The 71,245-nt window shown below is 49.2% G+C and overlaps 1 protein-coding gene and 1 pseudogene across 2 annotated transcripts; both read right to left on the reverse strand.

The window, feature by feature from the left end:
• Positions 1–5,662: 5,662 nt before the first annotated feature.
• Positions 5,663–13,442, reverse strand: LOC127032727 (killer cell lectin-like receptor subfamily F member 1; annotated as a pseudogene).
• A 6,843-nt stretch (positions 13,443–20,285) lies between these two features.
• On the reverse strand, positions 20,286–31,120 carry LOC127032725 (killer cell lectin-like receptor subfamily B member 1B allele C). 2 transcript variants are annotated; one of them, XM_050920170.1, is made up of 6 exons: positions 30,562–31,120; positions 25,718–25,804; positions 24,873–25,013; positions 22,688–22,842; positions 21,383–21,495; positions 20,286–20,674 (listed from the first exon to the last, which is right to left on the reverse strand). In XM_050920170.1, exons 1-6 carry the CDS (start codon positions 30,647–30,649, stop codon positions 20,551–20,553), a joined length of 708 nt encoding a protein of 235 aa, XP_050776127.1. In that variant the 5' UTR covers positions 30,650–31,120; the 3' UTR covers positions 20,286–20,550. The 2 variants fall into 2 exon arrangements, with proteins under 2 accessions (XP_050776127.1, XP_050776128.1); XM_050920171.1 differs by lacking the exon at positions 25,718–25,804.
• Positions 31,121–71,245: the final 40,125 nt, after the last annotated feature.

Here is a 71,245-nt window from a genome sequence, read left to right on the forward strand (position 1 = left end):
CCCCCATTAACTTGACTGAGCAGCTCCCTTTGACACTGTCATACCAGTGTCCCCTGTACAGGATTGTCCCCTAGAGACTGAATTACAAATTATTATTTTAATGTATGATACTTAGAGTTCACATTGTGCTAGACGCTGTAAAATACCTTACTCTTACCATGTGCTCTATCTGTTGTCGTTTGTCTTACGCGTGTCTGTTCTGTGTTTGTACAGCCCCTAGCACAACTGAGTCATGCTCCATGACTGGGGCTAAGTACCACTGCAGTACAAATGTAATAGCACCGTCGCTTTTTACAGAGCTTGGTGTGTGTGCCGGTGAGTTCTTTGATGGCTGCTAAGTCTGATGGGTGAGTGACAGTCCAGTCCACAGGTATGACACACCCACACATTAGCAACACTCTGAATCCAAGCAGCAGATTCTTTCCTCCTCTGATGCCGATCATCACAAAGTTTGATTCAGTCCTTCTCACAATGCCTCACTCCATCTACAAGCTGACTCTGCCAACCAGTGTGACATTCTGCATTCCTTTCCCAATCATCCGCAGAGATTCCAAAGGACATCCCGGAATCTGTGCAGCGGTCTGCCTCTCTTTCTAGACCCTTCGCGAGCGTCAAAGTACTGAAAACTCTTCAGGATCCTGTAATCCGGCATTCACGTGACATGAGCAAGCTGCCTGAGCCCTTTCTTACTAATTAACGTTCCCATAAATGACATGCCAGCACGATTTAGGACTTCCATATTTGTCACCCCCGTGTTGCCATCTTCTTTGAAGAATTTCCAAGCATCTGACGTGGAAGCTGGTTAATCTCCTGTTATGTTTGGCATAAGTCGTCCATGTTTCTGAGTCATACAAAAGAGTGGATAACACACACGTCTTATAAATATGGATTTTCACTTTAATTGACCGTTTGTTAGTGTTCCAGGCTCTGTCTTGCAAAACACAAAAGTTCCCGGCTGCTTTGCTGATTCTGCTAGTGAGCTCAGCGTCAAGATCTACATGGCTGGTAACAGTAGCCAACGTAGCAAAATTGGTCCTCACCATCCAGACGAATACCCCCTAAGGTGATATCTGGAACTGGCTCTGGGGTGTGATAATTGTCTTCTTCAAGCTCTTTGCTAGCCCTGAGATTTTGCATGAATCAGAGCACTTGGTAATAAGATGTTGCAGGACATCAACACGGTGAGCCACAGGGGCTGCATCCTCTGCAAACAGCAGGTCCCTTCTGATGATCTCCTTCACCTTCATCTGAGCTCTGCCCCGTGCAGTGTGTTAAACCCCCATCCCTCCTGTCTGGAACAATGACAGGATATTGTTGCAGGACTTTCATTCTAACTGTCTAAGCCAGTGGTTTCCTGTGCTCTGCGGACCCTGGGGATCCACAGACCATGTCTAAGATTTACTAAAGGATCCGCACCTCCGTTTGAAATGCCGTAGGGCTCTGCAAATGAAGAAAGGTTGCAAACCAATGGTTTAAGCCAGGGGCTCTCAAACTGGGGGTCGGGACTCCTCAAGGGGTTGCAAGGTTATTACATGGGGGGTTGTGAGCTGTCAGTCTCCATCCCAAACCCCACTGCCAGCATTTATAATGTGCTAAATATATAAACAGGTGTTTTTAATTCGTAAGCGGGGGGTCACACTCAGCAGCTTGCTGTGTGGAAGGGGTCACCAGTACAAAAGTTTGAGAACCACTGGTCTAAACCATGGGGCTTAGGGCATTTGCATCTTATTATTTCTGTTTCACAGTGACTAGAGCACCCTGTCATTCTGCTTCTCTTTTCTAGGTGACCCCTGGACTGTCCGGCGGTAGACGCACAGTGTGATCAAGGGACCCCTTAGTGCAACCTGGCAAAAGGACCAGTGAGGGTGCCTGGGGTGTGAGGTCTCACGTTCAAGTGCATGTCACACTGGTCACTAATGTCATTGTGAAACACACGTATGGCTGGTGTGCAAGCAGTTCTGTGTAAACACTGACCATCATGGTCCCAGTGTCTGTGTCTAGGTGGGTGGTCACCAGCAAAGGTGTGAACCAGGTTTTCTGTCAGACAAAGGATGTTTCTCTCTCTCTCTGGCTGTTTACAGGTAAATTAAGTGTCAGATGGTTCACCATGGGGCTCCTCTCTCGCGTCTGAACCAAATGCTGAGGAAGGACGGCGGGGGGAACCACACAGAGAGAAAAGTAACAGGATGGAACAGTGTCAATTACGCTGCTTCTACCTCCATTTATAACTGGAAATTAAACCCCGTTGCTGTATCAGGAACATAAATGACCTGTTGCTACTGCAGTCCCTGGGTGTGTAGAAATTGGTCCCAGCTTCTGAGTAAATTCTCTGAGTGATGACATTTGGTCTGTAATAACGTGTATGTACCGTGTCTGTCTCACTTGTGTCTGAATTCTGTTTATATTTATATGTAATATATTAACTGACTTTTTTTTTGGGGGGGGGTGTTAAGTAGCATGAGGGAAACTCTTTTTGTCTTGTAGGATTTGCAGGATCTAAGGTTTTCCTGAATCTACCTCACCCTCACCCAACAAATGTGCTGTTTTGTCAGATGCTACTTGGTAGTGTGCGAATCCCCAGCTGACTCCTGGAGATGTGCCTGTCCTGCAGCAGTCCCTGCATTCAGAGCTGTGTGTTTATTGCCGCTGGGTGTCCCAGTGGAGGTGTGACAGCTGCTGTCTTGTCTGACGCTCCAGGAGTTGAGCCAGGGAATGTACAGAACAAGAGACATGAGTTGCCCTGGGCTGGAGCTGCAGGGCCAGGCGTTGTAGCGACGGGTGTAGATCCTCTGTGGAGCTGGCGCAGGCAGCGATCTGTGACCCGCACTGACCAGTGGGTTACAGAGTCACTAATGGATCTGGGCAGAAATTTTTCAATAGGCCGTTTTTCCTGTCGGGAAAATGGTGATTCATCAAAAATCAAGACATTCTGCAGGGACATGTCTATTTTGACAAAAGTTTGGATGGAAACGTACCTGGTTGCCAGCCCGCCTGATTCCTCAGCAGCCCACCTGGTGGCCTTCTTAGGAGACTGAGTTGTCAGACTCCCAGGTCCTCAGTATCCTAACAGATGGGGAACTGGGTCTCCCAGTGCTTCCTACCTGTTTGCAAGTTTGCCCCCAGTGCTATGCCAGGGAGCTGGAGAGGTGGAACTAGATATTTTTGCAAAATTCTTCCAAAATTGAATATTTTTAAAACAATCCTTCCCTGGAAAGTATTGCATAGCTGGCCATTAATTCCTATTTTGAACACACCCCATACACACACGCACACACTCTCTCTCTGCAGGAAATGTTTATGCTACCATGGCCAGTGTGGAGCTGGCATAAGGGCACTGCATGTACCCTGTTTCCAGCCCCATGGTGTAGGGCCTGGATTGAGGACGTGGCCGGAATGCACTGTGCTCCACCTATTCTGTGCTACCTAAGGCCAATAGAGAACAGACTGTAGGTTAGAGCAGCCTTGAAGCTGCTCCGATCTACACCAGGCAGAGCTCTGCACAGACCCAGAAGAGGGGAAGCAGAAAGGGGGCTTAAAACTACTTAAATCCCAGCCTGAGCTGAGGAACATGGTAACCGGGGCTCAAGCCCTGTATCTCCAAAGGGGAGGTGTCGACACATCCAGATGTGTTTACAAATCATGGTACAATACTGACTAGGTGCTGTGGTGCAGACAGCAGAGGGAGCCAGAGTTCGCTTCACTGTCACCAGCTCCCCAGCTGCAGTAAATCGGCCAAATCTCCAGCTGGTAGGAGCCAAAGGAGCTGGGTCAGTTAATGGTGGCTGGGGCTAGGGCAGAGGTCCCTAAACTTTTTCAGTCATGCCCCCCGTCCCAGCTCCTTACCTGGTCCCTGCCCCGCTGGGATTGGGGCTGCAGCCAGGAGCAGAGCTGGGGGCCGGGAGCCAGTGGCGAGGGCGGGGCTGGGGGTGAGGCAGAGCTGGGGGCAGAGTGGGGCTGGGTCGCACTCACACTCTGCACCACATGGGGCTGGCCAGGCCGCCCTAAATGTTCCTCTGTGCCCCCCTTAGGGGGGCCCACCGCACAGTTTGGGGAGCACTGGGCTATGACTTGGTAATTGTAACTATAATTCTAATGAGCATTTAAGAGATGCATTTCACACATGCAGTGGAATCGTGCCAGGTGTCTTTTATCACCTGAGGAAAGCGATAGCCGTTCTTTTGTGGTCAGCTGCGCTCCAGAGGTGTCGAAGATCAACTGCTAACTTAGAATCACACTTTAAGATGAGGGAGGTTTATTTTAACCTACTACCTCAGGTGGTCAGAGCTGTCTCCTTACAAAGATGTTGAAGAAATTGCAGCTCTTCAGAGAACTACAAGGAAGATTTGGGCTCTTCTGTCAGACATGCTGGGCAGTGGGTGACATTAGAGAGGTCGTCCTACTTCGCTTATCATCCACAAGGTTCAGGGGAGACCTGTTCACAATCTGCGCGGGAAGAGGATTCTAGTCGAGATCTCGAGTTGGACAAACTGAGCCAGAAGATGATCCCCTGGCTGGAAGCTGGAGCAAGACAAATTCAGACTGCAAATACGCTGCCCCCTTTTTAACAGCGAGTGGAACCGGCCTTCGGAGCCACTTAATGAAGGATGTGGTGGATTCACCATCATGTGAGTGGTTTGACTCAACGAGTGGGTTGGCCTAAGAGCTGTCGCTCAGCCACACGGATTGGGCTCTGGGCCGGCATCACCGGAGGAGAGTCTCTGGCCTGTGTTACGCAGGAGATCAGACGAAATCATCGGAACGGTCCTTTCTGGCCTAAAAAATATACGGTTTTTTTCCTTCCGTTTCTGGAATTTATATTTATTTTGGTTACTTTGCTCAACTGCACTTTGTATAATGGACAAAATCTGCACCATAGTCCAATGCTCCTGTTTGTTCTCGTCACAGCATATGAAGGATGCACAATCATTTTTTAAAAACACAAAAAGTGATAGAGGACTTAGGTACGACACTGGTTTCCTCATTTCCCTGGGGATGCTCAGTCTGTAGTGTAGATGCACCCTCTGTTTTACACTCCTGTTGTAATCACTTGGCCTCAGTTCCCCCATTTATTAAATGTAGAATGTTTGCTCTATCCATGTAGGCTTTGATTTTCAGAGGAGCCTAAGAGTTGAATTTCATTGGGATTTGAACACCTGACACTCTTAGGGTCCTTGGAATCTCAGACTATGATTGTAAATTCTCTGGGGCAGGGAGTGTCTCACACTGTATCTGTGCAGCGCCTAGCACAACGGGGCCCTGATCTCAGCTGGGGCAGGGACTGTCTCTCCCTGTGTGTCTATGCAGCACCTGGCAGAAGGGAGCCCTGATCAGAGCGCTGCCATAATGCATATAACGTCATCCCAGGAATCAAATTATTTTTATACACTGAAAACAATTTTAGAAGCGAAGTGATTTTATAATTTTGTAAATCCAGAACCCTTCCAAAGGGCCTGATCCCCAGCTGGTATAAATCAGGGGAAGCTCCACTGGAGTCAATGGGGCCAGAGCCCAGCTGGTTGATATCAGCCATAGCTCCATTTGAATCAGTGGGCCCAGACCCCCGGCTGGTGTGAATCAGTCTTGCCCCACTGACTTTACTGGAGCGGCCCAGATTTCCCCCAGCTGGGAATTTGTTAATGGTAATAAAGACAGACACACTCGATGTTAAACATTGCACCTATTCAAACAGAGGCCACCAATCCAGCCAGTTAAATGAGCACAGCTTCCTTTTGGCAAATCCATTTATAGTCAGTGTTGCAGATTTCAGACTTGATCTGAGTCTTCTTGACTGCAGCACAGCTGTTCTCTTCCTCAGGCCCCTATACTGCGAATCTAAGGAGCGAAGGAGACAGTCACTATCAATGTGTTCAGAGGTGGGGCAGAGCAGCTTTTCTCCTTCCTTCCAGCATGCTGGGGTTCCAGCCATCGTCTCTCGTCTTTCCCTAGCTAGGCTAATACGTAGAGCAAGTTGTTATGTTTTGGAGAGATGTACATGATACAGAAACGTGCGGGGAAGTGTTTAACGAGGGTGCTCCTTCAGAAATGCCAACCTTTAGAACCCTGCAAATCTTCCGCTTTTGAAACGTACATGAAAAGTTGAGTCAGTTTCAAATTTCAGTTAAAAAATGGGGAAGTTTTGATGAAATTTGTGTGGCTTTTTTTCCTAGGATTAGGGGGTTTGACCCACTATTAAGGTAATTGAAACTTTCTCAGTTTTGAAACTGATCAGATTTTGAATTCTGAAATCTCAAATGTTGATTTAAAAAACAAGAAAAGATTTTAAAAATGGTTTCCTCTGTTGTAACCAGTTCCACAGGCGCCATGGGTGCTCCGGGGCTGTAGCACCTATGGAAAAAAAATAGTGGGTGCTCAGCACCCATCCACCACCCTCCAATCAGCTGTTCAGCGCCAGGCAGGAGATGCCGTGGGGAGAGGGCGAAGCGTGGGCAGGAAGAGGCAGAGTGAGGGTGGGGCCATGGGGGGAGGGGCAGAGTGGGGGCAAGGCCTCGGGGTGCAGCAAGGGTGGAACACCCACTCAGAAAGAAGAAAGTCGGCACCTGTGACCAGGTCTGCCAAGGACTGATGAGCCTAGTGTTGCCAGCCCTCCAGGAATTGAAGTTTAATCTTTAATTATAGATGATGTCATGTGAGTAAACCTCCAGGAATTCATCTAACCAAAGTTGGCAACTCTAAATGAACCCGTGCAAACAGAGACCTTAATGCGTTTATGTATTCACTTAGCTTTCCTCCTCTGGGTACTGCCATTCACTCCAATAAAAAGAACAGGAGGACTTGTGGCACCTTAGAGACTAACATTTATTTGAGCATAAGCTTTCGTGGGCTACAGCCCACTTCATCGGACGTATAGAATGGAACATATAGTAAGGAGATATATATACGTACAGAGAGCATGAAAAGGTGGGAGTTGCCCAACCAACTCTAAGAGGCTAATTAATTAAGATGAACTGTTGTCAGCAGGAGAAAAAAAACTTTTGTAGTGATAATCAAGATGGCCATTTAAGACATTTGACAAGAAGCTATGAGGATACAAAACATGGGGGAAATAGAGTCAATGTGTGTAATGGCTCAGCCATTCCCAGTCTCTGTTTAAGCCTAAATTGATAGTATCTAGTTTGCAAATCAGTTCAAGATCAGCAGTTTCTAATTGGAGTCTGGTTTTGAAGTTTTCTGTTGCAAAATTGCCACGTTTAGGTCTGTTACTGAGTGGCCAGAGAGACTGAAGTGTTCGCCTACCGGTTTTTGAATGTTATGATTCCTGATGTCATATTTGTGTCCGTTTATTCTTTTGCATAGAGACTGTCCTGTTTGGCCAATGTACATGGCAGAGGGGCGGTGCTGGCACATGATGGCATATATCAAGTTGGTAAATGTGCAGGTGAACGAGCCCCTGATGGCGTGGCTGATGTGATTAGGTCCTATGATGGTGTCACCTGAATAGAAATGTGGACAGATTTGGTATTGGGCTTTGTTGCAAGGATAGGTTCCTGGGTTAGTGTTTTTGTTCTGTGGTGTGTGATTACTGGTGAGTATTTGCTTCAGGTTGGGGGGCTGTCTGTAAGCGAGGACTGGTCTGTCTCCCAAGATCTGGGAAAGTGAGGGATCACTCCAATGAGACTTAAAGTTAAACCCATGTGTGTTTGAAAGATTGACTTTTATACTGTAAAATTAATGGATGAAATCCTTCAACAGCAGATTTACCATTGACTTTAATGAGGATTTCACTCTATATACTTATTGCAGACTGATGTCAAATACTAATCAGGAATCACTCACAGCGTTTGATTTAACGGGGAACCATCCACCCAGGTCCACTTCCTCCCTGGGGATGTGATGTTGAGTCCAATCCACACCGGATTTTGATTTCCTGGAATATTCTGTATGAACTCCTGTGAAATGGACACGAGATCAGAGAGAACAGAACATGCAAATGAGACCTGATCTCTAGTTTGGGTTTTGATCATTAATATCAATGACAAATCAGGACTAGCTGAAACAAAGAGGCAAAGTAAGAAAAACACTGGTTGAGACGTTAGCATTTGATTTAAGGATTCTTACTTTTGTGTATTTTGATGTTACAAAACTTGACCTTTCTGAATCTCAACATTTACCGTCAAATAATTATGGTCGGAACTCCCTGCCCAGTATCTGTCCCCGCCCCATGATTTCCCACAACCATGGAAATGTTAAGCAACAAAAATGGTGGGGAAAGTACTTATAAGCCATAATTCTGCACCACTAAACATTTACATTGATAGAAATCTTAAATTATTAAAAATAAATGGAGACTATTTCACTTTAAAATTTTCCAGTGAAAAATAGAAACATTATGAATGAAAATGTTGCTTTCAAAAGTTTGACAGAAAAATAAAAAGAGGGCATCTTGACCTGCGCTCATTAACGAGGACACAACTATGGTGAAGTTTAGCACGTTCCTTACCAGCTCCCCTCGGTCCTGGATCACGAGCAGGTGAGATCCCCTCCGTGAGCAGTCATCATGGCCCCAGCTCCAGTACTGATTCTCTTCCGACAGCCAGTAGCACTTGTCCCTGTGCAGTGCTCAGTGCCTGGGGCAGAGTTTGCACCCGGAGCCCTCTGAAGGGGGAAATGGAACAGTTCTCAATAACGGGTCTGATCATGCCACCAGCTCTGACCAGCTTCCCCCGTAGAGCCGCATGGAGCCTTCCCACTCAGTGTGTTAGTGAGACAAAGTGCAGCGCATTAGCACAGCTCCGGGGAGCGTGGCAACATCATAACAGCATTGGGTGCTCTGTGTCAGTGCTGACCCCAATACCTCTGTGTGGTGCAGGTTAGTGGAACGGGGGGCTCAGGAGGGGGCACTCTCCCTTCACAGCCATTAGTGGCTCCAATGCCCCAGTGTGGCACTGGGAGGCGCTGTGTTAGGTGATCAGAGCTCAATAGGGGGCGCTCTCACCTTGCAGCCACTGCTGACCCCACTGCACCAGTGCAGTGCTAGGGGGCGCTGTGCTGCAGGGCTCAGTGAGGAGTATGCTAATGTCAGTCAATGCTGGCCCTGATCTCAGCTGGGGCAGGGACTGTCTCTCGCTGTGTGTCTGTGCAGCGCCTGGCACAACGGGGCCCTGATCTCAGCTGGGGTGGGGACTGTTTCTCCCTGTGTGTCTGTGCAGCACCCGGCACAACGGGGCCCTGATCTCTGCTGGGGCGGGGACTGCCTCTCGCTGTGTGTCTGTGCAGCGCCTGGCACAACAGGGCCCTGATCTCAGCTGGGGCAGGGACTGTCTCTCGCTGTGTGTCTGTGCAGCGCCTGGCACAACGGGGCCCTGATCTCAGCTGGGGCAGGGCCTGTCTCTCCCTGTGTGTCTGTGCAGCGCCTGGCACAACGGGGCCCTGATCTCAGCTGGGGCAGGGACTGTCTCTCCCTGTGTGTCTGTGCAGCGCCTGGCACAACGGGGCCCTGATCTCAGCTGGGGCAGGGACTGTCTCTCCCTGTGTGTCTGTGCAGCGCCTGGCACAACGGGGCCCTGATCTCAGCTGGGGCAGGGACTGTCTCTCTCTCTGTGTCTGTGCAGCGCCTGACACAACGGGGCCCTGATCTCAGCTGGGACAGGGACTGTCTCTCGCTGTGTGTCTGTGCAGTGCCTAGCACAATGGGGCCCTGATCTCTCTCGCTGTGTGTCTGTGCAGTGCCTGGCACAACGGGGCCCTGATCTCTCTCGCTGTGTGTCTGTGCAGTGCCTGGCACAGTGTGACCCTGATCTCAGTTAGTGCCTCTAGGTGCTACACATGTAATACACCTATCAACCAAAGAACTATAAAATCTTATTATGCTATTATGGCTCCAGCTGCCTGTACAGGGCTCTGACCACCCTGACTGGCCACGAGCTGTCACAGCTGAGGCTGTAGATTCGTGGCAATATTATAGACAGGGGTCAGCAACCTTTCAGAAGTGCTGTGCCAAGTCTTCCTTTATTCACTCTAACTTAAGGTTTCACGTGCCAGTAATACATTTTAATGTTTGTAGAAGGTCTCTTTCTATAAGTCTATAATATAGAACTAAACTATTGTATGTAAAGTAAATAAGGTTTTTAAAATGTTTAAGAAGGTTCATTTAAAATTAAATTAAAATGCAGAGCCCCTCGGACCGGTGGCCAGGACCCAGGCAGGGTGAGTGCCGCTGAAAATCAGCTCGCGTGCCGCCTTCAGCACACATGCCATAGGTTGCCTACCCCTGTTATAGAGGCTCATGAAAGGAGGGATGGGATAGAGAGGAAGTGGGAAAGAAGGTGTCTTGGCTTTATGTAAACATCCGGGTATGTAACAGTGAGGGTGAGTGATGGGTTGGATACATGATGCGTGGGGGGGTTACCTGCTGAGCTGTTTTCCACCCCACACAAATTTCGCTTCAGGCAAGATCGGAAACCCTCCAATGTACGGTTGCACACTGGTGTGTTTTGATTTATCTGCTGGACGGCTGCCATCGGGTGAGTCTGGGATGGGCACTGGCCAACTTTAAGATAAATAGAAGCGAAAAACTGGAAAAGACAAGGCCAGATTCCAGCTGGGGTAAATTAGCCGTAACTCCATCCACAAGGGCTGATTTCTGGTTTTCGCAGTGTGTGCTCCACCCCCGCTCTGTCCTGAGGCCCCGCCCTTGCTCCGCCTCTCCCCGAGGCCCCACCCTCACCCCGACTCTCCCCCCGAGGCCCCGTCCTTGCTACGCTCTTCTTGCCCCTGCTTCACCCCATTCTCCATCCTCTCTCCCTTCCTTGCCCCACTGTCCCCTGCCCCAGCCCCCTTCCCCTGCCCTCCAAACAGCTGATTGGGAGCCATACCAAACCACTATGGCTGGTGGGTGCTGAGCACCCCCTATTTTTTTTCTGTCTGCTTGAGGCCCGGAGCACCCCTGGCATAGGCGCCTATGGCTCCATTGGTGTCAGTGGGTCAGATCCCAGCTGGTGTGACTTGACCGTAGTGCCGTTGGAGTCGATGGGCAGATCCCCAGGCAGTGTAAATCAATAGCACTTAGGCAATTTATAGCAACTGAGAATCTGGCACAGTTGTACCAGAATCACAAGTTTTAAGGCTAGAAGAGACCATTAGGATCATCTAGTCTGACCTCCTGTATCACCCAGGCCAGAGGCCGCCGCTCAGCGATTCTCGCATTGAGCCCCAACAAGCTGTTTTGAGTTCCCGGTGCGTTGCTGGGCCGCAGCCCAAAACCCATAGCCAGGGGCTACTCACCCAGGACAGCCAGCACTATCACAGCTCCCAGCAGGACGATGTTCCCGGCCCATCCCACTCGATGCCAAAGCGGGCACTGCGGACAAGCTGCAAGAATCAAGGGGGGGAAATGCAGAGCCCGTTTGCATGCACCGGGGAGATAACTGCCTGTGGTGCACCCATCCCCATTGACATCTGCAAGGCGACATCTCTGCCCTTTAACGCTCTGGCCTGGCCTGTTTGCAGTTCTTACCTGTCAGTGGAAAGAAGCCCCCTTGTTTGACTGTGGCTAGCTGAGCAAATTGCATGCAAAAGTCTCTGAGAAGGAGGTGGATCTGACACTGCTCTTCTCAGCTCAACAGATCAGGAAACCCGCTGCCGGAAGTGTGTGTGAGGTGGGAGGTGAACGTGTTATAATGCATCTGATGAAGTGGACTATAGCCCACGAAAACTTGTACCCAAGGAATAATACTAGAAGGAACTGGAGTCGGTAATAGAATTCTGTCCTCCTAAGGAACTCACCTGGCTCTGTTTCTGTAGCAGCCGAGTGCCTCATCATAACCCGGGAAACATTTACCCTCCCTGCGCTGCTCTGAGACAGGGCAGCGCAGTTATCCCCACCTTGTGTAGATACCAAGGCCAGAAGGGACCATTGTGATCATCTAGTCTGACCTCTAGGATAGCACAGGACAGATACCTGCCTCAAAGTAATACCTGCAGCGGCGCTGTCAGAAAAACATATCAGCTTGAGTGAAAACCGGTCAGTGATGGAGAATCCCCCATGACCCTTTGTAAATTGCTCCACGGGTTCCCTGTTATAAATGTACCCGTATTTCCAGCCTGAATTTCTCTAGCTTCAAGTTCCAGCCATGGGGTTGTGTTAGACCTTGGCTGGACTGCAGAGCCCGTCATTAAATATTTGTCCTGACAGCCTGGGATCAAGTCACCCCGTCTCCTTCTCTTTGTTAAGCTGACAAGATGGAGCTCCTGGAGTATCTCACTGTAACGCAGGTTTTCTAACTATTTAATCGTTGTCCTGGCTCTTCCCTGACCCCTCTCTAGTTCATTAACCTTCTTCGTGATCTGTGCGCACCAGCACTGGCCGCAGAGCGCAGCAGCGGTTGTATCGCTGACAGATACAGAGGTAACAGAACTCTGCCCTGTCTCTCTACTCGTGGTTTACAGGTGGGAAACTGAGGCAGCGAGTGATGGAGGGCCAGCTTTCCTAAGGTATTTAGGCACCTAAAAACCAGGCTGGGGTGTGATTTTTTTTAAAGCCTCTAAGTCCCACTGAAGCCAACATGTTCAGCTCCACTACCTGTGGAAGTCTGACCCTACGCGCCGAGCTCAAGGCAACACGGGGAGTGTGCAAAAAAGGACCTAACCCCAGGTCCCCGAAGATCTGGGCAAGTGTCCTTCCCCCCATCCCCCGGGCCTCAGTGACCCCGTTCCAAATCCGGAGTGACTCCACTGCAATGAATTGTGTCAGGGCTGGATTCTAATCTCAGTGACCAGAGGAAAAGCCAGAGCAACCCCACTGAAGTCACTGGAGTTAGGACCAAATTCTGATCTCTGTGACCCTGATGTAAATCCGGGGTTAATGCACTGAAGTCAATGAAGCTGTGCCCGCCTACACCAGATGGGGATCTGACCCCTGGTGCATTGCTAGACCTGCTATTTATCAACATTACAGTAGCAAAAATGGAATCCCAGCCTCCCAAAATCCACCCCCCTGATAAACCGCCACAAAGTGAAGTGCACTCACTGCGATGCTGAGCCAGGGCTGACGTGTCGCTGGGCAGGGAGCCTGCCGGCCAGTTTACATAATCATAGACTTCTCCATCAGCCATGGCCAGCAAAGGCAAGAGCTGTGTGTGAAGGCAGCGTCCTAGCTGTGTGTGAGCTAAGACCAACACGCCTCCACCAGGAAATACTGTATCTGTTGAAATCTGCCACCTTCTGACCACTGCATGGGCATTGACGAATGGCTGAATAATTTGTACCTCTGCCCTAGCTGCTCTTTTCAAAAATGCCAGGAGAGTTGAGTGCTCGACTCAACTCCGACTCAATGCAGATCCTAACTCAGTTAGGCAGCAAATTCCAATCTGGAGCCATGCAGAGCCAGAGCAAGCGGTCCTGTGTGTAGATCCTGCCCCTCTGCTTTTGTCTGTGCTCGGAGAATAAATGGTCTTTGAGGGGGCTGCCCACGGTGGTTAGCTGTCAAAAGCCTGTGTAGCTATTTTAGCTGAAGAGGAGGAAATGAGCTTGAAAAGAGAGTGGGTGGGGCAGTTTTCCATCACAAAGTTTCACTAACATGATTTTTCGGTTTTGTTTCGTTTTGGTTTTTCTGTTTTGTTTTGGCAGAAAGCAGCCGCTTTCCTCCAAAAGTTTGGAATGTTCGTCCCCCAACTAACAATCCCCCACCCGGAAAGAAAAGGTTGCAATTGGGGGGTGGAGGGATGGGTGGTAAAAGATTTTGTGTGGGGAGGATGCAGAAGAAGCAGAAAGTTTCCACTGAAAATGTTGATTAAAATGGTAACACAAAAATCACTTCCCATCAACATTTTTTGTGGGGGGAAAAACCAGCATTTCCCGATGTTTGAAATCCAGCTTCTCTGGCCTGGTTTAACTGTGTGGTCCAAAGGGAGGAAGTTGGTGTTTTTATTATTAATTATTTGCCTTGGGGCAGTTGTTTCATTCTATGTGTAGCTAGATAGACTTGCCCTCCCTTAGCACCCTAAAAATAGAAGCGTGGGTGTTGTCTCAGGCTCGCAGCTCACGGCCAGGCCCGCCTGCCTTCCCCCTGGTCTGAGCTCAAGGCACTAGCCCAAGTCACAGCACCGTCCCAGCCACCCTGCCAGTTTTTGTATGCTAGCACCTGTGACTCTAGCCCGAATCTTTTCACAAGTAGCCCTGCTACGTGGGAGCAGAGCATGGCAATGACCTGCTCTGAATGCACGTGCTCCCCAACTGGCCTTCAAACCTCCCTGCTCATTGACTGGCTGAAAAAGTCACCCCCCTGTCACTGAAGTGCAGAAGACCTTTCCACTGCAGAAGACCTTTCCAGCCCACCCACTGCTCTGAAGGTGATGCTACGCCCCGGTGACCTAGAGCGAGGTTTAGAACCTAGCATGAAAACATCTGGAGAACATGGCTGTGTAGAATGATTAATCGTTCCACAGATTTGAAGCTTATTAGGTCATCTTGTCTAACATCCATAATGCAGGCCAGAGATTATCTGTAATGCCACAGCAAGTCCATGGCAGCTGTTTGAGACAGGTGTGTTTTAGGAAGATGCCTTAATTTGATTATACTTGACAGTGCTTTCCTCCAGAGTGAATAGATACAGAACCCAACGACAGGCCCCTATAGATCTGTGTGCAAGTGTAAAACATTTTGGGGTTGAAAAAAAGAGCCTTTTCAAAACCAGACATTTTTACCCCAAAATGTACTTTTGATGAGTTTTTTAAAACACAAAATATTGAATTATTTACCATTTTTCCTTTCCCTCCTGTGACAAAATTGAGGATTTTCTTAGTGTTTCACAGGAATATGGTGCGTGCCACAGTTTTCCCTGTGTTCTTCATGTTTAACGATGGGAGAGGGTTTGTTGGTGCAGAGGACCCTCCAAGTGTGACCTTGCCTAGAAGCCAGGACCCCGGACAGCGGCCTGGAGATGGGGTACCCTAGCAACTGGTGACCTGGAGCACAAGTTCTGTGAGTCCATGACACCCATCTTTTCTCCTCCTTTTTTCTCCAGTGGCAAAAGGGAAAAGATCAGAGGGAGGGGTGGAAAGAGGAAATAACCCACAAACACCCCCCCACCCCGAAAAATGGGGAAAAAATGAAAAAGTTCTAAAAGAAAATTCTGATGAAAATTTCCAAACACACAAAAAATTAAATAAATGAAACATTTAAAAACTTGAAAAATAAAAGATCCGTAGAGTCTAAGGCCAGACTAGACTACTGTGATCATAGTCCTGGGGTAGTCAATTATTTCTTGTCAAAGTCCCAATTTCTTGGTCAAGGTCTAGTCCATGTCCAGACGCCAGAGAAAAGAATAAAATAAATAATAATAATAAATTAGGTAAATAAAAAGATGTCAACGTTCATTGAAAAGCATCTGGTGGTCCGGCTCTGGCCTGTGGTCGGTTGTTGACTATCCCAATTTAGTCTGACCATATAACGTGAGCCAGTGAACTCCACGCAGTCCATGCCTCTTTGAACTATAGCCGGGCTTTCAGAAAAAGATCCAATCTTGAGTCAAGAATTTGGAAACTTTCATCCATTTTTTCACAACCAGCCGTAAGCCCTTATCACGCAAACTGATCCTAGTCCCATTGCGTTGTGGGTCACTTTTGCTCAGGATTGTGGGAGAAATCTGTCCAACTTGGGGAATTGTGGGAAGAGGGAATAATCCACGTGGCTGCAGGGAGGATTCCCAACGGGATTTATTCTTATGTTACCGTAGCACTGCCCCAACCCTAAGCCATTGCTGCTCTACGTACAAATGGTCAGTATTTAGCATGGGCAGAGTTGCCTAGCCAAGCGATGGCATCTTCAGTGGCGCGATGCAGTTCTAGGCCACCGCTAACCTAGTCGTCAGGCATTCATCAACAACGTGTGTCATCGGCTGTGTCGCACCGCAGCTACACAAAGGGCTGTCACGAAGGCCCCAATGACACTGGTTGGCTGCACAGAGACCTTGCCCTGGAATCTGCTCAACAGGGACCATTGGCGACAGGGCAGGTCAAACCCAGGTGGGCAGATTGTGGGGTCAGCGATGAGGGACTGGTTGGGGATTATAACAGATCCATTCCTCTCGCCAGAGTGTTTCCACCCTAACATCCTGCCATGGCAGATGAGACCATAATGGGAGACGTGACGGTTTATAAAGGTAATTGTGCAGCGGCAGGCTTGGGCTGGCGCGTACTTTCTCCAGCAACTTGCGAGTGGTGACCTCTCATCTGATATGAGGCAGAGCGATATTGCTCAGGATTGGGAGCCATGGGAGTGGAGTCGGACGGAGGGTGCTGGAGCTGAGGCACAAGGCGGCAGGTAACTGCGTATCCACCAGTTTGGTGCATTATGATTGACTCCATACTGGTGTGCTGCACTCCGCCACCGAATACGAGGGGGCAAGAGCCTGGTAAGTGGCTTTCTGTCAGTGTTTTCAGCCTGTGCCCTGCCCAATCAGCACACGGCTGCGGCCCATGTGACATCCTCAGGGTCATACAGGTGGTATATATAGTGTGTGGACGCAGCCCACATAACACATAGGGGAGCTGCATATGCAGCCCACAGTGGTAACTAGGTTGAGCACCACTGCTTCTGTCCCAAAGAGCTTCCAAAGAAAAGGCCAGACAGAGAGTGGGAGAGGAAACAGAGGTGAACTGACTTGCCAAAAGTCACCCAGATGGCCAAGGTGGGACACAAATCTAGGTCTACTGAATCCCAGTCCGGTGCTGCCCCACCCACTGGACCACACTGCCGCTATGCGATGAGTGTGTGTCTCTGTGAGGCAGAAGCATAGAGCCAGGAGTACCTCAGCGCCCATCACACGGCATCATCTCACACCGCAGCGTAAGGATCTTTCTGCAGCCGGCGGAGCAGCGATTCAGGGATGCAGAGGAAGACCTCTGGTCCTGGAAGAGATCCGTGGACCAAGAAAGACGGAGGACTGGTCTACATGGAAAACTTCTGGCAGGATAGCAGTGTGTCTCAGAGGTGTGGGAAAGGAGACAGTGCTAGGTCGATGGAAGAATTCTTCCACATCCCTATGTGTCACCTCTCGGGAGGATCTCTCCCATTCCTGTCCACGCTGCAATGCTGCAGCCGTGCCGCCGTAGCATTGTAAGTGTAGCCCTCGCCAGGCAGCATGACTGTCACATTGTTACTTAAACAGACAAAACGGGGGCTGCTAGAACTCGCCCCAGCAGCATCAGGGTTTGCAAACTGAGCTGCAGCACGTCACACCTCCGCGAGCGGCCTTGGTGTCTGGGGGCCTTGCAGGAAACTGTCTTCAGGCAAGAATGTCTCTGCTAGGTGAGCAGCTTCCAGCAGTCCTTTGCACCCACACTTTATCAGCTCTGGCTCATCAGTCCACCCCTGTTCTCCCCCTGCTGTGTCCCACTTCCTTAAGTCCTTCTCGGTGTATCTCAGAACAGGGCTTTCTGCTGTTGGAGGCTGGGGGCTGCAGACCGGTTTCATGGAGATGTGTCCTTGTTTTGGGCCACACGGGACCACTAGGTCATCTAGCCTAAAATCCGGTATAATGCAATATCCAGAGACCTGCCGATAGTGGGGGGAGCAGAGAGAGGGTGGCGGCTTTGGCAGGCGTTACTGACCATGCTCAGTCATCAGAGCATAAGAACGGCCATAGTGGGTCAGACTAAAGGTCCATCTAGCCCAGTGTCCCGTCTTCCAACAGTGGCCAATGCCAGGTGCTTCAGAGGGAAAGAACGGAACCGGTAATCATCCAGTGATCCAGCCCCAGTCCGTGTGAGCATACTCAGTACAAACCAAGCAGCAAATCTGGGGATGAGGGCAAGTAACCCCGCATGCTTCCCCCCATCCCTCCATGCATCACCTCTGGTAATGTCTTTTATTGGATCTGTTGGAGAGAGAGAGAGAGAGAGAAAAGCCTTTGAGGTCCACCGAGCTCTGCTGCCTGTCTGGGAAAGGTCCTCAGAGTGTCACAGCTCAAAACAAGGTGGAAGAGATGGAGAAGCATAAGGAGTTACCAAGAAACCACTCCAAATAACACAAGCCAGAGAATCTCACGATGTTACCCCTGTACTGAGCCCAGTGACTTGTGTCTGACTAAAAGCCTCTTCCTGAAAGGCATCAAGAGATGGAGCATCCACCACTTCCCTGGGGGTTTCTTCCAATGATTAATCACCCTCACATGTGCCATGTTTTTAACTGGGATTTGGCTCTTGTTCTGCCTTTCTTGGCTACATTAAAGCACCTTCAATACCCAGTATTTTATCCCCATAAAGATATTCATTTAGTATCTATTTAATGCCAGGTACAGCCTGTTAGAGCCAGTCAGGAAACGGAGGAGGAGGGGGTTCTGAGGAATAATTTTGACAACAATGGAAAAAAAAATCTTTTGACAGAGTTTTTAAAGGAAAACTGAAGACTGGTTTTCCTAGCGCAAAACTGAAACTTTCAAGAAATGTGACCATTTAAAAAACTTTGGCATGACGATGACACCATAACCTGATACCTTAGTTGCAACCTATGCCAATGCATGGAGTTTTCCATTGTCGGAACTCCACACCGTGAGGTTAGCTACACTGATGGATGCATTCTTCCGTGTCTTCACTACGTCTGCAAGGAGCATTTGGTTGGAATAGCTGTGTCAGTCAGCGATGTGCGTTCTTCAGAAGAATGGCCACACTGTGTCAGACCAAAGGTCCATTTAGCCTCAGTATCCTGTCTTCTGACAGGGCCCAGTGCCAGATGCTTCAGAGGGAATGAACAGAACAGGGCAATTTAGTGACTGATCCATCCCGTCGTCCAGTCCCAGCTTCCGACAGTCAGAACCAGGGACACTCAGAGCATGGGGTTGCATCCTGGACCATCTTGGCTAACAGTCATGGAGAGACCCATCCATCATGAGATTCTCATTCTATTTTTTCACACCTCTTAACTGATGTAGCTACACCAGCCTGAATTTACAAGCTAGTCTACACTAGTGGGTTCGAGTAGAGGTGGGGATAGAAATCAGGATAGAAATTTCCCCATTGCTAAATCCTATGTAAAGTGCTTTGAGCCCTATAGCTTGAAATTACCCTGAAATGCAAGGATATGACTGTCCAATGGTGGTGTTCTTAAATCGCTCTCTCCGTGAACAAAAGAGGCGTCTAACTGGGACTAGTGACCAGATGCTGGCTTCAGGAGTTCCAGTCATTGCACAGACTAAAAGGGTTAAATACAATCATAGCTGCTTCTGTTTACACACCAGCATGGTTGTGTATTTTATTACAACACTGGCCACGGTTCCTCCACTGGTGCACAGGTAGACCCTGCCCCCTGGAGGTGACAAGCAGATAAAACAGTGACTGAATCCTGCAATAATTCTCTCCAGTGGAGGTAAAGCTGAATTGTCCTGCTCTGAGTTTTGTGCTATACAACGTGATTAGTGAATTTTCTTGTCCCTTTAGTGCACTGCTGGGGAGGTGGGTAGGGGATGGAGAAATGGAACCAAATTCACTGGGGTTTGAAATGACATGGCTATAAATAGTAAGACATCATTTTCTGAAAATGTTTGGCCTACATTTTTTTTCTAGAGTAGAACAACTTTTCAACCAAATCAAACATGTTTCCAGCAAATTTTTGCTTTGGTCAAATTTTTCTGGCTTTTTCCTTGAAACAACAGAAAACAAAAGCCAGTTTCCCACAAAAATTGTGGGGGGGGTTCTTTGAAAAAGTGGAAATCAGACATTTTTGGGGTGAAACCTTTTTCCATTTTCAATAAAAATGTTCCATTTTCAGTTACAAAAAAGTTCAGATTTTGAAAACTGAAGAGAATAAAAATTTTTTTTCTGAAAATGGAAAACATTTTTACAGAAAAAAAATTCTGTTCCTGAGCAGGGACTGTCTCTCGCTGTGTGTCTGTGCAGCACCCAGCACCACGGGACCCTGATCTCAGCTGGGGCAGGGACTGTCTCTCCCTGTGTGTCTGTGCAGCGCCCGGCACAATGAGGCCCTGATCTCAGCTGGGGAAGGGACTGTCTCTTGCTGTGTGTCTGTGCAGCGCCCGGCACAATGGGGCCCTGATCTCAGCTGGAGCAGGACTGTCTCTCCCTGTGTGTCTGTGCAGCGCCCGGCACAACGGGGCCCTGATCTCAGCTGGGGCAGGGCCTGCCTCTCCCTGTGTGTCTGTGCAGCGCCCGGCACAACGGGGCCCTGATCTCAGCTGGGGCAGGGACTGTCTCTCGCTGTGTGTCTGTGCAGCGCCCGGCACAATGGGGCCCTGATCTCAGCTGGGGCCTCTAGGCATGACCATCATGTTTACAATAATGTCCCAGGAATCTTTTAATACTCTGAAGACAGTATTAGAAGCACTGTGTGAAAAAATTATACATTTATTTATTTTTTAAATAATCAAAGGGCCAGATTCCCAGCTGGTGTGAACTGGCCGTAACTCCATTGGAGTCAAAGGGCCAAGACCCCCAATGGATGTAAAAAATCAGCATTGCGCCATTCACTTTATCGGCGTTACCCAGATTTACGCTGCCTGAGGCTTTGTTAGCTGAAATAGAGATGAGGACACAGGATGTTCTGCATTCCATATATGCAGACAGAGGCCAATCCATCCATTTAAATGAGCACAGCTTCCTTTTGGCAAATCCATTTATAGTGAGTGTTGCAGATTTCAGACTTGATCTGAGTCTTCTTTACTGCAGCACAGCTGTTCTCTTCAGCAGGACCCGATACCGTGAACCTGTGAAAGGAGTGAAGGAGACAGTCACAATCAGTGGGTTCAGAAATGGGGAAGAGGATCTATCCAGCATGCTGGGGTACCAGCCATCATCTCTAGTCTTTCCCTAGATAGGCTAATAGATGAAAGGAGTTGATATGTTACGTCCAGACCTGGTGGAGAGGTGATTAGTCAGAGTGCTAGTGCAGAGAAGACAATCTTTAGAACCATGCAAATGTTCCTCTTTTGAAACTTACATGAAAAGTTGAGTCAATTTCAAATTTCAGTGAAAAAACAGGAAGTTTTGATAAATTTTGAGCAAGTTTTTGACCTAGTTTTTGGACCAACTGTGCAGGCAGTTGGGACTTTCTCAGCTTTTGAATTTTGAAATCTCCGATGTTGACCAAAAGAAAAGATTGAAAAAATCATGTTTCTCCCCATTTTGTAACTAGTTCTGCCTAGGAGTGTGGGACGATACAAACAGAGACCGGGATCCTGCAAACATTTATGCACTTGTTTTGATTTCCTCCCATGCATACTGCCATTCACTTCTGAGACTTAACCCCAGATGTGTTTGCAGGATTGAGGCCCTGACATTGTAAGATGTAATGGATGAAATCTTTGCCCCATGGAGGTCAACAGCAGATTTTCCATTGACTTCAATAGGGCCCAGGGTTTTACACTATGTATTTATTGCAGACTGATGTCAAATACTAATCAAGAATCACTCACAGCATTTGATTTAATGGGGAACCATCCACCCAGGTCCACATCCTCCCTGAGGAGGTGATGCTGAGTCCAATCCACACCGGATTTTGATTTCCTGTAAGATTCTGTGCGAACTCCTGTGAAATGGACACAGGGTCAGAGAGAACAGAACATTGTAGAATTTCTGGCTCCTTTGCTCACGATGCAAATGAGACTTGATCTCTAGAGTTTGAGTTTTGATCATTAATACTGGTGACAAGTCAGAACCAGAGGAAAGTCCAATTAGAAGTAAACATAACAAACAATGTATAGCATTAATTAATAACTGAATCAGTCCTGTTCCCCTCCACCAAGATTTTGATGATTTTTGGTTATCATTTTCGGTGAACATCAGTAAACATTCTCCATCTTTTTTAATGACAATTTTTAAAATTTTGTGTTGTTTTTTTTTAAACACAGCTCTAATGAATAATTAATAGCATTTCAACCCTGGGCAAACATGTCAGCTGTTACCCGCCCACTGCACCCCCTTTCCATATAGGATTCTGTACTGAGTGAACAAACCCTGTGCAACGTTGTTATACAGCTGTTACCCAACTGCACCACCCCAGAAGTAGCCGCATCCCTGTGATAGCTGAACAATCCCTGTCTCCAGTTTGTACCTAATCATTTTAACACGGTAAAATGTTTTTGGATCTACTATTAATGTATTTATTTATATAAAAATTTAATTGTTCCAAGCCTAAATATATAGGCTTGGGACGATTCGATTTTTATCGGCAAATGTTGACTTCACCGTACACACACAAACTGATGAAAAATATTTCCACTGACAATAATCAAAATTTACAGAGAGGCAAAGAAAGAAAAATGTTATTTGAGAACTTAGCATTTGATTTAAGGATTCTTACTTTGTATATGTTGACTGTTACAAAACTGAACCTTTTTGAATCTCAACATCTACTGTCATTAATTAATTATGGTCTGATCTCGCTTCCCAGTGTCTGACCCCGCCCCATGATTTTAAACAACTGAAAATTTACAGCAATAAAAATTGATTAAAAAATACTTCAAATCCATAATTCTGCACAACTGAAAATGTAAATTGTTTTAAAAAACGATTAAAAATAAATGGAGAATATCTGTCGAAATTCTGAAAAAAACTAACATTTTTTCACAGGAAAAATTTAAAGTGAAATGAATAGAAAAATTGTGAATGAAAATTTTACTTTCAAAAGTTTGTTGCTGGAAAAATAAAAGAGGGATTCATGACCTGCTCTCATTGACAAGGACACAAATATGTTAGGTGAAGTGTAGCACGTTCTTTACCAGCTCCTCCCGGTCCTGGATCACTAGAAGGTCAGATCCCCTCTGTGAGCAGTCGTCACGGCCCCAGCGCCAGTATTTATTCTCTTTAGAAACCCAGTAGCACTTGTCCATGTGTAGCACCCAGTGCCTGGGGCAGAGTTTGCACTCGGAGCCCTCTGGACGGGGAAATGGAACAGTTATTAAAATAATGGATCTGATTGTTCTAACCTGCTCCGCCAGCAGAGACACACAGAGCCTTCACACTCAATGTTTTAGTGAGACGAAGTGCAGCACATTGGCAGAACTCGGGGGGGCGTGGTAAGACCATAACACCATGGGGTGCTCAGAGTAAGTGCTGGTTCCAATACCCCAGTGTGATGCAAGGGGGCACTGTGCTACAAGTTAGCGGAGCAGGAGGATCAGCAGGGCGCGCTCTCCCCTCACAATCAGTGCTGGCCCCAATGCCCCTTTGTGGCGTTGTGGGGGCAGGCGGGGGGCTGTGTTCAGTTATCAGGGTAGAGGCTCAATAATGTGCTCTCACCTTGCAGTAGGGTGACCAGATGTCCCGATTTTATAGGGACAGTCCCGATATTTGGGGCTTTTTCTTATATAGGCTCCTATTACCCCCCACTCCCATCCCAATTTCTCATGCTCGCTATCTGGTCAGCCTACCTTGCAGCCACTGCTGACCCCAGTGCACCAGTGCAGTGCTAGGGGGCGCTGTGCTGCAGGGCTCAGTGGGGAGTATGCTAATGTCAGTCAATGCTGGCCCTGATCTCAGCTGGGGCAGGGCCTGCCTCTCGCTGTGTGTCTGTGCAGCGCCTGGCACAACGGGGCCGATCTCAGCTGGGGCAGGGCCTGCCTCTCCCTGTGTGTCTGTGCAGCGCCTGGCACAACGGGGTCCTGATCTCAGCTGGGGCAGGGCCTGCCTCTCCCTGTGTGCCTGTGCAGCACCTGGCACAACAGGGCCCTGATCTCAGCTGGGGCAGGGACTGTCTCTCCCTGTGTGTCTGTGCAGCGCCTGGCAAAACGGGGCCCTGATCTCATCTGGGGCAGGGCCTGCCTCTCGCTGTGTGTCTGTGCAGCGCCTGGCACAACGGGGCCCTGATCTCAGGTGGGGTAGGGCCTGCCTCTCCCCGTGTGTCTGTGCAGCGCCTGGCACAATGGGGCCCTGATCTCAGCTGGGGCAGGGCCTGCCTCTCCCTGTGTGTCTGTGCAGTGCCCGGCACAATGGGGCCCTGATCTCAGCTGGGGCAGGGCCTGCCTCTCCCTGTGTGTCTGTGCAGCGCCTGGCACAATGGGGCCCTGATCTCAGCTGGGCAGGGCCTGTCTCTCCCTGTGTGTCTGTGCAGTGCCCGGCACAACGGGGCCCTGATCTCAGCTGGAGCAGGGCCTGCCTCTCCCTGTGTGTCTGTGCAGCGCCTGGCACAATGGGGCCCTGATCTCAGCTGGGGCAGGGCCTGTCTCTCCCTGTGTGTCTGTGCAGTGCCCGGCACAATGGGGCCCTGATCTCAGCTGGGGCAGGGCCTGTCTCTCCCTGTGTGTCTGTGCAGTGCCCGGCACAACGGGGCCCTGATCTCAGCTGGAGCAGGGCCTGCCTCTCCCTGTGTGTCTGTGCAGCGCCTGGCACAACGGGGCCCTGATCTCAGCTGGGGCAGGGCCTGTCTCTCCCTGTGTGTCTGTGCAGTGCCCGGCACAACGGGGCCCTGATCTCAGCTGGGGTAGGGCCTGTCTCTCGCTGTGTGTCTGTGCAGCGCTTGGCACAACGGGGCCCTGATCTCAGCTGGGGCAGGGCCTGTCTCTCCCTGTGTGTCTGTGCAGCGCCTGGCACAACGGGGCCCTGATTTCAGCTGGGGTAGGGCCTGTCTCTCGCTGTATGTCTGTGCAGTGCCTGGCACAACGGGACCCTGATCTCAGTGCCTCTAGATGCTACACATGTAATATACATATCAGCTAAAGAACTATAAAAGCATAATTCACTATTATCGCTAAAGCTGCCTGTATCTTTCAAAGCTTAGATCACCCTGGCTGGCTGGTAGCAGTCACTGTTGAGGCTGTAGATTCCTGGCGATATTAAAGAGGCTCATGAAAGGAGGGATGGGATAGAAGAGGTGGGAACAAAGGTGTCTCGGCTTTATGTAAACATCCGGGTATGTAACAGTGAGGGTGAGTGATGGGTTGGATACAGGATGCGTGGGGGGGTTACCTGCTGAGCTGTTTTCCACCCCATACAAATTTCGTTTCAGGCAAGATCGGAAACTCTCCAATGTACGGTTGCATGCTGGTGTGTTTTCATTTATCTGCGGGACGGCTGCCGTCAGGCGAGTCTGGGATGGGCACTGGCCAACTTCAAGATAAATAGAAACAAACAATTGGAAAAGACAAGGCCAGATTCCAGCTGGGGTAGATTAGCCGTAACTCCATTGACAGATGCTGATTTTTGGTTTTCCCAGAGGGTGATACACCCCCGCTCTGTCCTGAGGCCCCATCCTTGCTCCACCTCTCCCCCGAGGCCCTGCCCTCTCTATGCCTCTTCATGCCCCTGCTTCACCCCCTTCTCCATCCCCTCTCCCTTCCTCGCCCCACTGTCCCCTGCCCCATCCCCCTTCCCCTGCCCTCCAAATAGCTGATCAGCAGCCAGCCCTGGGGCCACGCCAAACCACTGTGGCTGGTGGGTGCTGAGCACCCCCAATTTTTTCTTTCTTTCTATGCTTGAGGCCTGGAGCACCCCTGACGTTAGTGCCTTTGGCTCCATTGGTGTCATTGGGCCAGATCCCAGCTAGTGTGACTCAGCCGTAGTGCCAATGGAGTCGATGGGCAGATCAATGACACTAAGGCAATTTATAGCAACTGAGAATCTGGCACAGTTGTCCCAGAATCACAACTTTCAAGGCTAGAAGAGACCATTAGGATCATCTGGTCTGACCTCCTGTATCACCCAGGCCAGAGGCTGCCGCTCGGCGATTCTCGCATAGAGCCCCAACAAGGTGTGTTGAGTTCCCGGTGTGTTGCTGGGCCGCAGCCCAAAACCCACTGCCGGGGGCTACTCACCCAGGACAGCCAACACTATCACAGCTCCCAGCAGGACGATGTTCCCGGCCCAGCCCACCCGATGCCAAAGCGGGCACTGCGGACAAGCTGCAAGAATCAAGGGGGGAAATGCAGAGCCGGTTTGCATGCACCAGGGGAGATAATTGCCTGTGGTGCACCCACACCCACTGACATCTGCAAGGCGACATCTCTGCCCTTTAACACACTGGCCTGGCCTGTTTGCAGTTCTCACCCCTCAGTGGAAAGAAGCCCCCTTGTTTGACTGTGGCTAGCTGAGCAAATTGCATGCAAAAGTCTCTGAGAAGGAGGTGGATCTGACACTGCTCTTCGCAGCTCAGCAGATCAGGAAACCCACTGCCGGAAGTGTGTGTGTGTGTGGGGAGATGAACGTGTGCTAATGATCATACAGAGATACAGTAAACTGGTGTAAACCATTAGCTCTGAGTGGATCTCTAAACTTAGGCTGGACGGGACGATACCAATCATCTCATCTCCTGCAACAGATGGGGCTGGGAATTTCACCCAGGATTTCCAGCCCACAGCCCAGCAATACGTGGTGGGATGAAAGCGAGACACAGAACACATCGCTCAGTGACACACCTTGCAGAAGGTGTCATCTCTTAGGGATCCCTTTGTGCTGCCCGATTTAGAGAGAGGGAGGAGCTGTCAGACCCAGTGCAGAGAGACCAACGCTCGCCTTGGTTGTGAAGCCTACAAAAAAAACTTGACAATGGCTAGGCTGAGGGTGCAGCCACCACAGCTCCTCACAGCTTCCATTATGGGCTCATCATTCTCCCTATCCATTTGTCCGTCACCTTCTGTCGTCTCTTGCCTTAGGCCCAGATTAGAAATGCAATAGGGCAGGGCACTGCCTTTTTATCTGAGATTTGTGCAGCACCCAGCACAACGGCGTCCTGGTAAACGACCGTGGCTGCTAGAGGCCACGAGAATACAAATAATAATTAAGTGACTTGATCGAGGTCACACAGGGAGTCAGTGGCAGAGCCAAGAACCAAAACCAGGTTTCTCACGTGCTAGTCTGGCAGCCTAGCAACAAGGACATTGAGCCAAAAGAGGCATTTGCACTGATACACTGGAGTGGGACTGCCTCGGGGTGGTGACTCAGCAAAAACCCTGCTTCCTCGGTGGTTCAGAGCCACAGCTGATGGGTTTAGGCACTAAAAATTCGTTGCTGTTTTTTTATCCCCTCCAGGAGTCAGCCCGACTCTAGAAGGAACTGGAGTCGGTAACAGAAGTCTGTTCTCTTAAGAAACTCACCTGGCTCCGTTTCTGTAGTTTCTGGGTTGTGATGGTTCCTCATCATAACCCTGGAAATATTTATCCTCTCTGCACTGCTCTGAGACAGGGCAGCACTGTTATCCCCACCTTGCGTAGATACCAAGCATAGGCACCGACTCAGTGGGTGCTCCACAGGGCTGGAGCACCCCCAGGGAAAAATTAGTGGGTGCTCTGCACCCACTGGCAGCCAAGCTTCTCTCTCCCCCCGCATGCCACACTTCCTCCTCCACCTACCTCTCAGCTCTTCCTGCCTTGCTGCCACCAAACAGCTGTTTGGCAGCATGCTGGAAGGGAGGGGGAGGCGTGGGAATGTGGTGCACTCAGGTGAGGAGGCGGGGAAGAGGCACAGCCAGGGTGAGGATTTGGGGAAGGGGCTGGAATGGGGGTGGGGCAGCGGTGGGAGGGGGGCTGGGACCAGGGCAAGAGAGGGGTCGAGCACTCACTGGTGGAAGCAGAAATCGGTGCCTATGATACCAAGGCCAGAAGGGACCATTGTGATCATCTAGTCTGACTTCTAGGATAGCACAGGCCAGAGACCTGCCCCAGAGTAATACCTGCAGCGGCGCTGTCAGAAGAACGTCCCAGTTTGAGTTAAAAAATGGTCAGTGATGGAGAATCCCCCGGGACCCTTTGTAAATTGTTCCACGGGTTCACTACTCTCCCTGTTATAAATGTACCCGTATTTCCAGCCTGAATTTCTCTAGCTTTAAGTTCCAGCCATGGGGTTGTGTTAGACCTTGGCTGAACTGCAGAGCCCGTCATCAAATATTTGAACTGACAGCCTGGGATCAAGTCACCCCGTCTCCTTCTCTTTGTTACGCTGACGAGATGCAGCTCCTGGAATCTCTCACTGTAACGCAGGTTTTCTAACCATTTAATCGTTCTCATGGCTCTTCCCTGACCCCTCTGTAGTAAATTAACCTCCTTCATGATCTGTGCACGCCAGCACTGGCCGCAAAGCCCAGCAGCGGTTGTACCAGTGACAGATACAGAGGTAACAGAACTCTGCCCTGTCTCTCTACGCCTGCTTACAGGTGGGAAACTCAGGCAGTGAGTGATGGAGGGCCAGCTTTCCTAAGGTATTTAGGCACCTAAAAAAACAGCCAGATGTGATTTTTTTAAAGCCTCTAAGTCCCTCTGAAGCCAACTTGCTCAGGCACCTAAGCACCTGTGGAAGTCTGACCCTATGTGCCTAGCTCAAGGTGAGACAGGGAGTGTGCAAAAAAGGACCTAACTCCAGGTCCTCCAAGCTCTGGGCAAGCATTCTTCTCCCCCGGAGCCTCTCTCCTCCAATGTAATGGCACAGGAGGGCAGAGCTGTACAATATACTGTGACCAACTGGGTCTTGCTCTCACTATGCCCATGGCCTGCGTGAAATCATTTTCTGTGCCAAGAAAAGCTGCAGTCACTCAGCGCTGGGGTCACATTTTCCTCAGTACCCCCAATCCAGGCTCGGTGTCTCAGGAGACAGCTATCCAGATGGCCCCAGTCCAACAGCAACTCCGGCTGTGAAGGTTTAGCGGCAGATTTCCAGAGATTAGCCCTCAGTGCGCTGGGAGCCCCTGAGTTGGGTGCCCACTCGAAAGTTGAGAGCCTCTGCAAATTTGGTCCCCATTGTGGTGCTGAGCATTGTGGGAAAATGAATAAATCAATCAAGGCGTAAAGGCCAGATGCTCAGCTGGTGAAAATCAGCAAAGCCCTGTAGACGGCAGTGGCATCACCATGGTTTACACCAGGGGCCAGCCTGGCTCTTAGACTGATCCTGGTTTGGAATCGTTTAGAAACACTGTCTCATTTACCCATGCAGCAGCGAGTCAAAGCCTTACGCTGACCTTCTCCTATGGGCTAGAGCAGTGGTTCCCAAACTTTAACAACCCATGAACCCCTTTCACTAAAATGTCAAGTCTCGCGACCCCCCTCCTAAAAGTGAAAATTTCCAGGGATTTTCTCCTTTACCTGAGTATAAATTACAAAAGCAGTGATCTGGGAAATATAAAATGTGTTCTTATGACATGCTTATTGCACACTTTATTAATCATTACAGTATTTTTATTACATTATGAAAATGGCAACACTCTTCCAAGACCTCCTTTCATAGCTTGTATCACTTTGACTAAGCCTGTTCTAAGACAAGGCTCCTATGTTTCATCAAGGACTATCAGATGTGAAACAACGGGAAGGTATTTAGGAAGCCAACTCAAAGAGTTCCTCCTACACAAGCATTCAGGTCTTGAGTAGTCAAGGCAAACAACACACGTTATAACAAAGCTTAAACTTGTTCTTCATAATAATTTTACAAACAATACTAGCTGCCTATTTAATTTTAAAGACAGCAAAACATATCCCCCTCTTTTTCCATTTCTTCTAAGGAGTCCTGACATTTCAATCTCCTCAGTGTGAGGGAGACACTCGCTTTGATCTGCTTAGCTCTTGGAAGTCCAGGGGCTCTGGGCTGCTGGCTCTGTGCTGCCCAGGGTCCCCCGGGACAGCTCTGTGCACAATTAGGGATTTTTTTCCAGAGACCCCCTGTAACATTTCACAAAGCCCCAAGGGTTCCCAAACCCCAGTTTGGGAACCACTGGGCTAGAGGAACCTAAACCCAGACCCCCAGCTGGTTCAAAATCAGCTGAAACTAGAGTGACCAGACAGCAAGTGTGAAAAATCAGGACGGGGGGGGGGGGGGGTAATAGAATCTTTTTTAAAAGAAAAAGACCCAAAAATCAGGACTGTCCCTATAAAATCGGGACATCTGGTCACCCCAGCTGAAATGCCACCATGGAGCTGATGTGCACATGTTGATTCTCTAGCCACGCATAGTGATGCCCAGACAAAAATCTGTGTGAAGGTGGAAACAAGGTGGCATGTAATTGGTAAAAGCTTTCCAGGAGTGTTATAATCATCCTACCACCAAGCACTGCCCCAAGATTGAGAGTTAGGGTTACCCTGAAAAGGAATCCAGGTCTGGAAATGCACAATTAAGGCAGTGACACAACTTAAATCTGCCCTGTAGTGATGCCATGAAATACAGATACAATTAGGATGAACACATTTTAGCATTTTGGATGCTGGGTTTGATGAAGCTGATTTGAAAGAGAGATTAGATTGTCTTCAGGTTATTTTCTTTCATAGAGTCAGGGCTGATTTCAGATCTCAGTGACCCTGTTCCAAATCTGGAGTGACTCCACTGCAATGAATTGTACCAGGGCTGGATTCAGATCTCAGTTACCTTGTTCCAAATCCAGTGACTCCACTGCAACGAATGGGGTCAGGGCTGGATTTTCACCTCAGTGACCAGAGGCAAATCCAGAGCAACCCCACCGAAGTCAGTGGAGTTAGGACCAAATTCTGATCTCTGTGACCCTGGTGTAAATCCAGAGTTAATGTGTGAAGTCATTGAAGTTGTGCCCACTTACACCAGATGGGGATCTGACCCCTGGTGCATTGCTAGACCTGCTATTTATCAACATTACAGTAGCAAAAATGGAATCCCAGCTTCCCAAAATCCACCCCCCTGAAAAAAACACCACAAAGTGAAGTGCACTCACTGTGATGATGAGCCGGGGCCGACCTGTCGCTGGGCAGGGAGCCTGCCGGGTGGGTGAGATAAGTGTCGATTACTCCCCCCTCAGCCATAGCCAGCAAAGGTGACAGGCAGGGAGCTGGGTGTGAAGGCACCGTCCTTGTGTCTGAGATAAGATGACCGACACCTCTTCTATCAGGAAATATTGTCTCTGTTGAAATATCCCCACTTCTGACCACTGCATGGGCTTTGGCGAATGGCTGAATAATTTGTACCTTCTGACCCAGCTGCTCTTCGAGGGTTGGGTGCTCGACCCTACTCAGATTCGATGGAGATTCTAACTCAAGCAGGCAGCGAATCCCACCCTGGAGCACCAGGCAGAGCCAGTGCAGACAGTCGTGTGTTTACCTCCTGCCCCTCTGCTTTTCTCTGTGCTTGGAGAATAAATGGTCTTTGAGGAGGCTGTCCACAGCAGCCACCTGTCAAAAGCCTGTGTTGCTTTCTTAGCTCAAGAGGCGGAAATGAGCTCAAAAAAAGGGTGGGTGGACAGTTTTCTAACAAAACGTTTTCTTGGGGGGTTTCACTCAAATGACATTTTTTGCAGAAAGCAGCCACTTTCCCAGAAAAGTTTGGAACGTTCGTCCCCCAACTAAACCCCCACACACACCCAAAAAGGAAAGGCTTTGGTCAGAGGATTTGGTGGGGCGGTTGCAGAAGAAGTGGAAAGTTTCCACTGAAAATGTTGATGAAGCTGGCGGGAAAAAAAAATCATTTCCCTCAACGTTGTCCGTGGAAAAACAACCAGCATTTCCCAGTGGTTGAAATCAAACTTTCCTGGCACAGTTCAATGGCATGGTCCAAGGAGCGGGAAATTGGTGGTTTTAATATTCATTGTTTGCATAAGGACCTTGGAGCAGTTGTTTCATTATATGTGTGGTGAGGCTTGCCTTTCCTTCACTGCAGCTAGCACCTTAAAAATAGCAGTGTGGATGTTGCCTCAGGCGAGCAGCTCAAGTCCAGGTCTGTCGTGTGCCTTCCCTCAGGTCTTGGCTGAGGGGACTGGCCCAAGTCACTAGCACCGTCCCAGCCACTCTGCCCTTTTTTTGCATGCTAGCTCCAGGGAAGTCTTTACACAAGCAGCCCTAAGTGGGTGCAGAGCCTGGCAATGAACTACTCTCCTGCACATGCCCCAATCTGTTCCTCAAACCTCCCGGCTCATTGACTAGAAGCTGGTGAAAAAAGGTCACGCACACACACACACACTCTCCCCGCCCCGCCCCCCCGGCAGTGAAGTTTTTCTTTCCGCTGCAGAAGACCTTTCCAGCCCACCCACTGCTCTGAATGTGGTGCTACTCCCCGGTGACCCACCCTGAGGTTTAGAACCCAGCATCAAAACAGCTGGCGAATGTGGCTGTGAAAAGTGATTAATAGTTTCATAGATTTAAAGGTCATTAGAGCATCTTGTCTAACCCCAGATAACAGCAGTAGTGCAGATGTCGAGTCCACAGCAGCTATTTGAGCTAGAGCAGGGGTTCTCAAACTGGGGGTTAGGCCTCCTCAGAGGGTTGCGAAGTGATTACACGGAGAGGTCATGAGCTGTCAGCCTCCACCCCAAACCCAGCATTTATAATAGTGTGAATTATAAAAAGAAGTGTTTTAATTTATGAAGAGGGTCACGCTCAGAGGCTTGCTGTGTGAAAGGGGTCCTCACATAACAGAGCGCTTCACTGCTCGTCCCAAAAATCAGTCAGAGACCACTTAATATGCAAGCACCAGTGCCCACCACGTCAGTTCCCACTAGCATGTCAGTTGCCACCACCGTGTATATACAGTCCCTTCCAGCCAGCTCCCTGGGAGACACATAGCTTCTTCAGCCAGCTGTGCACTGCCACCACAAGCTCCTCCCTTCCTTGTCCCACCTTCTGCTTCCTTCCTGCCAGCTTTATATAGCCTCCTGGCTAACAACACCCGCAAGTGTTTTTCCCTAAGCCCTTTGGCCAGCCACACCCAGCCAGTACCAATTAATACCCCTTAACTGGAGCTGGGCTAACAGAGGCCTGGCCAGAACCTTTTTGGCCAGCACCCTGCTACACTGGGTGGGGGAGGGATAGCTCAGTGATTTGAGCATTGGGCTGCTAAACTCAGGGTTGTGAGTTCATTCTTTGAGGGGGCCATTAGGGATCTGGTGCAAAAATCAGTACTTGGTCCTGCCTAGTGAAGGCAACAGGCTAGATCCAATGACCATTCAGGGTCCCTTCCAGTTCTAGGAGATAGGATATCTCCATTAAAAAAAAAAATACTCTAACTCATTGGCTCTCAAAGTTTTACATTGGGGTGTATCTTTTCAAAAGTTTAATGATCCTTGGCAATACTTCCCTCCATGGTGTATAGATGTATTGCACAAGGACGGGCCCCTATAGACTTGTCAAAAGTGAAAGTGTTATGCATTTGGGGGTTGAAAAAAATGGCCTTTTCAAAACCAGATCTTTTCACCCAGAAATGTACTGAGGGTTTTTTGAAAAACAAAATATTTAGTTATTTATCATTTTTCCTCTCCCCCATCCTCTTCTTTCCTCTCCTCTTGTTTTTTTCCCATGGCAAAAGGAAAAACATCAGGGGGATGGGGGGAAAGAAGACAAAAATCCACACAATCCTCTCCCTGAAAAATGGGGAAAAAATTGAAAATGAAAAAGTTCTAAAAAATTTCTGATGAAAATTTCCACTCACAAAAAAAAATTGAATAAATAAAAACACTGAAAAACTTCCAACTGAAGCAGGGTCCATCGATTCTAAGGCCAATTGGCACCACTGTGATCATCGAGCCCAGGGGTTGTCAATTATTTTTTGTCCACATCCCAATTTCTTGGTCAAAGTCTAGCCAAGGTCCAGACCCCAGAGAAAATAATTTTAAAACACCCCAACAACAATGATAATAAATAAGGAAAAACAAAAAGATTTCAGGGTCCGTTCAAAGGCATCTAGTGGTCTGGATTTGGTCTGCGGTCAGGCTAACCCTGACCTACGTAACACAAGCCATAGAACTCCCCGGAGTTAGTTCCTGTTTGAACTACAGCAGGGCTTTCAGAAAAAGAACCAGCCTTGATTCAAGAACGTGGAAACTTTCGTCCATTTTTCAACCAGCTGTAAGCCCTTATCATGCAATCCGATCCTTGCCCCCATTGCATTGTGGGTCATTTTTGCTCAGGATTGTGGGAGAAATCCCTCTGACCCGGGGAATTGTGGGAAGAGGGAATAATCCCCACGGCTGCATGGAAGAGTCCCACCAGGATTTATTACGTTACCGTAGCACCAACATGGTCCCATTGCTGCTCTACATACAAATGCTAAGCGACCTTCTGTGAACGGTTCTCAACCTGCGGCCTACGGGCTGCTTAGGGCCCAATCAGCACACAGCTGTGGCCCATGTGACAGCCTCAGGGCCATACATGTAGTATATATACAGTGTGGATGGGATTGTGGCCACATAACACGGAGAGCTGCGTATGCATCCACTATGGTAAATAGTTGAGAACTGTTTCTGTCCTGAAGAAATTGCAACTAAACAAACAAGCCAATGGGTGGGAGAGGAAACAGCTGATCTGACTTGCTGAAAGTCACCCAGATGGCAGAGCTAGGACACAAATCTAAGTCTGGTGAATTTGTCTGATGCTGCCATACCCATCGGACCACACTGCTGCTATATTAGGCGCTTATCCATCCATGAGACAGACGCGCAGACCAGGGAGTATTTGAGAGCCCACTGCATGGCATACGTTGTGCAGCAGACTGAGCAGAGATTCAAGGAAGCAGAGAATGTGCTCCAGCCCCGGAAGAGAGCTGTGGACCAAGAAAGAAGGCGGACTGGTCTGCACTGAAAACTTACGGCAGCATCGCTGCATGTCTCGGGGGGAAATCCAGGCCCCTGAGAGATGCAGCTGTACCGACCTAACCCCTAGAGTAGACAGTGCTAGGTCCACAGAAGAATTCTTCAACAGTCCTATGTACCACGTCCCGGGAGAACCCCTCCTGTTGCCATAGTGAGAGTCCAGCGTTTTAACTGTAGCCATCACAGGGCTGTGTGAATGTCCCATTGTTAGGTACTGTGAAAGACCCAAACCAGTGGGGTACAGGAGTCTGGTAGAGGGTAAATATACTGGTTACTGGATGAGTAGTTTTCTGTTCCCTGAGGGACCAGAGCAGGGGCTGCGCTAGAGTAATCAGGAACCTGCTAGAACCAATTAAGGCAGACAGGCTGATTAGATCACCTGCAGCCAATCAAGGCAGGCTAATCATGGCACCTGGGTTTAAAAAGGAGCTCACTCCAGTCAGGGAGGGGAGAGCCAGAGGAGCGGAAGTTCATGTGAGGAGCTGGGAGCAAGAGGTGCAAGGAGCTGAGAGGGAGAGGCTGTGCTGCTGGAGGACTAAGGAGTACAAGCATTATCAGACACCAGGAGGAAGGTCCTGTGGTGAGGATAAAGAAGGTGTTTGGAGGAGGCCATAGGGAAGTAGCCCAGGGAGTTGTAGCTGTCATGCAGCTGTTACAGGAGGCACTATAGACAGCTGCAATCCACGGGGCCCTGGGCTGGAACCCGGAGTAGAGGGTGGGCCTGGGTTCCCCCAAACCTCCCAACTCCTGATCAGACACAGGAGGAATTGACCCAGACTGTGGGGAAGATCACTGAGGTGAGCAAATCTGCCAATAAGGGCAGGACCCACCAAGGTAGAGGAGGAACTTTGTCACAGTACGCAGACAAAATGGGGGCTGCTGGAGCTAGCCTCAGGGGCATCAGGGTTTGCAAACTGAGCTGCAGCAGGTCACACCTCTGCAAGCAGCCTCACGGTCACGCTGGCCCACAGGAAACCATCTTCGGGCAAGAACGCCGCTGCTAGCCGAGCAGCCTGAGCAGCCCTTTGCACCCACATGTTTTCATCTCCTGCTCATCAGTTCACCCCTGCCCTGTCCCTGCTGCATCCTACTTCCCCAGCTGCTGAGATTCCTACGGCGTCACAGACCAGGGCTGCCTGCTGCTGGGGGGCAGGGCTACAGAGCGATTTGCTGTAGGCCTGTCATAGTCGGCTGGGCCCACTGGATTGACATTCTGTATAAGATGATGTCCTGAGACAACCCGTATCTGCCCATAGTGGGGGGAACAGAGCGAGGGCGGCGGCTTCAGCAGATGTTACTGAGCATGCTCAGTCCTCGGGAGCGTGCAGAGCAAGCCAAGCAGCAAATCTGGAGGGAGGGGGCACGTGACCCCCCCACACACGTACCACAGTTACCAACTTTCCCATGGTAAATAAGCACCTCGATTTTCACAGTCAGCCCAAAATCAAGCTAATCCCATCTCAAAAGAAGGCCCAAACAGGCCAAACCCTAAGAACCCCAACATTCTGTGTGACTAGATCCCCACGGCATGCAGGCTGAGACTGGGGTGGGCCTGCTGTGCACCCCTGACTCTCTCCCCTCCTTGCCCCTGCTGGCCTCTTGTCCCCAATGCCCCCTCTTGCCCCTGCTTCCCTCCCCCCCATTGTCCCTGCTTCCCAGGAGCCGATCAAAAAAAAAAAGAAACATGCATCCCTGACCATCTTGGCTAACAGCCATTGATGGACCTGTCCTCCGTGCACATATCTAATTCTTTTATTCACACCCTTAACCGATGTAGCTAGGTCAACTCTGGCTTTTACGAGCTAGTCGACACTTCTCGGAGCTGGAGCACATCAGTGCAGACATTTACTACATTGATAGGACAGGTTCTTCCTCCTTTCTGAGCAGCAGTAGCTAGGTCAGTAGACAAATGCTTCCATTGACTAGTTAAATCTGTCAAACAGCTCTCTCCGTGAGCAAAGGCGGCATCTAGCTGGGAATAGTGACCAGATACACAGAATACAAGGGTTAAATACAATCATAGCTGCTTATGTTTACACACATGGTTGTGTATTTTATTACAACTCTGGCCACGCTCCTGTCATTGGTGCATAGTCAGACCCTGCCCCCTAGGGGTGACAAGCAGATAAAACAGTGACTGAATTTTGCAAGGATTCTCTCCAGCGGAGTAAAGCTGAATTGTCCCGCTCCGAGTTTTGTGCTGTACAATGTGCTTAGTGAATTTTCTTGTCACTTTAGCATGCAGCTGGGGATGGGGAGGAGGGCAGGGGATGGAGAAATGGAACGACATTCACTGGAGTTATGAAATGACACCACTATAAATAGCAGACCTTTTTAGACTTTTTTTTGGTCTAACATTTTTTTCCAGTGAAGAAAGATTTTCAACCCAAGCAAGCATGTTCAAAGCAAATTTTTGCATTGGTTAAAATTTGCTGGGTTTTTGTTGAAACGACAGAAAACAAAAGCCAAACAGTTTCCCACAAAAATTGTTTTTCTCCCCCTTGAAAAAGTGGAAATCAGACATTTTTTAGGGAAAAAAATCCATTTTCAATACAAAAAATATTCAGGTTTTGAAAACTGAAGAGAATCATTTTTTTTTCTGAAAACAGAAAATACTTTTACAGAAAAAATTCTGTTCCTGAGCACAACGGGGCCCTGATCTCAGCTGAGGTAGGGACTGTCTCGCTGTGTGTCTGTGCAGCGCCCAGCACAATGGGGCCTGATCTCAGCTGGGGCAGGGACTGTCTCTCCCTGTGTGTCTGGTGCAGTGCCCGGCACAACAGGGCACTGATCTCAGCTGGGACAGTGACTGTCTCTCCCTATGTGTCTGTGCAGCGCCCGGCACAATGGGGCCTGATCTCAGCTGGGGCAGGGCCTGTCTCTCAGTGTGTGTCTGTGCAGCGCCCGGCACAATAGGTCTCAGCTGGCTTCACATTAAAGCAGGTGCTGAAATCCTACTGATTCAATATTAGGCATATACTTAAACACTTTACTGAGTAACTGGATTCAAGCACTTGAGATTGTGGTAGAACTGGGAATAGAACCCAGAACTTCACATTATTCTCTTTATCCACTGAGAACGGGACAAGAAGTTATGGATTCAAATTGCAGGAAGGGAGGTTTTGGATGGACATTAGGAAAAACTTCTTAATTGTCAGGGGAGTTAAGCACTGGAACAAATTACCTAGGGAGGTTGTGGAATCTCCATCACTGGAAAGTGTTAAGAACAGGTTAGACACATACCTGTCAGGGATGCTCTAATTCAGTGTCTCTCAATGACCAGCCCATCGTGGACCTGCATCGGTCCCTGAGATGGCCCTGACACAGTTTAGGAAGGCTGCAAGCCAGTCCCTGGCATCAGAAAAGGTTGAGGAACACCGGTCTAGATAATACTTAGACCTGCCTCAGTGAAGAGGACTGGACTCGATGACCTATTGAGGTCCCTTCCAGACATACATTTCTATGATTTCTATCCTATTTCCACTGCAATACAAAACTAAAACTATGAAGAGTGCATAGCTTCCTCCTCTGTTATTGGTAATGTGGCAGACAGGCAACCCAGCACCCCTTTGTGGCGGGGGTAGGATGGGGTGCTGGTGCCTCATCATTCTCAAGTCCTTACATTCACCTCCCTGCAGGCAGTCAATGACAGCCTCTTCGCCTTCCTCCCTACTATCCCCCCTGTCTGGCATGGTAGCATGACCTAGCAGTCGTAGTCTATATAACTTCCCTTACGAGCAGGGTAGCACGGCCTAGTGACCAGAATCCATATAAGATCCCTCACAGTTTAGGGGTGAGGGGGATTCAGACCCACCCTCTCCACCAAGCCCAAACCCAGGGCCCTGGTAGTGGCAAGCTCTCCTTGCCCCTCACTCAGCAGGGATCTGCCTGCAACACACCAAGCTTCCCCACAGCTCTAACACTGTTTGTCTCTAAAGTTCCCCTGGGTCACTTCCTACTATAAATACAAGTTCATCTAGGGCAGGGGGTCCTCTGGTCTGTTTCTCCCCTGTGACATCACCAGTCGGGGTCCCAGGTAGTGCCTCGGCTTGGCTGACTCATGGATCCTGATGCGCAGGCTCTCCCTTCTCAGGAGCAGGCAGCATGCATCCTCCTTCGCCAGTGGTCAGCCCAGACTGAGCTGGTCTGCAGGCTTTTATACCTGTTTTCTAGTTGGAGCATGCCCAGCAGAGCCTCCGGGGCGTGGCTCTGCTAGGAAGGAAGGGTTAACCCCTGCTGTACTAGTGTGGGGCCTCTCTGCCCCGTCACAGGTAATGACTGCTTGGATGTTATAACGCTTCCCACAGATAGATTAGTCAATTGCCACTTGTCTAAATATAGTGTGACCTTGAAACACCTTTTTCTGCCCACCACAAGGTACCCTAGGGCTGCCTTGTTTATTTCTCGCTTCATCATCAGAATTTCTGATTGTCTCAGGGTTCTTTTAAACAGACAGCCAGGCACTACACTGACAAGTGATCAAGAAAATTCTCTCAGTCAAATTAGCATCTATCTATTTACAGCTACTTCCAGTCAATCTAAACCCAATCCTAATCTGTTTAAATCTATTTCATTTCAATTTAATCCTAATAAGGACAACTCTAAGCCTAAATTGTCCATTTATATCCAGCTTATCTAAATCTAAAGAAATTTGCAGATTACACAAAAACTGGGAAGTGGTAAATAATTAAAAGATGTCACTGGTTCAAGGCGATCTAGATTGCTTGGTAAACTGGGTGCAACAAACAATCTGCGTTTGAATATGGCTAAATGTTAATGTGCACATCTAGGGACTGAGAACGTAGGCCAGACTTACAGAATGGGGGACTCTCTCCTGGGGAGCAGGGACTCTGAAAAAGTTTTGGCATTTGCCATGAATAATTGGGTGAACATGAACTCCCATTAATACATTTTAATCAAAAGTTAATCCATTTAAACACAATGTATTTCAGTGTAATCTGTCAAATGGAGTTATATTCTGTTTTAAATGAATCTATTTAAATCTAATTCTAATCAAATCCATTAAAATCTAATCTAAATGCATCTACTACTAATCTATAATCGGTTTAAATCTAAATCTAATCTATCAAAACCCAATATGATTCGTTCTGATTATTTATCGCTATATCTAAATCTAATCTAAGCATTTATTCTATGTTCACCACCCTGCTGCCGGATTCAGAGCCCAGCTCGGAATGGTATTTACTAGTTAATTGTGTTTCTTGCGCCATCTGCCTGTGTCATAGCAGAGCTACAGGATACATGTGATTAAAACATTAAGGCGTATAAACAGGTTTCAGAGTAGCAGCCGTGTTAGTCTGTATCTGCAAAGAGAACAGGAGTACTTGTGGGCACCTTAGAGACTAACAAAAAAACGAAAGCTTATGCTCAAATAAATTTATAGACTCATAGACTGCCACACGTACTCCTTTTCTTTTTAAGGCATATAAGTGTCCTCCTCTTTATGGTGAAAGCTGCCAGAACTGGATGGTAGGAGCTTTATCATCTTGTTCAAGGGGATATTTCATGATCCTGTCACTATCCCTGAATCCGAGGAACATAAAGAAAATACAATGGAGGCAGAATAACCAAGAGAACAGGAAATGTAGGCTTTCACCCAGTGCCCCTTGGAGTCACTGAAAGGCTCCTGTTGCATGCTCCGGGATACATATGCGTAAGAAACAGATTCGCTCTGAAACTTACTTGGCAGGTTCAGACTGATCTCAGCCCACTCCAGGGCAATGTTCTCTGAGAACAAAACCCCTACAAAAGCAGCAAAGAATCCTGTGGCACCTTATAGACTAACAGACGTTTTGGAGCATGAGCTTTCGTGGGTGAATACCCACTTCCTCAGATGCATGACATGCATCTGAGGAAGTGGGTATTCACCCACGAAAGCTCATGCTCCAAAACGTCTGTTAGTCTATAAGGTGCCACAGGATTCTTTGCTGCTTTTACAGATCCAGACTAACACGGCTACCCTCTGATACAAAACCCCTACAGTGATTTTATACCAGCGAAGTCAGGGAAGACTCTGTAGAATTAAAACCACTGGTGAAACCTCGTCGGTAGCTGTTGAGTGGTGAGCTGAAATCAGTGAAAAAATCCACTAACGTTGAGTATGTCTACACAGCAAAAGCTGTGTATGGGCTATCAGAACTAAGCTAGCTTGAATCCAGCTAGGGTGGGTATCATGGGGTATACCAGACCCTCTGAGGCCCCCTGCTGAAGGCCTCATGGTCCTGCCACACTGTGTCCCAGAAAAGGGCAGTGGAGAGAGTCCTCCAATCTGCCTAGAGTGGCTATGTGGGACACAGCCAATCAGGGCCCAGCAGGCTAGTATAAAAGGAGCAGCAGGGCCAGAGCGGGTTCAGTTCCTTGCTGGAGCTGGAGGAGGGTGGCTGGTGGAGCTGCAGGTCCTCAGACAGGGCAGTGCTGCCAGAGTGAGAAGGAGCTCTGGGCTTGTTGCTGGGACTTTGTCATGACAAGGTCCCAGGGTAAGGGCTGGGATGTTGTGGGGCTGCAGGAAAATGGTCCAGGGAATTAGACCAGTGATGCAGCATAGCTAAAGGGATAAAGCAGATGGCTGCTATCTACAGGGTCCCTGGGCTGGGACCTGGAGTAATGAGAAGGCTCGGACCCCCCCCCTCACCCTCTCACACCTCATTAGCCCTGGGGGAAGTGGCCTGACTTTGAGGCACCCCAGAAGGGGAACTGAGCCCCTTAGTGGCCCAGCAAGAGAGCTGAGGCCTGAAACGAGGTGAGGACATTAACTCTAAGGGGAAGCCCTGGAGTATGGCCCGATACCAGGGCTGGGACCATTGCTAGACCACCATTGCTAAGGCCAAAGAACGGCTACAGGGAAAGAAAGTTCAGGCCCACATACACTCCACCAGGAGGCGCTCACGAGAGGTGACTGCGCCCCATCACAGTGGGTAACAATAACAATTAAGTATCAGAGGGGTAGCCGTGTTAGTCTGGATCTGTAAAAGCAGCAAAGAATCCTGTGGCACCTTATAGACTAACAGACGAGACTAACAATTAAGATAGTCCAGCGCAGCCTTCAGTGCTGGCTAGAGAGCCCGAGCTAGGCCCTGGGTGTGTACTCTGCTTCTAGCTTATGCTGAAGCCTGGGCTGTCACCCTTTTCACTTCTAGCGTTACTCATTCTAACTGGATTCAGGGCAACTGGAACTAGAGGTGCTGGGGGTGCTGCCGCACCACCTGGCTTGAAGAGGTTTCCATCAGTTTGGTTCAATGGCCCCCCTTGTACAAATTGTTCCAGTGCCGCGGGATGATGTGTTTCTGCTCTTGATTGCTGGACAGATTTTCATTGGTGCTACACCGCAGACCACTGGACAAATTCGGTCCAGAAAAATTGGAGACAGCAAAGACAGCGTTTCCAGAACAGAAATGGAAATCCACTGGGGACCCATGGAATGGATCATTAAATACCGGGATTGCAATGGTATGCCCATTCGTGGACCGCTGCTTCTGGTCCCAGAGGACCAGCATGGTGTAGTGGGACCACATTGTCTTGGAAACCTGGGATGACAACCAGTTGTTGCAGAACTTCAGAATGAGAAAGCAGACCTTCATCGAGTTGAGCAAGGAGCTCACACCAGCCCTCCAGTGCCAGACCCCTTGTTTTTGCTGATGCATATCAATGCAGAAGCAGTTGGCTATCACTCTTTGAAAGCTGGCAACACTCGACAGATACCGGTTGGCTACAAACCAGTTTGGAATTACAAAGGCACCTGGTGGTGGTGATTAAACAGGTGTGCCAGGCTTTTACCGCTGTGAGCTATCCACAGAGGGCTGGAAGTCTTTGAAATTATGGCAAGATTTCAGTGGACAATTTTTTCCAAACTGTGTGAGGTCCATTGATGGAACACACATCCCTGTACTTTGCCCACTGAAAAGGGCCAGTCAATTTGTGAACTGAAACGGACACTATTCATGGTTCTCCAAGGCTTTAGTGGACCACAGGGATCAGTTCAGGAACACCAACCTTGGACTCATGAGAAGTCCAGGATGCTCAGGAGGTTAGGATTGTACTACATGGGAAAAAGGGGACATTATTCCCCATAAATAATGCAATTATGCATGGAGCTTCTGTGCCAACATTTATTTTGGGAGACCCCCCTCATACCTGCTCCTACCGTGGCTCATGAAGCCATACTCTGACAATACCAACCCAAGAGAAAGGGAATTCAACTACAGACTGAGTAGCTGCCGAATAGGAGTAGAGCACCCCTTTGGGCATCTGAAAGCCTGTTGGCGATGCCTCCGGATCCATCTGATTGCCAATGTGACCAATCCAGATCATCCCAGCATGCTGTGCTTAGCAAAATGCAGATGAAGCTAAATGGGAATATTTCCACAATGAGTAGGCACAGGACAGAATTTCTTTCCAAAGCCATACCCCACCTGTATGCACACTGCTCCTGGTTCCTAATGGTCCAGGGGAATTCATGATGCTGTGTGTTTGAACATCATGGAAGAGTGGGGAGCTGAGCTAGCAGGTGACTTGGGACTGTGGCAAGGCACAGTATTGTGATGCTGTGGTGGTGCTGAAAAAGCTCAATAGATCCTTGAAGCACACTTGTGTAACAACTTACTTTGGTGGGTTTCAATCCCCTGCAGCTGCCGGTAATGTACTAAGTGAAAGCAGACCGATGTGGGAGGCCCTCACGGTTAACACCACTGGATGTGGTTTTGTGCTAAGAGAGCTGTTGATGTACTTTAACACAATAATGTTTTTGTTGCATGTTCACTGTTCTGTTTTGAGGTGGTTTATGGGGAGCATTTTAAGTATTATTGAAGTAATTCAAAAACAGTTCTGTAAAGGTTGGTGAGTGACTTCACACACTCCTTCCTCACCATTATGTCTGACCAAGACCTTGTTTACGCTACAGGTTACTTTGGTACACATTATGTCGGGAATAATCCACACCCTGGAGGGACACAAGTTATACTGACATAAGTGCTGGTGTGGACAGTGCTATGTCGGTGGAAGAGCTTCTCCCACCAACATAGCTACCCCTCTTGCAGAGAAGGAGTTATTAAATCAATGGGCAAGCTCTCACCCATTGGCTTAGTGTTTCCGCCACAAGCACTACAGTGGTACAGTTGCACCAATGCAGCTGCTGCAATGTAGATGTAGCCATGATTGCCTACAGCTCTTATGAAGTGCTGGGCGTGACTACTCCCAGAGTGTGACTACTCCCACGCGTGCGTGTGGTAACTATTTGGTGGGGGGGGAGAGGGGAGCCGTAAAAGCACTGCTCGGTATCTGATATCTTCATTGTTTCTTTACTTTTGCTTTCTTTGTCTATGTCATCAGTGCATTGTCGGGATGGCCCTGGAGGACTAGCGATATCCATGACCTGGTACATTCCCTTTCCCCCTGTCCTTGCTGCATGGTAGAACACGTAGAAGGCCAGGCTTCGGCAGAGGCCTGAACATACCCACACCCCTTATGTGTGCTCGCGTCCTTCAGGAGCTCAGATCTGGCTAATCAAGGGTTAGGGCACAACAATGCATAAGTAACTGTGTACAGTCACAAGTGTATATGCACCCTTATTGTATCATTGTATACTACTACTTACCCCTCTTCTACCAGTAGGGGTCAGCATTTGTCTATATGTTGTTCCTACACTAGATAGTATCTCTTTTTGTGTCAAGCTAGGTATCCCATGACTGCCACCAGAGTTCAGCACCCATCCATAGTTTAGACCTTGTATAGAACCACTATCCCTCATTGTAATAAGCAGGCTACCATATTTCCTGCCATTAGTGTTCAGTGTGTGCCCAATCCCATTCTTTGCTCCTACTACAGAAATACAGTCCCTCATCGTAACAAGTCGCCTATCCTACTAGTAGATTCCAGCATCTGTTCATATTAAGCTGAGCCAGTCATTTTTATTTATTTTTTTAGTGAATCTTGTCCACAAATTGGCATTTTTCAGAAACAAAACTTGTGATGTAAACATTTTGATTTTTCCTGAAATGTTTGTTTTTGACAAACATTTTTCAGCTATCATTTTCATTTTCTGAGGCTAATTTTGATTGGTTGGCTTTGTTGGGAATGGGGGTGGGGGAAGAATGTTTTCAAAATGAGAAATTTTCAAAAATCCATATAAAATTTACAGATTTCCAAAAGTGGAAAAATGTGTCTCTTTGAAAAACTAGCCGGAGAAGCTCATTTTTCAAGCTTTTCGCCAAAACATTATTTGTAAAGTGCTTTGAATGCCAAAAACAGCATGTGAGTGTTGATTATTAGTGTTTTTCAACCAGCTCTAGAACTAAATATTTGCAGGATTAACCTGTTAACTATTGCTTCTCTTCTGACTCCAGTATCCCACTGCTCACATCAGGTTCATTCCTCTGATGAACGGCAGTAGAATCCAGGGCTTTACAGGTCATCTTCCCATTGGAAGAAAAACCAGCGATGTAGAATCGATGTAATTTCTTAGTGTAAATTGTTTGTTTACACTATGTACAATAGTCCTTGAACAGGTATGTCACAAATGGCACACAGGCAATCCCCTCCTTTGGTATTCTCAGCCCAAACACCAATGCTCAGTTCAGCCCCCAGAATAGACTTTCTACTATTACTCTGGGTTTTTACATTGGGGACCCATTACAGTAGGCAATCTTATTTCATTCCTGGGCACTCATGTAATAAACATTAAGAATAGAAAGAATTTTTGAGAAGCTGGGAATGAGCGACGGGATGGATCACTTGATGATGACCTGTTCTGCTCATTCCCTCTGGGGCACCTGGCACTGGCCACTGTCGGAAGACAGGACACTGGGCTGGATGCAGAGGTGAAAGTAGCTGGAAGGACTTGCCGGTACTCTGAAATCCTGAGGAGGGGCGTGGCCTCCACCGGAAGAGGCGACGCCTTTAAATCCCCAGGCCCTTTAAATCAGAATTTAAAGGGCCCAGGGCTAGGGCTGTGATAGCAGCAGCTGGGAGCCCCAAGCTCTTTAAATCACCCCTTGAACTCCCAGCTGCAGAGGTGGCTGGGAGCCCTGGGGTTCAGGAGCAATTTAAATGGAGGGATTTAAAGGGCCCGGGGCTCTAGCTGCTGCTAGCGCAGCAGAGCCCCAGGCCCTTTAAATTGCCGATGGATCCCCAGGGCTCCAGCAGCAGGGCCCGGGGCTCTGGCTGCCACTACCCTCCAGGGCCCTTTAAATCGTCTCCGGAGCCCTGGGGTGGCGGCACCAGGGCCCCAGGGGCTATTTAAAGGGCCCAGGGTGGTAGAGGCAGCGGGAGCCCTGAACCCTTTCAATAGCCACCAGAGCCCTGCTGCCGCTACCCCGGGGCTCCAGCAGCAGGGCTACGGAGATGATTTAAAGGGCTTGAACCCTGTAAATTGTCCTGGAGCCCTGGGGTAGAGGCAGTGGGGCTCCAGCGGTGATTTAAAGGACCTGGGGTGGTAGCAGCGGCAGGAGCCCTGGGTCCTTTAAATCACCACCCCAGTCCCACAGCCGCTACCCCAGGGCTCTGGCAGCGGGGCTCTGGGCTCCAGCCCTTTAAATTGCTGCCTCAGGAAGCCGGTCCACTCCAGTATGGCGCACCAGCTCTTGCCGGCAGGGGTGGCAGGTTTGTAGAATTTTTGGTGGTGCCCTGAACCTGCCCCTACCCAAACTCTGCCCCCTCAAACTCCACCCCCCCCCCACCTGCCCAAGACTCTGGGAGGGAGTTTGGGTGGGGGAGGAGGTCTGGGGTGCAGGCCCTGAGCTGGGGCAGAGGACTGGGGTGCAGGGTGCAGGCTCTGGGAGGGAGTTTGAGGATGGGAGGGAGTGTGGAGGGAGGGGGTGCAGGTTCTGGGAGGGAGTTTGGGAATAAGGGGGTGTGGAGGGAGGGGGTGCAGGGGTGAGGGCTGTGGGGTGAGGCTGGGGTGGATTTGGGATGTGGCTGGGATGAGGGGTTTGGGGTGTGGGAGGGGACTCAGGGCTGAAGCAGAGGGTTAGGGTGCAGGGGGATGAGGGCTCCGGCTGGGGCTGGAGAGGAGGGGTTTGGGGTGTTGGAGAGGCTCAGGGCTAGGACAGAGAGTTGGGGTGTGGGGGATGCGGGCTCTGGCTGGGGGTGTGGGCTCTGGGGTGCGTCTGGGCTGGGGATGAGTTTGGGGTGCAGGCAGGCTGCCCTGGGACTGGAGCCAGAGAGAAGGACTCCCCTTAGCCCTCTCCCTGCTGGCAGCAGAGAGCTCTGGGGTAGGGACCCCTTTCTCCCCCCCTGGCAGCACACTCACTCCCCCACTGTCACTGCACATGCTCCTAGGGCCCCTCTCAGGTCCAGGAATCCCCCTCGCCTCTCCTGTGGTGGGTGCCATGCTGTGGGGGGGTCTGCCATCACATGTGCGCCTCCTCCCCTGGTGCTGCCCCTCACTGTAGCTTCACTGGGGCTGCCCCTTGCCCAGCATGAAGCAAGATCAGTGACTGTGGGCAGGGGGGCAGCTGTACCGGTGGAGGGTCCCACTGGAAAATGAAAGGGTCCGAGGAGGAATGGCAGCCTGCCCTGGCAGTAGTGGGGGGGGGGCGCTAGGACCCTGTGGCTGCCGGTAATGCAGGCAGGCAGCATGGAGCTGCAGGGGACGGGGAGAGACAAATGCTCTGTTCCAGGACCCAGGGAGGTGCATGGGGGCAGCAAAGGGGGGCTGGGGCACACTCAGGGGAGGTGCAGGGAAGCAGTAGGTGGGGCCGGGGGGGGGGAGACCCAACCCTGAACATTCGTGGAGCTGGGCTCCTGGACCCTCAATTTTGCTGGAGCCAAGAGGCAGAGTCAGAGAGGGGAGAGAAGGCTCTATTTTCTTGCCGGTCCTCTGTACTGGCCCGTACCCGCTTACTTTCACCTCTGGCTGGATGGACCTTTGGTCTGACCCAGTATGGCCATTCTTATGTTCTTATGAAGAATTGATTCTAATTAGAGAGATTTAAGCAGGGAATAAATGTTCTTGCCTCCCCCAACAGATTACCTCCAAGCTAATCTATATCACAAAAACAATGAAACCCCATGTCTGGTCGCATGCTGAGACTATACAAGATTGTGTGTAACAGTGTCACCAGCTGACTTCTGCCATAACATTATTGTAATCTTGACACAATCCTAAGAGTTTGACCAACTAATGAGAACCCATAGTAAACATCTCTTAGAGTTAGGTAGCATTACAGTATATCACTCAATATTTTTTCAAATGATTATTTAGTATAGATAAATCACAATAATAAAGACTTGACAATTTTTTGTTTTGTCAATGGAAGCTAAGAGTCTGATATCATCACGGAACTCCAGGAGCTGGGGATCTAGGTCTTGTTTACACTCACAAGCTGCATCTGTATAAACAGAAGCAGTTTTAGCTTGACTCCTCCAAACCTCTGTATGTAAAATCAGTTTGCTGATATTTATGACTGTAGATTTTTATATGTAAATGCCAGCGGACATCGATTCCACCACACACACAAACCAATGACAAAATATTTCCGTTGATAATGAAAATTTACAGACAGGAAAAGTAAGCAAAATACAGCTTGCAAACTTCATAGAGTTGAATTGAAGGATATTGACTTTGTATGTTTTGACTTATAATGTTGACAGTTTGTGCTTTAACAGTTACAAAGCTTTAGCGTTTTGAATTTCAACGTTTACTGCCATTAATTAATTATTCTCTGACCCCCTTCATATTTTTGGGCAACTGCGAAAATTCAAATCAATACAAATAAAAGCTTAAAGCCCATAACTTTGCACAACTCTGAAAATTCAAATAGATAAAAATAGAAAAAAAATGCTTAAAATAAATATCAATATTATCCATCAAAATTATTTAAAAAAAGAAAATTGAATTCTGCCAAGCCTACTTATACTATTTAATCTTGCAGCTTTAAAGTTACAGAGATAAGCCAAACTGCTACAAATTAGAACAGGTTGGAAAATAGTTATTTTTTTTCCTCCGCGCTGAAAATGTTGACAAAATTAAATTTCCATTTCAACCATTTCAGAAAAAAAAAATCAACTTTTTTTCAAGACAAAAAACATTTCTCAGAACTGACTCTTCCCTGCAAAAGTTTTAGTTTTGACAGCTCGGTATATTTCCATGACAAAACAATTTGTCAACCAAAAGAAAATCGTGACTAGTGCTAACCATGAATGCCAGACACTTCCCCCTGCTTACCGAGAAGTAAAGCACCAAATAGCGTGACCCAGGAATCAGCACGTTCAGTGTGTGCATGGCAGGGGCAGCAGGAAGGAACTGTGTTTCTGTATTTTTGTTATTAAACAAAACCACAACGCTTTGACTCCAAATCAAAGGCTGAGAAAAGGAAACGTTTTATCAGCTTCCCCAGCCACCTTGACGAGACAGAGCCTCATTGAGCTACATCAGTGAGATCTGGGTGCAAACTGATTTAAAACAGTAACACTCAGTTTCACTAGACTGACTTAAAAATGATTTGTCTTAAGCTGGTGCTACTTTTTGAGTTTAGGCAAGTGGACCTACAGAGAATTAGAGAGCAGCAAACCACAGCTCAAGGCTCACTTCACCCCCTCCCCACTTACCTGAATGACACACGCCAGCAAACCTCAACCCACTGCTTCCTTGCCACTTGTTTTACTCTGTGTGCACACAGTCGTGTCTCAGAGGTCACGCTTCCTCTCCCGGGGAGCCCAGGCACATACAGATGGGGAGACATTTTTTAAAACGGCCACTTCTAGCCAGAGGTGATAGGTGTGCGTAGTGCCCAGTAATAGGATAATTATTAATAATGTTAAGGGTAGAACGGACCATCAGCTCATCTGACTTCCTGTATATCCATCACAGGCCAGAGGATTTCACCTACTTACCCCTGTTTTGAGCCCAATGTTGGCTAAAGCACCTCTTCCAGAACGGTATCCGATCTTGATTTGAAGACCTCAAGAGAGAGAGAATCCACCACTCCCCTTGGGAGTTTGTTCCAATGATTAATGATCCTCACTGTTAGACATCTCAGCCATATTTCCAGTTTGAATTTCTTTGGCTTCAGCTACCAGCCACTGGTTCCTGTTCTGCCTTTTTCTGCTAGATTACAGATTCTGCTAGTATTTTCTCCACATGAAGGTACTTACACCTAGTAACCTAGTCACCTCGGTTTCCTTTTTCGTAATCTAAATAGATTAAGCTCTGTAAGTCTCTCTCATTATGAGGCATTTTTTCCAACCTTTGTATAACACCGACAAACCCCAGTTGTCAGCAGGCAGGATCGAACTTGGGACCTCTGGAGCTTAGTGCATGAGCACTACCGCATGACCTAAAAGCCAACTTCTTACCTCAGATATTAGGAATGGCAATATACAAAAACCTGTAGGGGAACACTTCAACCTCCCTGGCCACACTATAGCAGATCTTAAGGTGGCCATCCTGCAGCAAAAAAACTTCAGGACCAGACTTCAAAGAGAAATTGCTGAGCTTCAGTTCATCTGCAAATTTGACACCATCTGCTCAGGATTAAACAAAGACTGTGAATGGCTTGCCAGCTACAGAACCAGTTTCTCCTTTCTTGGTTTTCACACCTCAACTGCTAGAACAGGGCCTCATCCTCCCTGACTGAACTAAATTCGTTACCTCTAGCTTGCCTGCATATATATACCTGCCCCTGGAAATTTCCACTACATGCATCTGACGAAGTGGGTATTCACCCACGAAAGCTCATGCTCCAAAACGTCTGTTAGTCTATAAGGTGCCACAGGGTTCTTTGCTGCTTTTACCTGGTAGCTAAGGCTTAGAGCAGACTCATTTTCTCTCTCTCTCTAAGTGGTCTCAGTGCCACTGGATGGCACAGAACACCACACCCAGCAGGTGTGTGGGTTACACTTGGATCATTGTTCTGGTGCTTCACTGCACCCCCTCCAATTTTCCAAAGTCCTTTTGAAAATATGGACACCAGAACTGGCGCATTGTTGTTATCAGTCTCCCCAGTGCCATCCACAGAGGTGAAATAACCCCCTAGCCCTTGCTCACTTCCCCCTTCTTTATACATCCAAGAAGCATCCGTTTGGCCACAGCATCGCACCCAGGACTTCACGTTCAGCTGTTCATCCATTATAACCCCTAAATTCTTTTCTGGGTCCCTTTGTGCTCAGGCCCTCCCCCACACACACTTTCCACATCCCTCCTCTCCTCCAGCCCCTTCTGCACAGAGGCAAGGGGTGAGGAGGGATGCAGCAAGTGGTGGGTCTCACTGGGGAGGAGGGTGGGAGAGAGCTGCAGGAAGGGACTCAGCCAGGCAGTGGTGGGTGGTGGGGGCACTGGGGAAGGGGCAGATGAGGGAGGGGACGAGGCGGAGCACGGACGGGGCCACCATGGCCCAGGCATCCGGTGGCGGGACAGCGGCAGCTCCACCAAGGAAGGCTTAGCCTCCCCTGGCCTTTTATACCTGCCACCCATGAACACCTCCATCCAATGATATTCCCCTTTGACAACTGCTTTTTGACAGCTATCAATTCACCTGGAAGCAGATACTTTATTAATGTTGCGTCATCCTAGATTTGTATTGACACTGGGCCAGATTCAAGCTTCCAGGCACATGGATGCAGCTATGCTAGGCAAACATGTTTATCATGGCTAGAGATTACCCTCCCCAGAGTGAAGGCTAGAACTTGCTTTTTAATATGCATCTGATTCTGACACCCATCATTTTCCCGGGAACAGAGTTTTAGCTTTCACTCTGCACCTGTACTGACAATAGGCAAAGGACCTTGCATGACTGATGCATGTGTAACCCAAGGTCCAGTGTGCTTCCCCAGCAGCCCTGGGAATGACAAGTTGTGGACTACAAATGGTGGGAGAATGTCCTGGTTCCTGCCAGGATGTACCCTCTGCCCCTCCCAGCCCAGGATCTCAGCCCTGACCGGGCTGGGAGCATGTAGCAGGCAAATAGAGAAGAGGCTGCTGGACTGTAATCCTGTTCTATGTTCCTTACAGAATAAAGCCTTTTCCTGGTGGTTTATCTGAGTGGGTCTGGTCTGAGGTGGACACACACTGACACACAACGCAGAGCACACAAAGGAGCCTAAGGCCCACTTCCCTTAAGTTGTGTAAAAAGTCACAAGGCAGGCCAGGTGTCCCTTCTCTTAAACAACCTCTTACTGGGCCAGTGAACCAGGGGGAGGGGCTATGCATGCATGCTGCAAGATGCCAGGCACATGCATGGATGTGACCAGATGCAAGAGCCAGGAATGGAGGCTGTGAAATGCTAGGACCATGCATGGATGTAACGAGTTGTGAGGACCATGCTTGGAGGATGTGACATGCCAGGACCGTGGTAAGGACATGGCCTCACTAGGCATGACCATGGCACCTTTCCTTCATTAAACTTAGAATTAATTTGTCCTTCCATGGCTTGCATCATGCATGTGTGACCGCTGCACACTTGCCTGGAGGCAAATAGTGGGGGAATCTTCAACCTAACTCTTGTGGCCAAATTTCCATTTGATGCCTCAATTTAAAGTGTCCACCTTTGATAAGTATCAGAGGGGTAGCCGTGTTAGTCTGGATCTGTAAAAGCAGCAAAGACTCCTGTGGCACCTTATAGACTAACAGACGTTTTGGAGCATGAGCTTTCGTGGGTGAATACCCACTTCGTCAGATGCATGTAGTGGAAATTTCCAGGGGCAGGTATATATATGCAGGCAAGCTAGAGATAATGAGGTAGTTCAATCAGGGAGGATGAGGCCCTGTTCTAGCAGTTGAGGTGTGAAAACCAAGGGAGGAGAAACTGGTTCTGTAATTGGCAAGCCATTCACAGTCTTTGTTTAATCCTGAGCTGATGGTGTCAAATCTGCAGATGAACTGAAGCTCAGCAGTTTCTCTTTGAAGTCTGGTCCTGAAGTTTTTTTGCTGCAGGATGGTCACCTTAAGGTCTGCTATAGTGTGGCCAGGGAGGTTGAAGTGTTCTCCTACAGGTTTTTGTATATTGCCATTCCTAATATCTGATTTGTGTCCGTTTATCCTTTTCCGCAGCGACTGTCCAGTTTGGCCGATGTACATAGCAGAGGGGCATTGCTGGCATATGATGGCGTATATTACATTGGTGGACGTGCAGGTGAATGAACCGATGATGGTGTGGCTGATCTGGTTACGTCCTGTGATGGTGTCGCTGGTGTAGATATGAGGGCAGAGTTGGCATCGAGGTTTGTTGCATGGATTGGTTCCTGAGCTAGAGTTCCTATGGTGCTGTGTGCAGTCACTGGTGAGAATGTGTTTCAGATTGGCAGGTTGCCTGTGGGCGAGGACTGGCCTGCCACTCAAGGCCTGTGAAAGTGTGGGATCATTGCCCATATGGAAAGAGTGGGAGATTCAGAAAGACGAACACGGACAAGAGACAAAGAAAGAGAGAGACAAGGCTCCATTTGCTTCTTCAGTGCAGACCACGTCCAGGTGGACTTCAGTTTTCTAACAGGAATAAGCAGTTAGAGATGGAGATAAAAGATACAGTAAAGCACAAACACTAGAATCAGAGTCAGGACACCTGGGTTCTATTGTCTGTTCCCCCACCGACTCAGGCAAGCCATCGAAACTCTCTGTTCCTCATTTAACTCGTCGGGGCTAATGTTAGCTTCCCCTTGCAAAGCAAGCCGAGATTCTCGGCTGGAAAGAGCAGAGCAGGAACAATGTTTTGGTTTCTGTCTCTCAGCTCCGCATGACTGCAGACGTAGAGACCACAGACCTCCGTGCTGATTTGCCTGCGGTGGTCTCTGAGGTTTCCTAAGGCTGTATGAAGTCTTAAGAGAGGTTCGCTCTCGCAGCCCTGAAAACAGTTCCTGTAATACAGCAGCTCTCCGAAGCCAAAGCCGTCCCTCTTTGCCCTCCCCCTGCCTTTCTCAAACAGGGAGTGTCCAAAATGCTGGTTCACAACTTTGTACAAGCAGGATTTTCTTTCCCACCTTAAGGGGAGTCGGATTTTGAGCCCAACCTCATGGGCGGCGGGTGTCAAAGGCCAGGACAGGCTATACCTTCCGTGATCCAGGCCGAGGCCCCGTCCATGCTCCCTCTCTACCCACAAGCCAACAGGGGCTCACTCAGCTCCAGCCAGTGGCCCAGGGTGGCACTGGGGCCGGCCCAGTACTGGGGCCAGTGGCTTGGGCGCCAGCATAGCTGGGGTGGGCAGGCTGAGGGTCTGCCAGCTGTGGTGGGGTGGAGGATGGGAACTTGGGGCTCTGGCAGGCAGAGGGAGTGGGGCCTCAGGATGAAGGGGCAGGGCCAGCTAGCCTCCCCAAAGTGGGGGGGTCACCCAGGACCGTCCAGAGGGGAGGGACAAGTGGGGCAATTTGCCCCAGGCCCTGGGCCCCGCAGGGGCCCCCACGAGAATATAGTATTCTACAGTATTGCAACTTTTTTTTATAGAAGGGACCCCTGAAATTGCTTTACCCCGGACCCCTTGACTCCTCTGTGTGGCCCTGGGTTCACCCACTGTCAATGTCCAACCTCCACCCCACCACTCCATGCAATAAATAACAACCCATCTCCTGATTCTGTCATTGACCATTAGAAGTTGCTCTGAGGTCTTCGAATAAATTGAGCTTTTTGAGAGGGTGAATTTTAGAGACAGGAAACAGATGAGTTAGAGCAAATGGCTCATTTTCATCAGGGCCAGGAGCTTAGCAGTGGGGATATCTGCTATCTAAGGGACTTATCTGTCGCCCATCTCTGTAGCCTCTGAGCAGCTCGCCGTCTTTAATGTATTGCCTCTCCCAATGCCCCTGGGAAGCAGGAAAGTGCTGCAAACTCCATTGTACACATGGGGCACTGAACGAGGCTAAGAAACATGCCCAGGTTCATACAGGGAATCTGTGTCCCAGCAAAGACTTGAATCTTGGTTATCCAAGTCCTAGGCTAGTGCCTCAGACTATGTCTACACCGTACACGAAGCCCAGGCTGGAGCCTGGGGCCTTTTAGAGCAGAGATGGGCAAACTATGGCCCGTGAGTGACATCCGGCCCATGGGACCATTCTGCCAGGCCCCTCCACCCCGCAGCCTCAGCTCACTGTGCCACCGGCACAATGCTCTGGACGGTGGGGCTGTGAGCTCCTGGGGTAGCGCAGCTGCTGAGCCCGGCTTGATCCGGTCTCTGTACTGCGTGGCGTGGCTGCCTGTCCTGGTGCAGCCGTGCCGCCAGCCACCGGTGCTCCAGGCAGCTTGGTAAGGGGGCAGGGAGTGGGGGTGGGGGGGTTGGATAGAGGGCAGGGGAGTTCGGAGGGTGGTCAAGGGGCGGAGGTGTGTATAACGGTCGGGGCGGTCAGATGGCGGGGAACAGGGGGGTTTAATGGGGGCAGGAATCCCAGGGGCGGTCAGGGAGAAGGGGTGGTTGGATGGGGCAGGAGGTCCAGGGGGGCAGTCTGGAAGAAGAGGGAGGGTTGGATGGGGTGGCGAGGGGCAGTTAGGGGCAGGAGGTCTGGGGCGGTCAGGGGACAGAGACCAGGGGGGTGGATAGGGCAGGGGTCTCAGGGGGGCTGTCAAGGGGTGAGAAGCAGGAGGGTCGGATAGGAAGCAGGGGCTGGGCCACGCCTGGCTCTTTGGGGAGGCACAGTCTCCCCTCACCAGCCGTCCATACAATTTCTGAAACCCGATGTGGCCCTCAGGCCTGCCCCTGTTTTAGAGCTTTCTAAGTCAAACTCAGCACCTTCAACTCCATTCTGAACCTGGTCAACATCCAGTGCATCTCCCAGAGCACTGCTGTCACGCACTTCCGGTGCATTCCTCCACTCCTTTCCCGAGTGGGTTGCTGTATTCTGCACCAGCTGCCTTTTGCAACTGAACTTTTGGTGGTCGAGCTAATCTGGAGGCGACAAAGACCTGGGTCACTGGAGCAAGGTCCATGTCGGAGAGAAACGCTACCTCTGAGGTTCCAGGTAGCCATGGAGTCTGCAATGTCTTTGTAAAGACTCTAGTGAAAATTTAGGCCACTTTGGATGACCATCATAAAGATCTGACCTTGTATCTCATGAAGAGAAGAAAAAGAAATCAGTTTCATTTTCCCTCTGAGTCACTGATACGAGTGGTTCTCGAGCTCTGGTTTGCAGTAACGCTCAGATCAGTCAAGGACACAGAGGCAGGACAAGAAACTGGAGTATATGGGATCTCCAGCTTACAAAGGTGTCTGGAGGATGGAAGACACGAATACAAACTGATCCACACGCAGTTGGAGTTCAACTGGTGCAAGGTAACAAGCTGAATTCAGGTCAAAGGCTGGATTCAGTCATTAGCTTCACTATGCTTCCCTTCGCTGTGTCTGTTGATAGTAGTAGATCCAGTTCTGTTCGGATTATTTTTTCCCTTTTATTACTAGATTTGCTGGGGGCACTTGGAGGAGAATCTTGAGACAATTCTCCCAACAAACTGACGGCTGTTTTGGGGTGATCTCACCCTACCTCACATGGCATCACCATCTGTCTGGATGGTGCTAAGTCATCATTGGTATAAATCTTTTACCCAAAAGGTTTACCAGAATCATTTATCCGAAGAGCAATTTTTTGGTTCTGTTGAAATGATCAAATCAAGGGCCAGTAGTTTAAAAACCTTCCCCTTTAAACCTCAACCAAGAAGAAGCCTTCCCCAGTTCAATCAAACAAAATAAACACTGTCCTATGCTCTCTGTACACTTAAGAAATCCAAGGTGACGGGAGTTTTGCTGTTGACGTCAATGGGACCAGAATTTCTCCCAGGAGTGGTTGTTTTTTCAGGATCAAAGTAGGAAATATTTGCAAGAGCTCTTAGCAGCCGCTGGTCCGTAGGCTGCTGTTGCTCTCTTATTCATTGTGGTTACATCCAGAGAGATTTTAGCAGAGAGATTCAAAGCCAGCTGGGGGAGAATTTGGATTAACAAAATCAATAGGAATTGGAGGTGCAAATCCATGAGTTCCGTTGAAAATACCTTCCCACTTGCAATTGACTGCAAAAAGCGAGTTCAAAGCAGTTTCAGCTCCTAAACCCAGTGTCGACAGGTTCCTTCTCTTTTTGATCAACATTGTGGCTTAATTATAATGACTCAGTTTTTGCTTTCAGGATATTACCTAACGCATCTCAGTGACTAATTCCAGTGTTGTGCTGTGCTGTCACTGATGACGTATTTTATTTTGAGCTCGTGACACTGTTACTTTCACAACTGTTGATTTATTTGGGTGATTGTTTGGGGTGAGTGTCTGACATCAGTCGTTATGAATGACCGTGACGTAGTTAATTTCATGTTCACAACCTAAGGCTGTGGATTAAATGAAGTTTTTCCTTAGCAAGATGATGATAATAATAATAATCTCTAGCTCATATCTAGCATTTTGCATCAGTACATCTCAAGGCGCTTTACAAAGGAAATCAGTATCTTTATCCTCCGGGGGCGGGGGGAAACTGAGGCACAGAGTGTGGCTGGTGACTTGCCCACAGTCACCCAGCAGGCCCGTGGCAGAGCCAGGAATAGGAGCCAGGTTTCCTGAGTTGCCACCCATATATTATTTGCTCCTACTTTCCTGGAAGAGGGACCTTACCCCAGCTGGCTTCAGGCCTACCCAATGCCTCAGTTTCCCTTGAGATGGGTCTCTCAGGTCCCAGCACTGTTAGGCCTTAACCCTCTTGCTAAGGGCTTGTCTGCCCATGGAAGTTTACCCACATAGTATTCCAGAATAGCTATTTTGGTGTGACCCCCCGCCATGTAGACACTCTTGCTCCAAAATAAAAGCTTCCACACAGGGGTTGCTATTGAATCAGCCAGTCCAGTCCAGAATCATTATTCTAGAGTCATTACTTCAGTACATTTTCAAGTGGAAACAAGCCTTACCTGACAAAAAGCCCGTCCTTTCTGGAGTTCAAGTCCAAATGGTCAAACACACAATCAAAATATTCTATCTTAGCCCCTTCGTGACCCGGCCCTTCCTTCTTCCTCTTCCTCATTTGTCAGCAGCCTCCGTCCTGGGTGTGGCTTGCAGCCCACCTGCTCCCCGCCCCCATCCACTCCTTCTTCTCCCCAGCACCGGGAAGCTGCAAACCCCCACCTCCAAGGGAAACGTCCACCCACCTCTACGTCCCAACAGCTGGGCCTTTTGCATTCTCTAAGATTTCCTCTTTGAACTCTGGGTGAGACTCGCTGGCTCCTTGGACTCCACAGAGCAATAGGTGCTGTGTCCGGGATGCTTTGCTCGGCATTCATTGTCCAGTGCCTGTTTTTGAACTCTCCCATTCCTGTTTTTACTTTCCTTTTCTCTTCGTCCCACACGAACAGTCATCTTCTGTGGCCTGTAGCCCCGTCCCCACTGAAAGGGGTGGGTCTTGAACTCTGGTGGGCTGTCCTGGGTTTCAAACAGGCCAGGAAGAAGCGGGAATTCATGAGGGCTCTCTGTGAAGGGGGGTGGTCTTTCCCATTCACTGGTTCCCACACACATCCGGACAGAGCTCCTCTGAGCAGCATCCACGGAAGTAGCTTTGCAAAGCAGCGGGCTTTGTCTGGGGTTCTCTGCTCGGCGTTCCCATCCGGTTCCCTCGTTTTGTTCTCACACTCTATCCCAAGTATTTCATTTATTTCTGGGATCTATGGTGCCTCCTTCATCTCCCTTCTGTACTGATGGGGTGCTTAGGCTGCTCTGGAGGGTCATAGGTCAGCAGTGAGGGGGCTGACGGGAACGGTAGCTCCCAGCTTGGCAGATACATCAGATCTGTTTTTATTGTTGCATAACTCTAGAGAGTCCCACCTGTTGTTTTTTTTTAAATGGTCTCCTACTAACATTTGCTAAGACGAGTGAGGTACAAAGTGTCTCCATCCTGATAGCAACAAGTGCTTCTCAGACCCTCTTTCTGGGAAGCTCAGCCCATAAAGGCACATCCCCCACCGCACCACCCTCCTGCTCTAAGAATAGTGGTTTCAGGATGGATTCCCCCCCGTCTGAGCTCTTCTGCTGGTAGGAGCTGTTATTTAGTGGGATGCACAGTTACCTCATCCCCAGTTCACGTCACCGAGGCGGGGTGAGGTTAACAAAGAGAAGGTTAAGAGGTATCTTGATCCCAGGCTATGAGTACTTACACAGGGGGACAAATATTTGATAATCAGTCAGTCTAGCACAGAAAGGTCTGGCACGGTTGAAGTTGAAGGTGGACCAATTCAGACTGGAAGTAAGGTGTACTTTTTTTAACAGCGAGGGTAATGAACCAGCACAACCATTTAGCCAGGAGTCGGGATGGATTCTCCAGCACCGGCAATTTTACCATCAAGATTGGATTTTTTTTTCTCTAGTTCAAACAGGAATTAATTGTAGGAAGTCCAGTGATCTCAGGAGTCTCTTGTGACTTATTAGAAATCTCTAAATCTCTCTGCGTGGCTGACATCGGCGGTAGGGAAGTACAGAGTCACGCAAGAGGAGTTTCCTCTTCCATATTTATTGATATTTAAAGCCAAGCAGCCGCCCCTTTCCAGTTTCCCTGTTCAAACATGGAACATTAACTTCAAGGGAGCTCTCTGGATCTGGGCGTACAACCGGCATCTGCGCTAAACACAGGTAAGGGACCCCCATCACCGAATGACCCGATTCTCTGTCCCACACTCATTTTCCCTCCTCCAGCCCCGAAGCTGGGATGAGGGGACATAAGAAAAGGGAGGGACAAACAACTTAGGGGGAACCACTGGGGAGGTAGTGATGTGTGGAGCTGGAAATGGGCAGTCGTGGGAGGCGGAAGAACAATGCAGAGGATGGGCAGTGGCAGATTACCGGTCCTGGGGCCATAGTGGGATAAGAAGCTAGTGGGGGTGGGGAAGAATATGGTGGGGCCCTGAGTGGCATGGGGGCAGGACTGTGGGGAAGGGACAGAATGGGGAGGAATGGGGGCAGGGCCACAGATGAAAGGGCTGGGGTGGGGCCGCGGTTTTCTCTCCCTCTCCCCCACTTGCTCCAGCCTAGGGCCTCAGGAGACCTTAATCCACTTCTGATCATGGAATGGCGCAAGCAGCCAGGACATGCAGCTCCCAAATCCAGTGGGTTGGATCCTCAGTGGGTGTTACTAAAGCTAATAAACGTACCTAGTGCTTTCCATCGGGAGATCTCAAAGCCTCGTGAATAGCTGATCTTCCCTGGTTTTACTGGAAGTCTCCTGGGATGTTTCAGATATGGATTGGGAGTTTTCTCTGCCTGTAACTGAATGGGGCAGGGCTGTGACATTGTTAAAAGATTTTTTTCCAACTTCTTTCTTGGACACCCCCCCACCTCCAGGGAGGTGGGCCAACCCCCATGGCTTGGGAGTTTTCAAACGGGACTGTAACTGATGTAAATTAGAACTGGTCAGGAAGTGGCTCTCCCTCCCCTCAACATGGAAAATGTTGACTTTAGTGAAAATCCAAAAAAGCTGTGTATAGTGGGGAGGGAGGAATCTGGTTTTGAGCAACGGAAAATATTTTGCTTTTCTGAATTAAAAGTAAAAAATGTTCAGGGCAAACACCGCAAAAAATCATTATGATGAAAATCCAATATTCCCTTGAAAGCCAGTTTTGATGGAAACTTTTAAACCAACCCTAATATGGAACTGTCATAAACAGATAGCTAAGGGTTAATGTCTCTTTCACCTGAAGCACCTGACCAGAGGACCAATCAGGAAACCGGATTTTTTCAACTTTGGGTGGAGGGAATTGAGTGTCTTTGTCTTTGTTTTCTGGCTGCCTGCTTTCTCTGAGCTTTGGAGAAGTAGTTTCTTTTTTCTAGTCTTCTGTTTCCAAGTGTAAGGACAAAGAGATCAGATAGTAAGTTATATGGTTTCTTTTCTTTGGTATTTGCATGAATATAAGTGCTGGAGTGCTTTGATTTGTATTCTTTTTGAATAAGGCTGTTTATTCAATATTCTTTTAAGCAATTGACCCTGTGTTGTATCATCTTAATACAGAGAGAACATTTGTACTTATTTTTCTTTCTTTTTATATAAAGCTTTCTTTTAAGACCTGTTGGAGTTTTTCTTTACTTCAGGGAAATTGAGTCTGTACTCACCAGGGAATTGGTGGGAGGAAGAAATCAAGGGGAGATTTGTGTGTTGGATCGCTAGCCTGATTTTGCATTCCCTCTGGGGGAATAGGAAAGTACTTTTTGTTTCCAGGATTGGGAACAGAGAGGGGGAGTCTCTCTGTGTAGTTTCACAGAGCTTGTGTCTGTGTATCTCTCCAGGAGCACCTGGAGGGGGGAAGGGAAAAAGGATTATTTCCCTTTGTTGTGAGACTCAAGGGATTTGGGTCTTGGGGTCCCCAGGGAAGGTTTTTCAGAGGGACCAGAGTGCCCCAAAACACTCTAATTTTTTGGGTGGTGGCAGCAGGTACCAGGTCCAAGCTGGTAACTAAGCTTGGAGGTTTTTATGCTAACCCCCATATTTTGGACGCTAAGGTCCAAATCTGGGACTAAGGTTATGACATGGTGTGGCAGCGGTTACGGGATAGACAGAATCCAGAAGCCAGTGGAAATATTGTATTTTTCTTTTCTCTGCTAAGGGCTTTTTAGCAGAGAGAAGCAGTTGGTTTTAAAAGGGAACCAGAGAGAATTTTTTTTTCTGCTCTCTCTCGCAGTTTGTGGCTTGCATGTTAAGGGTCTTTTGTCATGCAATAGCCCTCCCATTAGGAGGCAAGTACCAGCACTTATAGGCATGCAAATAAAGTGGTTTTTCTGGTTTCCCTTCATTGAACATTAACTAGAGAGAGAAAAGGAAAAAGCACTATTGCTAGGCAGACTTCAGGAGGCAACAGAACCTGCAGTTCTGAAGATAAACACCGGAGGGCACCCCAACACAAGAAAACAGGAACCATGACTTCTAAGGCAAAAATTGAGGCCGAAGAACAAATCAAAGAAGCTGAACACAGGCGACAACTGGAAATAAAACAAAAAGAGATGGAGATGAAAGAAAGAGAAGAACAGATCAAAGAGGCAGCCTACCAAAGAGAACTGGCAGCCTTCCAAAGAGAACAGGCAGCCCAAGAGGCAGCACACAAAAGAAAACTAGAAGAAGAAGAGTTGGCCTACCGAAGGAAACAAGCAGAAGAAGAGGCGGCCCACCGCCGAGACATGGAAAAACACCAAAAAGAAATGGAAAAACACCAAAAAGAAATGGAAAAACACCAAAAAGAAATGGAAAAACAACAAAAAGAAATGGAAAAAACAACAAAAAGAGAATGAAGAGAAGGAAAAACAGAGAAAACATGAACTGGAGATGGCAAAAGCTGGGTTGCATGTGCCAGCCAACCCTAACAACCCGGCGCCAATTATTGCTCCACAGCACAGGAAATTTCCCACCTACAAGGCAGGTGATGACACCGAGGCCTTCTTGGAAAATTTTGAAAGAGCTTGTCTTGGGTACAAGATTCCCGAAGACCAGTACATGGTAGAATTGAGGTCACAGCTCAGTGGACCTTTAGCAGAGGTGGCAGCTGAAATGCCTAAGCAGCAAATGAATGACTATAAACTTTTTCTAACCAAGGCCAGATACAGGATGGGGATAACCCCAGATCATGCCCGTCGGCGCTTCAGAACCCAAAAGTGGAAACCAGAGGTGTCATTTCCCAAACACGCCTACTACATTGCAAAAAACTATGAGGCCTGGATAACAGGAAACAACATTCAAACCTTGGAAGAACTGAACCTCCTCATACAAATGGAGCAGTTCTTGGATGGTGTTCCTGAAGACATCACACGGTACATACAAGATGGAAATCCCAAAGATATCGCTGAGGCGGGGGAGATTGGAGCCAAATGGATGGAACTGGCAGAAAGCAAGAAAGCTACTGTCAAGGGGAACGATTACCCCAGGGGGCACACAGACCATAAACCCTACAACCGAGGACAGCCAAAGACCCCACATACCACCCAAGTAAAGCCACAGATACCCTACCCTTCAACCTCACCAGTCTCCAGTAACTCACCTCGGCCCAGTGACCCATCAGATGGAAGATGCTTTAAGTGTAATGAACTGGGACATATCAAGGCCAACTGTCCCAAGAACACCATGCGAGTGCAATTCATTACACCACCATCACACCAAAGATCCCCAGGCCCGGATGCCTCTCAAATACCCTTGGAGCGAAGGGAAAATTTGAGAGTGGGCGGAAAGAAGGTTACTGCGTGGAGAGACACGGGGGCACAAGTGTCAGCTATCCACCAATCCTTCGTTGACCCCAAATTCATCAACCCAAAGGCCAAAGTTACAATTTACCCCTTCATGTCACAAGCTGTAGACTTGCCTACAGCTCAACTGCCTGTCCAGTACAAAGGCTGGTCAGGAATGTGGACTTTTGCAGTCTATGACAATTATCCTATCCCCATGCTACTGGGGGAAGACTTGGCCAACCAGGTGAGGCGGGCCAAGAGAGTGGGAATGGTTACACGTAGCCAAACCAGGCAAGCTTCCAGACCCATTCCTGTTCCTGAGCCGTCCACAGAGGCCCCGTCTGTGTTACCAGAGACCCAGACAGAGGTAATGGACCCGGATTCCATGCCTACCACTGAAACAGCCACAGCATCTCCAGTCCCAGGCCCGGAACTGGAACAGCAACCAGCACCAGCAAGTGCAACCCCATCTTCAAACTCAACGCCAGAGGGCGCCAGCGAGCCAGAACTGGCAGAAGCACAAGACAGCCATACCCAAAAGGCTCAGCCAGAGCCTGAAATACCCTCAGGTGCACCAGCGGAGAGCGGTATACCAGCAACGGAAACAACCCCATCACCTACATCGCTTCCAGAGGGACCAAGCCCAAGTCCACAGTCTGAGGAAGAACTGGTGACCCCAGCCTCAAGGGAACAGTTCCAGACTGAGCAGGAAGCAGATGACAGCCTTCAGAAAGCTTGGGCGGCGGCACGGAGCACCCCACCGCCTCTCAGCTCTTCTAATCGATCCCGGTTTGTTATAGACCAAGGACTTTTATACAAGGAAATTCTTTCTGGTGGACACCGGGAAGAATGGCAGCCGCAAAAACAGTTGGTGGTTCCAACTAAGTACCGGGGGAAGCTCTTAAGCTTAGCCCATGATCATCCCAGTGGCCATGCTGGGGTGAACAGAACCAAAGACCGGTTGGGGAAGTCCTTCCACTGGGAGGGGATGGGCAAGGACGTTGCCAAGTATGTCCGGTCTTGTAAGGTATGCCAAAGAGTGGGAAAGCCTCAAGACCAGGTCAAGGCCCCTCTCCAGCCACTCCCCATAATTGAGGTCCCATTTCAGCGAGTAGCTGTGGATATTCTGGGTCCTTTCCCAAAAAAGACGCCCAGAGGAAAGCAGTACGTACTGACTTTAGTGGACTTTGCTACCCGATGGCCAGAAGCAGTCGCTCTAGGCAACACCAGGGCTAACACTGTGTGCCTGGCCCTAACAGACATCTTTGCCAGGGTAGGTTGGCCCTCTGACATCCTTACAGATTCAGGGTCTAATTTCCTGGCAGGGACCATGGAAAAACTGTGGGAAACTCATGGGGTGAATCACTTGGTTGCCACCCCGTACCACCATCAAACCAATGGCCTGGTGGAAAGGTTCAATGGAACTTTGGGGGCCATGATACGTAAATTCATCAACGAATTCTCCAATAATTGGGACCTAGTGTTGCAGCAGTTGCTGTTTGCCTACAGGGCTGTACCACATCCCAGTTTAGGGTTTTCACCATTTGAACTTGTGTATGGTCACGAGGTTAAGGGGCCATTACAGTTGGTAAAGCAGCAATGGGAGGGGTTTACGCCTTCTCCAGGAACTAACATTCTGGACTTTGTAAGCAACCTACAAAGCACCCTCCGACACTCTTTAGCCCTTGCTAGAGAGAATCTAAAGGATGCTCAGGAAGAGCAAAAGGCCTGGTATGACAGACATGCCAGAGATCGGTCCTTCAAGGTAGGAGACCAGGTTATGGTCTTGAAGGCGCAACAGGCCCATAAGATGGAAGCATCATGGGAAGGGCCCTTCACGGTCCAAGAGCGCCTGGGAGCTGTAAACTACCTCATAGCATTTCCCAATTCCTCACTAAAGCCTAAAGTGTACCATGTTAATTCTCTCAAGCCTTTCTATTCCAGAGACTTACAGGTTTGTCAGTTTACAGTCCAGGGAGATGATGCTGAGTGGCCTGACGGTGTCTACTACGACGGGAAAAAAGACGGTGGCGTGGAAGAGGTGAACCTCTCAACCACCCTGGAACGTCTGCAGCGGCAACAAATCAAGGAGCTGTGCACTAGCTTCGCCCCATTGTTCTCAGCCACCCCAGGACGGACTGAACGGGCATACCACTCCATTGATACAGGTAATGCTCACCCAATCAGAACCCCACCCTACCGAGTGTCTCCTCATGCCCAAGCTGCTATAGAACGGGAGATCCAGAACATGCTACAGATGGGTATAATCCGCTCATCTACCAGTGCATGGGCATCTCCAGTGGTTCTGGTACCCAAACCAGATGGGGAAATACGCTTTTGCGTGGACTACCGTAAGCTAAATGCGGTAACTCGTCCGGACAACTATCCAATGCCACGCACCGATGAGCTATTGGAGAAGTTGGGACGGGCCCAGTTCATCTCTACAATAGACTTAACCAAGGGGTACTGGCAAGTACCGCTAGATGAACCTGCCAAGGAGAGGTCAGCATTCGTCACCCATGCGGGGGTGTATGAATTCAATGTCCTTCCTTTCGGCCTTCGAAATGCACCCGCCACCTTCCAGAGGCTGGTAGATGGTCTACTAGCTGGACTGGGAGAATTTGCAGTTGCCTACCTCGATGATGTGGCCATTTTTTCAGACTCCTGGCCCGAACACCTACTACACCTGGAAAAGGTCTTTGAGCGCATCAGGCAGGCAGGACTAACTGTGAAGGCCAAAAAGTGTCAAATAGGCCAAAACAGAGTGACTTACCTGGGGCACCAGGTGGGTCGAGGAACCATAAACCCCCTACAGGCCAAGGTGGATGCTATCCAAAAGTGGCCTGTCCCACGGTCCAAGAAGCAGGTCCAATCCTTCTTAGGCTTGGCCGGATACTACAGGCGATTTGTACCCCACTACAGCCAAATCGCTGCCCCACTGACCGACCTGACCAAAAAGACCCAGCCAAATGCAGTTAAGTGGACTGATGAGTGTCAAAAGGCCTTTACCCAACTTAAGGCAACGCTCATGTCTGACCCTGTGCTCAGGGCCCCGGACTTTGACAAGCCATTCCTAGTAACCACGGATGCATCTGAGCGTGGTATAGGAGCAGTGCTCATGCAGGAAGCAACAGATCACAACTTCCATCCTGTCGTGTTTCTCAGTAAGAAACTGTCTGAGAGGGAAAGTCACTGGTCAGTCAGTGAAAAGGAATGCTATGCCATTGTGTACGCCCTGGAAAAGCTACGCCCATATGTTTGGGGACGGCGGTTCCAACTACAAACTGACCATGCTGCACTAAAGTGGCTTCATACTGCCAAGGGGAACAACAAGAAACTTCTTCGTTGGAGTTTAGCTCTCCAAGATTTTGATTTTGAAATTCAACACATCACAGGAGCTTCTAATAAAGTTGCTGATGCACTCTCCCGTGAGAGTTTCCCAGAATTCAGTAGTTAAAAAGTGTTCTTAAAATGTAGAAGTCTGTTAGTTATATACTTAGGAGTATATGTAAAGGTGTATGTGTTGTATTAATCTGTTTATTTTCAAGTTCTAGAAGGAAATCGCCGCCAGTGAGCTTCCCCACTGTCTGCAATTTGGGGGGCGTGTCATAAACAGATAGCTAAGGGTTAATGTCTCTTTCACCTGAAGCACCTGACCAGAGGACCAATCAGGAAACCGGATTTTTTCAACTTTGGGTGGAGGGAATTGAGTGTCTTTGTCTTTGTTTTCTGGCTGCCTGCTTTCTCTGAGCTTTGGAGAAGTAGTTTCTTTTTTCTAGTCTTCTGTTTCCAAGTGTAAGGACAAAGAGATCAGATAGTAAGTTATATGGTTTCTTTTCTTTGGTATTTGCATGAATATAAGTGCTGGAGTGCTTTGATTTGTATTCTTTTTGAATAAGGCTGTTTATTCAATATTCTTTTAAGCAATTGACCCTGTGTTGTATCATCTTAATACAGAGAGAACATTTGTACTTATTTTTCTTTCTTTTTATATAAAGCTTTCTTTTAAGACCTGTTGGAGTTTTTCTTTACTTCAGGGAAATTGAGTCTGTACTCACCAGGGAATTGGTGGGAGGAAGAAATCAAGGGGAGATTTGTGTGTTGGATCGCTAGCCTGATTTTGCATTCCCTCTGGGGGAATAGGAAAGTACTTTTTGTTTCCAGGATTGGGAACAGAGAGGGGGAGTCTCTCTGTGTAGTTTCACAGAGCTTGTGTCTGTGTATCTCTCCAGGAGCGCCTGGAGGGGGGAAGGGAAAAAGGATTATTTCCCTTTGTTGTGAGACTCAAGGGATTTGGGTCTTGGGGTCCCCAGGGAAGGTTTTTCAGAGGGACCAGAGTGCCCCAAAACACTCTAATTTTTTGGGTGGTGGCAGCAGGTACCAGGTCCAAGCTGGTAACTAAGCTTGGAGGTTTTTATGCTAACCCCCATATTTTGGACGCTAAGGTCCAAATCTGGGACTAAGGTTATGACAGGAACCCAGCCTGACCCCATGGCAGTCAACGGGGGTCAGGGCTGGATTCTTAACTCGTTGCCCTCTCCACCCCAGTAAACCCAGAGTGACCCCAGTGGAGTTAATTGAGTCAGGGCTGGATGCAGATTTTATTTACCCTGGCACAAATCTGAAGTTACTCAATCTCCCGTAAGTAGAAACGATACTTGTTATATTTTCTTTATCATCCGCATTACACACACATTTTGCCAGTGAACAGCCCCAGTAACGTGGGTTGCTTTCTGTGACTTTCCATCTCTCCAGTAACACATCCAATTTCTGTTTTCGGTCTCTCTCTCCATCTAATATTTTGCGCTCCTTCTAGCGTCTAACGGGATTTTTGTTGTTCTCCTGTCCCAGGATCGGCTTATCCAGTTGAAGGATCCAGCTCTCATCCCCTGCTATGGCTGCCGTGCACAGGGTTGCACAGGCGGGGCACTTCTGGATGACAATCCCCAGGGGTTTGCTGCTCAGCATGCTGATTTACAGTGCTGTCTCTGATATCCGATGTCCAGAGGAGGCGCCAAGTAAGGAGGAAGCTCGGTACAACGCCGATCCCTTGAGTCCACAGCACAGGCGCTGACTTTTATTTTTCCCCGGGGGTGCTCCACCCTGCTCTGCCCCCACTCTGCCCCTCCCCCTGAGTCCCCGCCCTTGCTCGCCTCTTCCTGCCCTGCTCCACCCCTTCCACCAAGGGCCCACCCTTGCTCCACCGCTTCCCACCCCTTCTGCTCCCTCCCCCTGAGGCCCTGTGCTCACTCTTCCCCGCTCCAACTCCTCCCTTGAGACCCCCGCCCACCGCTCACTGCTTTCTGCCTTCCCCCAAGTGCCTCCTGCACCCGCCAAACAGCTGATTGGTGGCCCTGCTGAACAACTGATCTGCAGCCCCACCGATCAACTGTGGCTGATTTTTTCTGTGGGTGCTTCAACCCCGGAGCATTCCCGAAGTCAGCACCTAGAGTCCACAGAGCCCAGAACCCCTGACTCCCAGCCCCCTCGCCCCCCACTCTAACCCAGTAGACCCCGGTCCCCTCCCAGATCCAGAGAGAGAATCCAGGAGTCCTGTCTCCCAGCCCCCCCCCAACACATTAGACCCCGCTGCCCTCCCAGAGCTCCAATTCGAACCCAGGACTCCAGAGTCCCGGTTCAGTGCCCTGTCGGTTCTACCATGTTCTCGTCTATGTTCCAGCTGCCTGCAACAGGCTGTTTCTGCGCTGTCCCAGGCTTCCTCCAAGCAACCCAAACTCTGTTTTCGCTGTTCCGTCTAGGCTTTGGATATTGCTCCTATGTGTTCAACTCTGTCACCCAAGGGGACTTGGTGAACATCTCACTTGGCACATCACAAACCACCCTGGATCTCTGCAAGCAGAACAGGTTGACTTTAAAATGGGATCCTGTCTACAGCTTCTTTAAGGGGGGCCAGATGAAGCTCAGCAGCGACTTCCAGGAGCAAGTCTCGGTCTCCCGTGGCATCTTTGTGGTGCAGAACGTGAGCCAAGGGGCTGATGGGAATTATATATTTCAAGACAGCGATGGAAAGTGCCTGGTTGAGCTAACTCTGACAGTGGGTAAGTTCTGCCTGCTGGACTCTGTGTCCCAGTTTAATCCTTGGCGTGGGGCTGGAAGTTGTGAATTTTCTGGAGTAAGTGGGGGGCTCCCAGCACTGGAACCGTGGCCCTATCCCACCCCTTCTGCCTGCCATCCCGCTCCCACCCCACCCCACACCTTCTACCTGCAACCCTGCCCGCAGCCCCACCCATCCCACCTGCCATCCTGCCCCCCTTCTGCTGGTGGCCCCACCCCCTTCCACATGGGGCCTAACCCACGGCCCCACTCTGTTCCACCCCTTCTACCTGCAACCCCACCTACTGTCCCATCCCATTCTACCTGCAGCCACCCCATCCCTCCCTTCCCCTGTGTCCCTGCCCACTGCCCCGCCCCATCCCACCCTTTCAATTTGCGGCCCCACCCATTGCCCCACTCTATTCCCCATGGCTCCATCTCTGTTCCACCCGCAGCCCTGCCCCATTCTGCCCCTTCCTCAAGGCCCCCCGCAACTCACTGTGTCCCCGAGACCTGAGGAGCTCTGTGTCCCCACCGCAGCCCCAGTGTTGCGGCGGGAAGAGAGAGATCCTCCAACCCCGGGGCCTCAATGGCAGAAGGAGATTTTTCCAAGGGCCCCAAATCGGCCGGGGCTCTTGGGCACAGGCCCTGTTAGCCCATGTGGCAATCCGCCACTGCCTTGCTGTATTCACTCCACTTGTGTTGTGCCTCCCGTGCATGGAGAGCGTGTATAGCTCATGAAATCCTTTAATTCTCTCTGCCCACCTAACGCCACATCTGCCCCACTCTCCCTTGCAGCGCTGCGTGGCGCCGAGCAGCCGCAGAGCCCTGCCTTGCACTAGGCAGGGCAAACTTGTGATCTTCCAGAACAAGAGGACCCCCTCCTGTCCGAGGCAGGCCGGGAGCCCAGTGAACTGACTGGGGAATCGTTCATAGAATCATAGATCATTAGGGTTGGAAGGGACCTCAGGAGATCATCTAGTCCAACTCCGTGCTCAAAGCAGGACCAATCCCCAAATGGCCCCCTCAAGGATTGAACTCACAACCCTGGGTTTAGCAGGCCAATGCTCAAAGCACTGAGCTATCCCTCCTCCTCCACCAGTTCAGTCTTAGTCCGTGGGATTCCTTCGGCTCCTCGTGATCGGACACGCCCTGAGACACCTCTGCTCCTTCTTGTCTCCTTCCAGGCTCTTCTGGCAGCTGGTCCCAAAGCAGCGCTCATCAGAAGGGTGAGTGAAGCCGAGGGAGGGAGGGAGGGGACAGCAAGGCGGAGGGCTCAGGGCAGTCAGGCTGGCTTTGTATGAAGGCACTTGGGTCATGCCCAGCTCTGTTATAGGCACCTTCTATGATCTGAGGTAAATCACTTAATCTCTCTAGGCTGCAGTTCCATCCAGCTGTAAAGTGAGGAGAGGAATCCTTCCTTTATCTGTTCAGACTGGGGCAATTTACACCATGACTGTGTGCAGCACCCGGCACAACGGGGCTCTGATCTCAGCTGGGGCAGGGACTGTCTCTCGCCGTACGTCTGTGCAGCGCCCAGCACAACGGAGCCCTGATCTCAGCTGGGGCAGGGACTATAGCACACAGTGTGAGAGATTTGCCCAAAGCTAAAAATAAACCAAGGTCACCCTGCCTGGATTTTTCCCTGCATTTGTATGTGGCATCCGCTCTAGGGGAAGATAACAGCTGGACCTGAGTCTCTGGCAAGAAGTAACATCAGCCAGAGGAAAAATACTGTCTCCCGCCCCCATAGTTCCAAGAGACGTAATGTCCTTCTTGCCAATGTGGTGTTCACTCTGAAGCCTACTGCTGACAATTTAAATGACACCCTGGGTAAACACTTTGTAACTTAGCCCAGGTGGCCTCAGCAAGCCCAGACAAAAGAGAGAACTTGTGGCTAGGTAGACACCATTAAGGTACTTGCCGGTTTAGTTTCAAGAGTCAGGCTTGCAACGGCACTCGTGCCCTTCTTCCGTTATCTGCAGGTGCCGCGGCGGCCTGGTACTGGTGTATATTTCCTCTCTTGAGTCTGCTCCAATGGCCGTAGATTTGCATCTCTGCTCATGAGCTAAAGCACGAACCTGAGAAGCGTAACTGGGAGCAGCATTACCGTACGAAGAGTTCTTTCCTCACCCACAAACACCCAGAGCAGTAACCAAACGACTCAGCAGGAGTCAGCTCCCTGCAGCCCATGGGCTTCCTGAAGGCTGATAACCACATATGGCCTGTGTCACACAGACTCTGTCTCACGCACAGGCCCTTTCACACTCACCTCCCAACACAAACTTGTATTATTATTGTTGTTACTACTCAATCCACGTGTATTCTCTGTCATTTTATTCTTTCAAAGGGTGCTATTTTAGTGTTTTGACTGCTCTGTGCATTTCATCATTTTTATTTCTCTCTTACACTTACATTTAATTCTTTGAGTAGTGAGTTCTAAAATGCCGAACCTGGCCTGGCCGGAGTAATTATCCTTCTGGTAATTTTTAATATATTTTAATATATATTTTAATATATGTATATATATAATATCTAGGTTCTTTGTTTCCACTTGTGGCACACAATGTATTCTGCACATGGATGGAAAAAATTAGAGGCAACATTGATGACTGAGAGTCCTTAAAAAAACACGAAAACGTATTGTAAGAAAGCCCTGGTGGTCAGGTCTATATTGATTCAC

The sequence above is a fragment of the Gopherus flavomarginatus genome, chromosome 12, assembly GCF_025201925.1.
Source record: "Gopherus flavomarginatus isolate rGopFla2 chromosome 12, rGopFla2.mat.asm, whole genome shotgun sequence".
Classification (NCBI taxonomy): domain Eukaryota; kingdom Metazoa; phylum Chordata; order Testudines; family Testudinidae; genus Gopherus; species Gopherus flavomarginatus.

What these genes read in the sequence shown, in the direction of transcription:
- LOC127032725 (XM_050920170.1), bottom strand. Translation starts at nt 30,649, where the DNA reads ATGGCTGAGGGGGGAGTAATCGACACTTATCTCACCCACCCGGCAGGC. An exon ending in GGCCCCGGCTCATCATCACA is followed by an intron (nt 25,805 to 30,561) that starts GTGAGTGCACTT and finishes TGATTCTTGCAG; the next exon opens with CTTGTCCGCAGTGCCCGCTT. An exon ending in TCCAGGACCGGGAGGAGCTG is followed by an intron (nt 21,496 to 22,687) that starts GTAAAGAACGTG and finishes TCCATTTCACAG; the next exon opens with GAGTTCGCACAGAATCTTAC.